The following is a 63,325-nucleotide window of genomic DNA, read 5'->3' on the forward strand; positions in this document are numbered from 1 at the left end:
CCACTCAATCTATAGTGTTTCTAAAGATCCTTAGGTTTCAGAACTTCATTCCAGGACTATCAGATTTTTTTGTCAAGGGAGCAACGGAGAGAGACATCCAAGTTCTTCCAAGGTTTTATTCCTATCTCTTAGTTATGTCCAAAAAGACAGGACTTTGGCATTCAGTTGTCAATAATTTTCATCTACATCGATTCCTACATCCTCTTAAGTTCATAATGGAGTTATTTCTCACTTTTCTTGTCAGGACTGTGGATGATCAAGTGCATGCTTCCATAGTGGAATCATCATACTGCTGTGTTTTGTGTACAGGGGTCAGGTGCTGTGGTTCAGGGCTCTGCTCTTTGGACACACATTGGCACCATATATGTTCCACTAAATTGTACAAGTGCTTTCTTGTCACCTCCATTTTAAGGTCTGTGCTCATACCATTACATGTATGGACTGGTTACTGTTGGTACCATCTTGTCAGTTGGAAGAATGTTAAATCCTGATTCTATCTTCAGAAGCAACTAAGGCAGGCTTTATTATCAAAACCAAGAAATCCATCTTCACTCAAATACAATAAATTGTCCCTCTGGGTGTTTTTTCAACTTGTATATCAGTTGGCTTTAGCTGATTCCTATCTGGCTCCACCCTGTGGAACAGACAGTTTAACTTATTCATGCCCCCCCTTCAACTGCATGGATGGTTCTTTTTTTTGGGGGGTAGGCACCATATGTATTCCTCATTCAGTTGTCCATATGGGACTGAAAAATCATGAACAACGATGCTAGTCTCTGTATTTAGCAACATCTTCGTTCTCAAGTGGCATTTTGATTGGAACAATTCTCTGATAGGTGTTCCTCTGCTAGTATGATGAATCTGGTGGCAGATCAATTGTCTTGACCAAACTGTATTCTCATAACATTGTGGATGCTGCATCTCAAGGTTTTGCATTGGATGTGTTCCATTTGGGATGCTGATAATCGATGTGTTTGTCACTTGTGACTTAACTACCAGCATTTTGATCTCTGATACTTCATTCTTAGGCAGTGGCAATGGATGTTTTCAGTCAGTACTGGATGGGAATGCATCTCTATGCTTTCCAAATAATTTGTATGTTAGCTGTGATTAATTCAACTCCTTGCTGGATTCTGTTGGTAGTACCAGAATGATTAGATCAACTCTGGTTTCTGTTTTCATGGTACCTTTCCACTTCCTCTAAAGCAGCCATGATCCAGAATCATACACCCAACCATCCTAATGCTTAGAGTCATGCAGTCGTTCACAAGGCATCAGCGCTTTAATTTGTAAGGTCACTATGCACCTGTCTGTCTTTTGTTCTTCAACTGAGATTTAATAGTTGAAATGGCACACATATTGACAATGGTGTATTGCATGGAGGTGGAACCTACTTCATTTAAAAGTGACAATGAAATTGTTTTTTGACCTGGCTCTCTTTGGCAAGTGCTTTGAAACTTCCACAGCTATCTTATGTCAGGCTGCTTTATTGAATACTTTAAGATAATAGAAGAGAGAAAAATTGAGACCCTAGTTCTCTCTGTCCTTCATAAGTCATTAGCCCCACCTGGAATGTTCTTTCTTGAATCAGATTGAGCCCTTAAGCCTCATGTGCCAGCTAACAGCTGTACTCTTAGAAACTGAACTTAGTTTGATTTGTCTGACATAACCAAGGTTTTACTTCCTGTTTTAAACATTTGACTTTTTAGTGTGTGTATTATTGGTTACTCTCCTTCGTTAATTATTTTTAAACTTTGTAGATAAGGTTTTATAATACAAATGTACTGAACCAGATGTTCCTAATTAACATTACTTGTGGCTGTTAATTATTTTCTTTTCACAAGGTTATGTGAATCAAACTACCAACAATTACTCTGAAAATTTTGAACTCCTGTTTTAACATAATTCTGAAAGCATTATTGTTCTAAATTACATACTTATGAAAGCTTGTGGCAATTACCACACCTAGTCATTTTGGTAGAGAAAATGACAGTTGATTTTCTTTTTTCTTGTGTGATGATAACTATACAAGAAGGATATGTTGTTGTTTTTTTAATTTTGCACAAAGCTACTCAAGGACTATCTGTCCCTAATTTAGCAGTGTGAAACTAGAGGGAAGGCAACTAGTCATCATCACCCACTGCCATCTCTTGGGCTATTCTTTTTACCAATGAATAGCGGGATTGACCTTTACATTATAACAACCCCACGGCTGAAAGGTGAGCATATTTGGTGTGAGGGGGATTCGAACCCATGACCTTCGGATTCAAGTGCCTTAACCATCTGGCCATAAAAGAAATTTCATTCAGAGATTGTCATAAATTAGTGTTAAGTATGATTTTAATATCTTGAGAAGGAAGTTAAAGTTAAAATATATTCCACCAGTGACGTATCTTGTATAAACACGTAACTGTATGTACGCATGGCCTTGTAAGACATGGCAGTTTGGTTCTCCAGTCATATTCACTTTAAGATTTAGCATCTATTGCTAGTTTTGGTCTTCAGTACTAATAATTCAGGTTATTCTGAACTGATTTTCCTGATATTCCACAGTCAATATTTTAAACTTAGATAAAAGTAAATAATAGCTTCGAGAAACAGTTTTTAATAGTGGAACGGAGTAAGATTTGTTTTGTATGTTACACCTTCTGGTTAACAAATCTAAAGATAGCTGAGGGTTATTACAATTAACCTTCTTGTAGACACACTACAAGTGTTTATCCTATTAGTAATAATTGTTTTTGTCCAATGTCAAGTTCCTGACACGTGCATAAGGTAGTAATTTATGAGAAACATAATGGATACTGTAAAGTATGTAAACACTAACCATCATTGATTACAAAATAGTATCTGAAATAAGACATTAAATAATAAATATAACCCTTTTAATTATAGATGAATCATTAGCCACTGTTGTAGTCTTATGAAGATGTAATTTGTTCAAGGTGCTTTTTAACAAATACTAGTAAAATACAGAATTTGTTTCTCAGAGAGATTTGGAATAAATTTACATTGGGTAACTGTGGTAGGTCTAAATCCTACAAGGATGCAGTTATATATTTAGTTTATATGCATGTGTGAGGTCATATTATTAGTTATGTTTCACATATTTAACAATTTACGTATATCAAAAACCTGAACAAGACAGAGTTAAATAAAAGCAGAAAAAGAGACAACATTTTGTATTTGTGAGTAAAAATTTTGTGTGTGTAGGTATTATTATAGTTTCAAAATATTAAAAACAAAAGACAGCCATTTTGTTTGTTTACTTTTTGTTTAACAAACAATTTTGTCTATTATTCAGAAATAAAACTCGGCTCTATGCCAAGCTGGTTACCATCTTGTCTGAAAAAAACAGATGTATCTGTCCCATTAGGTGATACACTATTGGTACAACTCAGGCATTTATCTCCAAAGTTATTCTTCTAGACAGAGCATCATGAAACTTTCTTGTTCATCAGATAACTCCAATATCATTACTGCTGTGTTATGTTCTTTTCAACGCTTGTTGAACAGAATAAACTTTAGAGTATTGGGATAGGTTGCCTGGCAAGATGCTTGTTGTGGAATAATGCAAAATCTCTGTATAAATGAGATTGGACACGCATTAAAATACAGAATGAACGTTTAATAAAACACAGTTTGTATATAGTATTCTTGATTTTACCGAGTGAATATTATCATTTATATGGATTCTATATGTCTCCTCTCGGATGGCTTATCTTAGGAAGAAACACAGCACCTAGAAATATCCACACCTGGTAACTCTCTTTCACACACGGGTGAGGTCATAACTTTGAACCTAGCCTGCCTACAACTGAAGAACACTTCTGATAAGATCCCAATTTGCAACATTACAAGAATGTTTCCCATATTCAGAACAAAGGTAAAACAGCAGCTAGGATGAGAAACTTGCTTTCTGAATCACTTATTACATCAAACTTGCACACATACAGATTAAATGAGGAATTTAAAATCAGTACTGTAATACACAACAAATATATTACATATTTCTGAACTTCAGGTTGACAATAAGTGTTAACTGTCCAGCTAAAACATGTATATCTTCCACCAAGTGTTCCACTGCATCAAACAGCACCTAGAGACATGGGGTGGTTATATATTGGTAGTTTTTTTTTGCATTACAGGTTAAACTTGAAGAAAAGTTTCAGCACACACAGGAATGGACATCATTACTGGCTAACTGAAGAACAAGGTTCTTAAGTGGTTAAAAGTTTGATGTGCAACAGTAAAACTCTAGGTTTGAAAAGAAAGATAAATTGTCCAATTGGTCAGGTCAGCCAAATATGTAAACTTAAAATATATAATCACTAAAGAAACTACTTTTAGAGGTAATCAGTGGATGACCACAGTCATCTGAAAGGGGTTCAAGGTAATAATTTCCTGCAGAACATGCAACTAATAGCAAACATGGTTAACCATCAACCACCCACTACCATCTGGCTCTCAATGTTCCACAGGAGCCACTGCAGAAATGGTGAAGGATAATCCATGTAAGCAGGCAAGCTTTCTTTAACACTGCCCTTCCTTGACTCCTTGCTATATGACCAGAATGCTGAGTTAGTGCTATGAAGCATTCTTCTCACTACAGTATTACATTTTTACTAAATCACAGTAGTAGACCAGCATAATATTATTTAAACAAATACATCATATATTTTAATCACCTTTATTAATATTTTTATGATTTACAATTTCAAAATGATACTTTCAGATTTAGCCTTGCACAACTTCAGCAATCAATATTTACATCATCAATCAGGTATGATACAGAGGTCAGTCCACAAACCAAAATCAACAGAACAACAATCTAACAAAAACAGCTAGTTTAATTACTGGGAGGCATTATGGATACATATGGTAAGCAGGCTTCATCATCATAAAGGGGGGACAAGACATAGCAAGTGGTGTACTATAACAAGTTAGCAGTTGAGCAGTTTTGTAAGTTAGGCAGTAGTTTAAACTTTGAAGTGGGAACAGTATTTATGAAAAAGACAATTTCAGATGCTAAACAAATGCATGTGGTTACAAAATACAGAGTTCAACACTAATGCCAAAAGCTTAATGAAATGCTGAATGTGCAAAACACTGTTACTAAATTAAAAACTTTTCAAACAAATATTCTACACTGAAGATAAGTAAACATACCAGGTTCATGCAGAGAGCAGCTATGTCAGAACACTGAAAACATACGCTGAAGAAATTACACTCTCAGTGGTTTTAACAGATGACCAAAGCAGTACAAAGAAATTTCCACAGTAATATTTCTTTACAGAGAGATTATATTTATCATATTTCAATACATGTTCTAAAATATCAGTGTCACAAAACAAGGCATACAAAATATTATTGGACAAAATTTGATGAAAGCTACAAGTTTGAATTCTGAAAACTATTTGTTACCATTTTGATCAAGCTATGTTAATTCATAATAGGTCCTATTTAGTTTAAGAAACGTGTTATTAATGATTGCAAATATAATACATTTTGAAAAAGTTTCTGTGATGTGTAACAACAAACAGAAATCCTTTTGTCTTAATAAAGTTTTGGTTTCTCACCAGAACTTTACAACAGTTTGGTAATATAAAGGAGTTTTGTTTAGGTGATCAAAGTATAATGAATATTGTTTAACTGAAACAAAGATAACATTATACGCAGTCTATTCATTCTGTAAGAACTTCAAACACAAACTAGCACACTTGATAAAAAATATTTGTGAAGTTTTCAGTTCTTGTTAAAACCATTACAGTATAGATTCTATTCAATACTAGTCACACTGAGCACAGCTTCTCATATGATATTAAAAGTTATGAGCACTGGTAGTAATTAACATTTCACATTAGCTATTGGTATGTACAACATACTAGTGTACATGTTGTTGGTTTTTACAATTTCTCTAGTGAATATATTACTTTAGCAACTCAATAATAGATTATAATTTTATCCACTTACAGATTTCTTACTGTTCATTACATATCTATATTAAAAAATCAATTAACATTCATCCAGTGTCTTCTTCAGTGTGAATGTTTTGTTTCTTTCAGAGTTGTATATTACAAATGTACAGGTTTTTCAACTTTTCTAAAAGGTTTAATGAAAAATTACTTTTCCTTCAAATGAACATGAAGCTGTGATTGACACGAACAGTCCTGGCAAACCACTGTCCTTCACAACTGATGTGTAATGCTAATCACAATAAATAAACATTCAGCCCCAAAACACAGATGGTAAAAGTAATTTTCATGTATTACTTCACTGTAATAACCTTCCTAGTTATGTTGCTTATAATCATGGCTTAGGAGATATGTTTTATTACTACGTAACTGAATCCTACAAGCTATGCTGTTTTTTAACAACAGTTACAACAATTTATCCAATAATGTACACATATATTATTTATACACATGTTAGTGGTTACAGAATTTACCTGATAATGTATATATTCTTTAACCACATGTTGTTAGAGCTACAGAAAGCATTTCTAGATTCACTCCAGTGTAATGTTAGTACTTTATAACATATCATATTTACACAGTACTTTTACAGTGATGTAACTGCTACATGTATGTGGAAATTTTAATATTTGTCAAGGTGCTATCTTAGAGGTTAATTTAAAAACCAAAAAACTCCTTTTTGTAATAAGTTCTCACCTGTACAAATAAGGTCAGCTAACACAAATACTTAACTTTATGGTGAATAATATTCTAAAATAAGAATTAATAAAATTATGATTAATATAACAACTAGTATGCTACAAAATGTTAAAATATCTTTAGCAGCCCAAAAAATACTTTAGTATACAAGGACACTCCGACATTTCTTGTACACCCTACCGTGTAATGATTGTCGGGGATAGAGGTGCACCGTGTTAGCTTGACACAGACATATAAAACCCATCTAATGGCAAGTATAAACTGTTCTAACAAACCCACAGCTTATAACTAAGATCTTGACTATTTGAAACTATATCTTTTCTGTTTAACAGCCGAGATGTGTGTCTGAAGTTTAGGAAACTAGTTATAATAAACAGATATTATCAATACAATGTAGCATACAGGTTACTTGGTTAGTATTGTTCAGACTGTTATGTAAAAATATCTGTTATTTTCACTATTATTACTACCTATCAAGTAAAAACTAAAAATTCACAAATTAAATATTAAAAGCTACAAATATTCAAGAAAGTCAACATAATTTATGGAATAAAGAAATACAAACTCCATGGTATTTTCTATCATATCTGAAAATACTGTACTTTTGATATTATCAGTTCATTTGGAAACCAAAACTGGATATACATTGTAATTTTGACGTCTGAGAAGACTCTGTTAACAGTTTCTGGATGTTAAAAATGCACATGTGCATCTTACCACATGAAATGTCAAAATGCAAGATTTTTAAAAAGCTGTAGTTATTCCAAATATGTATCATTCTCACGAATAAACAAATTAGAGCTTCACAACTCAGGACTAAATATAAGAATATTTTGTCTCCATTTATTTCTATCATCATGATTAAATGGTTTAATAAATGTTTAACAATCAGTGGCTCTACTTAGAACACTCAGCAACTGTGAAGAAAATTGAAATTTATTACGGAATTACAAGACCATTATATACACAACGCTCTTGAGGTGTGGAAAATAACTTACTATGAATTATTAACAGCTCACGTAGTAATTGTTAATATTCAAAAAACAGTTCTGAATAACACACAAAGTAGTTGTAAGAAACATTCAGAGTTTGTATTTTATATAGAGGAAGCAAATATTATGGACCATCGACACTTTAAACAGTTTTGTAACTAACTATAAACCTAACATATTATAGAATGTTATAACTACTTGTATAAATCAGTTGATAAGACCAAATAACCAATTTTCTTACTCATCATTCGCTTGAAAGTATGTGCTATGACTGACAGATGTCCTGCAATTCTTTGAAGTAAATACTCAATTTTGCCTTATTATATAAAGGAAATTATATGAAACCATGGTTATGAAGCTCAAATTACATGTATTCTTTACAATAATAATCACAGATAACACAAACCATCTGATACTATCTGAACCAAGACAAAATAATGAAACAACATACTGTTTGGAAATTCTTCAGTTTTCTACAGAAAGCAATCTAAACATTGCAAGGACTTTGGACTGAGCGTCTTAACCAACCAGCCAGCCAGCTGTTCCTGACAGTTTGGCCTGAAGTGTCTGATGAGTTACATTTTCCACATTTTTTAGGAATCCCTCCCAACCACTGGAGGTTTATTCTCTATAATCCCATACCCACACTTGAGTCTAGAAAATCACTAGGTCCATTACAATCTGGGTTTAAAGTGGTACCTTACTTATTTTCTGACTGGGGCTGTTGTATTGGTTTTCTGGTTTTCTCACCTTTCCTCCACAAGACTATTTCCTGAAATAAAAGAGAATATATCATTACCTCTGTACAGCATGGCTCAAATAGTTATAGAAGCACCAGCTTCACTAAATTATCCACCTAAAAACCAAAAGTAAAAAGAAAAACTCATTCTTACAAGCTATTATCATTTAAAGTAAGTTTAGATTTAAAATACATATCTGTTATGTGAAGCATCATCACCTTACAGACCAAGCATGCACAGACTGTATGTTATTTTAGTTCTTTAGAGACCAAACATGTATAGACTATGTTATTTTATAGTCCATTACAGACCAAACGTATACAAAGAGGACATTATTTTGCAACAACAAATATACCTTTCTTACCTACTTTTATGACTGTGTAAAAACATATTCAGTTTTTTTTATCATAAAGCTTAAAAAGAAATATAACAAGTAAACATTCTGTTTACAACTTTTACCTCAATTCTATTTGATTGTTAAATGTTTATTAAACATTACTAAAATAAATTTAACCAAATTCAAGGATGTCAGATATGTAACTCTTGGCTTTTCGGAACCAAAACAATTTCTTAACTAGTTTATGAGCCATTTTGGTTACTCATTCCAAATATTTTGCTGTTCTTGGGAAACAGATAACTGATTGTTTCATAACCAAACACCATGATCTGGATAATTCTGTATATTTTTAATGTAATTTATGAATGTTGTTTAGTCCTAGTGTATTTATGTCTATCAACAATTAGTTTTTACAACTGTAAATCTTGGTAGTTATATGTAGGGGCTATTTTGTACGGCCAAGGAAGATTTTTATTAATTATTTTATTGTTCTAAATTGATTAAATATGTGGAGTTGTGTCAAAACATGAGCTCCATAGATCCACATAGCATGAGATGAACATTCTTCAGAAATTGTAACAAAATAGATTTAACTACGTGAGAAAAAAAATTATCCAGAAATGAACTGAATCAGTTTCATAAAATGTAGGTCAGAAGTAACACTAAGAAATCAACTGAATCAGTTTCATAGAATGTAGGTTAGAAGTAACACTTAGAAATCAACTGAATCAGTTTCATAGAATGTAGGTTAGAAGTAACACTTAGAAATCAACTGAATCGGTTTCATAAAATGTAGGTTAGAAGTAACACTTAGAAATGAACTGAATCAGTTTTATAGAATGTAGGTTAGAAGTAACACTTAAAAATCAACTGAATCAGTTTCATAGAATGTAGGTTAGAAGTAACACTTTGAAATCAACTGAATCAGTTTTATAGAATGTAGGTTAGAAGTAACACTTAGAAATGAACTGAATCAGTTTCATGAAATGTAGGTTAGAAGTAACACTTTGAAATCAACTGAATCAGTTTCATAAAATCTAGGTTAGAAGTAACACTTACAAATGAACTGAATCAGTTTCATAAAATGTAGGTTAGAAGTAACATTTAGAAATCAACTGAATCAGTTTTATAGAATGTAGGTTAGAAGTAACACTTAGAAATGAACTGAATCAGTTTCACAGAATGTAGGTTAGAAGTAACACTCAGAAATCAATTGAATCAGTTTCATAGAATGTAGGTTAGAAGTAACACTTAGAAATCAACTGAATCGGTTTCATAAAATCTAGGTTAGAAGTAACACTTACAAATGAACTGAATCAGTTTCATAAAATGTAGGTTAGAAGTAACATTTAGAAATCAACTGAATCGGTTTCATAAAATGTAGGTTAGAAGTAACACATAGAAATGAACTGAATCGGTTTCATAAAATGTAGGTTAGAAGTAACACTTAGAAATGAACTGAATCGGTTTCATAAAATGTAGGTTAGAAGTAACACTTAGAAATCAACTGAATCAGTTTCATAAAATGTAGGTTAGAAGTAACACTTTGAAATCAACTGAATCAGTTTCATAAAATGTAGGTTAGAAGTAACACTTTGAAATCAACTGAATCAGTTTCATAGAATGTAGGTTAGAAGTAACACTTAGAAATCAACTGAATCAGTTTCATAGAATGTAGGTTAGAAGTAACACTTTGAAATCAACTGAATCAGTTTCATAAAATGTAGGTTAGAAGTAACACTTTGAAATCAACTGAATCAGTTTCATAAAATGTAGGTTAGAAGTAACACTTTGAAATCAACTGAATCAGTTTTATAGAATGTAGGTTAGAAGTAACAATTAAAAATCAACTGAATCAGTTTCATAGAATGTAGGTTAGAAGTAACACTTAAAAATCAACTGAATCAGTTTCATAAAATGTAGGTTAGAAGTAACACTTAGAAATCAACTGAATCAGTTTCATAAAATGTAGGTTAGAAGTAACACTTAGAAATCAACTGAATCAGTTTCATAAAATGTAGGTTAAAGAAACACTTTGAAATCAATTGAATCAGTTTCATAGAATGTAGGTTAGAAGTAACACTTTGAAATCAATTGAATCAGTTTCATAGAATGTAGGTTAGAAGTAACACTTAGAAATCAACTGAATCAGTTTCATAAAATGTAGGTTAGAAGTAACACTTTGAAATCAATTGAATCAGTTTCATAGAATGTAGGTTAGAAGTAACACTTAGAAATCAACTGAATCAGTTTTATAGAATGTAGGTTAGAAGTAACACTTAAAAATCAACTGAATCAGTTTCATAGAATGTAGGTTAGAAGTAACACTTAGAAATCAACTGAATCAGTTTCATAGAATGTAGGTTAGAAGTAACACTTAGAAATCAACTGAATCAGTTTCATAAAATGTAGGTTAGAAGTAACACTTTGAAATCAATTGAATCAGTTTCATAAAATGTAGGTTAGAAGTAACACTTTGAAATCAATTGAATCAGTTTCATAGAATGTAGGTTAGAAGTAACACTTAGAAATCAACTGAATCAGTTTTATAGAATGTAGGTTAGAAGTAACACTTAAAAATCAACTGAATCAGTTTCATAGAATGTAGGTTAGAAGTAACACTTAGAAATCAACTGAATCAGTTTCATAGAATGTAGGTTAGAAGTAACACTTAGAAATCAACTGAATCAGTTTCATAAAATGTAGGTTAGAAGTAACACTTTGAAATCAATTGAATCAGTTTCATAAAATGTAGGTTAGAAGTAACACTTTGAAATCAATTGAATCAGTTTCATAAAATGTAGGTTAGAAGTAACACTTTGAAATCAATTGAATCAGTTTCATAGAATGTAGGTTAGAAGTAACACTTAGAAATCAACTGAATCAGTTTTATAGAATGTAGGTTAGAAGTAACACTTTGAAATCAATTGAATCAGTTTCATAGAATGTAGGTTAGAAGTAACACTTAGAAATCAACTGAATCAGTTTCATAGAATGTAGGTTAGAAGTAACACTTAGAAATCAACTGAATCAGTTTCATAGAATGTAGGTTAGAAGTAACACTTAGAAATCAACTGAATCAGTTTCATAAAATGTAGGTTAGAAGTAACACTTAGAAATCAACTGAATCAGTTTCATAGAATGTAGGTTAGAAGTAACACTTAGAAATCAATTGAATCAGTTTCATAAAATGTAGGTTAGAAGTAACACTTAGAAATCAACTGAATCAGTTTTATAGAATGTAGGTTAGAAGTAACACTTAGAAATCAACTGAATCAGTTTTATAGAATGTAGGTTAGAAGTAACACTTTGAAATCAATTGAATCAGTTTCATAAAATGTAGGTTAGAAGTAACACTTTGAAATCAATTGAATCAGTTTTATAGAATGTAGGTTAGAAGTAACACTTTGAAATCAATTGAATCAGTTTTATAGAATGTAGGTTAGAAGTAACACTTAGAAATCAACTGAATCAGTTTTATAGAATGTAGGTTAGAAGTAACACTTTGAAATCAACTGAATCAGTTTTATAGAATGTAGGTTAGAAGTAACACTTTGAAATCAATTGAATCAGTTTCATAAAATGTAGGTTAGAAGTAACACTTAGAAATCAACTGAATCAGTTTCATAAAATGTAGGTTAGAAGTAACACTTTGAAATCAATTGAATCAGTTTCATAAAATGTAGGTTAGAAGTAACACTTAGAAATCAACTGAATCGGTTTCATAGAATGTAGGTTAGAAGTAACACTTTGAAATCAACTGAATCAGTTTTATAAAATGTAGGTTAGAAGTAACACTTTGAAATCAATTGAATCAGTTTCATAAAATGTAGGTTAGAAGTAACACTTAGAAATCAACTGAATCAGTTTCATAAAATGTAGGTTAGAAGTAACACTTTGAAATCAATTGAATCAGTTTTATAGAATGTAGGTTAGAAGTAACACTTAGAAATCAACTGAATCAGTTTTATAGAATGTAGGTTAGAAGTAACACTTTGAAATCAACTGAATCAGTTTTATAGAATGTAGGTTAGAAGTAACACTTAAAAATCAACTGAATCAGTTTCATAGAATGTAGGTTAGAAGTAACACTTTGAAATCAATTGAATCAGTTTCATAAAATGTAGGTCAGAAGAAACTTTATTTGTCCAAGAAATAGTATTCTCAAAAATTATTTGATAGCATTAGTTATATTTTCATAGAAAATGTATAAATTTCTATGTATAAGTTAATTAGCTTTTGGCAACTGTAGTGACATTTAAACACTATCTCAAATCATCGTCATCCTGCAGAAAAGAAATAGACTGATTCATAATTCACAAAATATTGCTAAAGCATTGTGAAATTTAGATATGATACTCTGCAATGCACTGTTTGTCTACACATGCTCATTAGTGGAAGGATGAATGTCAAAGTTTATACTTGCAGAGGACACTGAGCTGATTTTGATGTAAAGCAAAAACAGAAGTAACACTGTTCAAACACCTACTACTTTTGCTAGCAATCACTCTTAGAAATGAACAGTTAACTCTTTGACTCTGGGACTGTGTGTGCTGAACCAACTACATAACCACCAAAGTAGCTATACTATAACTTTAACTCTATGTAGGATTGGTCAGTTTGACCTACTTTGTAACCAATTAGAAAATAAATCTAAACTACTCTTTTTTCTTTCAGGAATGTTTGCAATTTGTAACAAGAAACCAGATATGTTTATTCTAAATAGCTTAAATCTCATAAAAGTATACATCTATTTAAACTTACTAACTTTTTGTTTTATTGATCTTTGAACTCTAACTAATAATCCTATCACACAAGTTGTAAATCATGTGGCTTATGTGCAGTTCATATTACTGTACTGTATACCATAAAACTGGCCTTTTTAAAGTACAAATGTCTTACTTTTCTTAGTCTTAGTACTACTACATCAGTATTGTGTAAAATCTAGTCACATCACATATAATACATATGTATATATTATTATTATTACTATTTACAAATCAATTCTTAAATTTGTTATTTTTCTTAAAACATAAAATAAATAAAAACTAAATAGAAAACAATGACCTCTACTATTTATGATGATATGAACTTCTCTACTTCTCCATTGTACTTGCAAAGCCTGATGGAATTTTGCACATTGAGGATGTAAAATATAATTTTTGCAGGTTTTATATACTGTATTTTGTGGCTTATAAGATGCACCCAAATTTTGGAAGGTAATATCCAGAAAAAAGTTTGAGATAGTGGGTATAAATTCATGTAGGCCCTTGATCCACTGACTCCATTTTTCACTCATAAAAGCTTTGAAGGGCTTATTAATCAATACATCTAGTGGTTGCAGTTGGGATGTCAAACCTCCTGAAATGAGAACTTTTTTTTCACCTCAGTTTTATGAACCTTAAACAGAGCTGGTTTTCTATCCCAAACTTTTACAAGTCAAAGATTGACCCAATTTCATCCATCCTGCTGGAAGTTTGTGCTTTGGCAGTTTTTGTTTAGAAATCAGAAGTAGTGAGTGTTTTTCCTATCAGAACAGCATGACAGAACTACTGTATAGAGACCTTTGCACTCTAAGACATCTTACCAGTTATGGTTTTGTACCATGTCCATGGTCTTATTTCAAGGGACCTTACCAATATTTCCAATTTGACTTAGCTCATAATTTGATTCCTGGTATTAATGACAAACTTATGACATGCTGAGATCTTACTTTCATATATGTTGTTTCAAGAACACCAGCTAGCAGTTGCTAAAATCTTTCATTAGTTTTTGTCAACACAGAATTACAAAACTTCCTTTCATTCATTACCCAATCTTCTAGTTCTGGTTACTTTCTCATGAAGATTATGTTTGGTTTTCTGAGTGATCTTCAATTTCACCTCTTATTTATGCCAGACTCTTACTGTTTTCTCAACATGTGGTGGCCCAAAACTCTCTTTGCAGCTCTGTTACAACATATTCTGGTGAAATCAACTAGGTGTAATTTATAAAGAATAGTGTAATTATGTCTCTTACTAACATTTATTGTGTTAGAAACGTTATCACCAATCCAAATTCAAAAGCTGACTTCAGTATAATAGAAATAGTCTTATACCATTGCTTACCAATTAACAGAGAAAATTAAAACAAATCGATCTCAGTATCAAGCCAATCAAAATAGGTTTAGGCTAGATGTAGCAAAAACACTGACTTTCAATGTACAGGATACACAGTAATTTTAGTATTTGTTTTTTAAAGTGTATCTTATAAGCTGCAAAATACAGTACTTTTTTCAAATAAAAAATTAAAAGTTACTACACTGATACTTCAAAATTATATTGAGATTCTTAAATAAGCTGTATTTGGATCTAAAAAAGTCTTATTTCTCTTCTCCTTTAGCTCTGTAAATACTTTAGGAAAACTAACAAAAGGAGAGCATTTAATTGTTCATAAACACGTACTTAAGAGAATTAGGCACAGGTAAACAAGTTTATAGACATGCATTTAAAAGAATTAGGCACAGGCAAACAAGTTTATAGACATGTACTTAAAAGAATTAGGCACAGGTAAACAAGTTTATAGACATGTACTTAAAAGAATTAGGCACAGGTAAACAAGTTTATAGACATGTACTTAAAAGAATTAGGCACAGGTAAACAAGTTTATAGACATGTATTTAAAAGAATTAGGCATAGGTAAACAAGTTTATAGACATGTATTTAAAAGAATTAGGCACAGGTAAACAAGTTTATAGACATGTACTTAAAAGAATTAGGCACAGATAAACAAGTTTTTAAAAGGTGGACACAGCCTTTGTGATAGGTTCTACAAATATAATGATATATTAACAAATAGAAAATATATGACATTTTATACTCCAGCTAGTCTATATTAGAACTTTCAGTTTCAAATCTGTTAAAATCTCTAGACTCTACATTTTATAATGTCTACATACATTAGAACTTTAAGTTTCAAATCTGTTAAAATCTCTAGACTCTACATTTTATAATGTTTACATATATTAGAACTTTGAGTTTCAAATCTGTTAAAATCTCTAGACTCTATATTTCATAATGTTTACATATATTAGAACTTTGAGTTTCAAATCTGTTAAAATCTCTAGACTCTACATTTTATAATGTTTACATATATTAGAACTTTGAGTTTCAAATCTGTTAAAATCTCTAGACTCTAGATTTCATAATGTCTACATATATTAGAACTTTGAGTTTCAAATCTGTTAAAATCTCTAGACTTTACATTTCATAATGTCTACAACAAAATCTGGACAAAAGCAAAAGATGATGTGCTACATGAAACACACAAAATCAGTGTTTAGCCATAACTTACAACATTAAAATTTAAATTGCAAATCACAATTTAATTACAAATTTATAGACATATATTCAGAGAACAGTAGTCCAATAAAATGTTGACCCCTACTTGTATGGGAAGGGTTAAAAAATCAAGAATGATTAATCAAACATTTCCTTCAGGGTGAAATTGTAGCAGTTAAAGAAACCTCTGGCGACAAAGAGACTGATCATTAACATATGTTCTCCCTTTGGAAATCATTCTCAACTAAATCTTCAGATTATATATAGATTGATTTGTAATTTTTACAACACTGAAACATTGTTTCAATGCTGCAAAAATTACAAAATCTATATTTTATGTCTGTGAAGGTCTCCCCACTAACAACCATTTTTTATACATTTTCTTAACTGTATTTAAACATAACATTTCTGTAGTAAGTTTAAGTAATTTATAAATACAATTATTGAAAACAGATTGTAAACTAAGAACTTTCAGTTCAGAAATACTAAAAGTGAATATGTGGCACATGAGAAAACACAAGTATCTCATGTTATAGATCAAATTCTCATACGAGTTACCTGCACACACTTTCACTTATTAATGTATAATGAAATGCAATCTATTTTTGGCTATCTAAAGATTTTTCAAAGTACTTGTGTTAAGTCTCCTCACATGGTTTTTTTTCTTTTCCTTAAATTTAAGAAGTAAAACAACAAAAAATCATTTCAACTTGAACAGCTGTTTTTAAAATGTGATCAGTATAAATATTCAGAGCAAATTTGAAAGCTGCTACAAACTTTACAGAATGCCCTCTGATATGAGATTATGTACTGGATATCATTTTACACTGCATTGCTAATTTCAATGTCAAAGAGAGTAAATACTAGATAATACAGTACACAAGGACACAGTAAGTATGCATTTCAGAGGATTTAGAGGTTGTGCAAATGAATTATGAAAGCTGTACAGTAGAACTATTTTCATTCTTTAAATGAATGTAACTTGTATTCTTACTTTTAACAATCTCATCCACATGAATTGTTTCAATTCACAGACATATCTTGAGTACAAATGTTGTTCTAATATATTTTGATTTGTTTTGTGTACATTTTACTAAATGTATTCCACACTAGTGAACAAATGTAGTGAACTCAGCATTATATTCACAGTTCCTTCTCCAGTGTGGGATGGGTCCACCACTATTGGTCCATCCTTTAAAATGTATGGGGAAACAAACATGCAATAAAAAATTTAAAAGCAGGGTAATTGTAATTAATGAAATAGTGACTGTCATATAAATCTGACGTATAATTATGACATTCAGAAGAGACACAATTAAAAAGTTAGGATTCAGAAATTACAATCACCTGGCTATTGGAATACCTATATTACAAAACCCTTCGGGTTTCTTAAAATATGTATCTTCAAGTGTTTTATAAAACAACAAACCTGTTGTTTGAAATATCTCCTTTCCTCTTCATCCACCAGGACAAGATTAAGATAATATCGAACAGAGAACTTCTTGTTAATATCCTTCATGGTAGGAGTTAAGTCATATCCAGCCAAAAAGAGTCGTATTGGAATAGACTCACCTGAAGAAACAAAGCAACAAATCGGTACCTACTTTGTTCTGGTTAATAATTCATAACAGGAGTTTAGTATAACATATCAAATCCTCTACATGAACAGTATGAAATATTAATGATAATTTGGACTTCTCTATAATTCCAAAATACTTCATGTTACATTTCTCTAGCTTGCATTATAACTATTTACAAAATGCTGTCCAGTTGTGAATTTTTCATACAAGTAGTTTTATATATTCACACAAGGACTAGCTGGACTATCTCTTTATAATATGAATTATATTGGTTAAACTACATTCTGGTGCCCTTGTTTGTTCACAATATGAATTATGTTGGTTAAACTACATTCTAATGGTCTTGTATGCTCATAATGTGTGAAATGTCGAACTGATGTATTATATACAAGTTCACAGCAGATATAAGTTTAAATATTTGTACACAAAAGACATTTGGTCAAGATAAATCCTTAAAATCAGCAGCAAACTTTAAAATATAATTTACCAAACTATGAGTGTATTAATATTATGAACCAACGAAAATTGACCACACACCCTGCCGTACTCTTGAAACCTTTGCGAGATCAGATGTATGAAATGGCATGCACTAATGATTCTATAACCTTGTCACTAGAGGAAGGTCAAAGAACACATCCATTTTATAGATTCTCAAAACCAAATTTAATATTTTGTCATCACTGTATGTCAGTAAAATTGGTACCTTAGCATAATTTATAAGAAAATATTAGAAAATGCTAAACAAGCTATTTTTATGCCATGTGACATGTCTTCATACAATGTCTCTAGTGATTAACAAATAAAAAAATCCAAATTTCAAGCACTTACATAAGAACCTCCCAACTGAATGTAACCACAGTTACAAAACATAATAACTTCCCACCTAAACATAACCATAGTTACATAAGAACCTCCCACCTGAATGTAACCACAGTTACAAAACATAACTTCCCACCTGAACATAACCACAGTTACATAAGAACCTCCCACTGAATATAACCATAGTTACATAAGAACCTCCCACCTGAACATAACCATAGTTACATAAGAACCTCCCACCTGAACATAATCATGGTTACATAAGAACCTCCCCCCTAAACATAACCATAGTTACATAACATAAGAACCTCCCACTGAACATAACCATAGTTACATAACATAAGAACCTCCCACTGAACATAACCATAGTTACATAACATAAGAACCTCCCACTGAACACAACCATAGTTACATAAGAACCTCCCACTGAACACAACCATGGTTACATAAGAACCTCCCACCTGAACATAACCATAGTTACATAAGAACCTCCCACCTGAACATAACCATAGTTACATAAGAACCTCCCACCTGAACATAACCATAGTTACATAAGAACCTCCCACTGAACACAACCATAGTTACATAAGAACCTCCCACCTGAACATAACCATAGTTACATAAGAACCTCCCACCTGAACATAACCATAGTTACATAAGAACCTCCCACCTGAACATAACCATAGTTATATATCCTCAGAAAAAATGTTGGGTTTCTTAATCTTCTTACTCCAATTAATGTACAAAATGACCAAACAAGTTTCTCTACAATGACTGAGAACATAAAAATGAAACTCAAAATAACACAAACCAGTTTCAAGTTCATATGGTTAACATTTCTTTAGATTTTCAGTACTGTTTCACATCAATATGACATTTTCAATGAGTTTGTACAGATATTCCTGAGTGATTGAATACTTCAAAAAGTTCATCTGTGCCTGGCTTGAGAACTTTCATTTACTGGTTTAACTCAGCTAATAAGGTTTCAATCAGATTAACATCAGGTGATTGACCATAACATAACATCAATTCTCTTATTTCTAAGATATCTTTTAAGTACTCCACAACTGTATTGAAACTTTTTTTCTCAACCCAAACAAGCTGTTATTACATATATATTTCTCTATAAGTGGGTTTTCTCATCATCACTGATTAGCCTACAGAATGATCAAACAATTATCAAACTTCCCAGGTAAAATTAAAAACTTATATTTTCCAGAAACACCTGAAAACAAAATCTTAAATGATTTTTTTCAAAGAATTTTCTCACAAAACCATCAACATAATTTCACAAAACAGAAAGTTAAAAAATAATCTTACAAAAAGAGACATTAATTCAACTAAAAACCTAAAACAAGACAAAAGCACAAAAATTCTAAAAGCAGATAAAGGAAAAGCTACAGTAAAAATGAACACGAATGAATACATCCAAAAAATGAAGAACATCCTATCAGACACAAACAAATTTAAACCAATACACACAAATCCAACAAAGACACATGAAATGCAACTAAACAAAATACTACTAAAAATGAAAAAAGCCAACACAATTTCACAAACAATTTATTCATACCTACGTAAAACCGACTCACGCACACCACAAATATACGACATCCCCAAACCTCATAACTTAGATTGTCCATTACGACCAATAATGTCCACAAATGAATCGTTTAATTTCCATCTTGGTAAATACATAGCATGGGCATTCTCCAAATATGTAACATTAGCCAGCTCATTCATCAAAGACTCTATTAATTTCAAGTCTAATCTGAATCAACTTAATCATAAAGCCTTAATGGCCAGTTTCAATGTTATATCCCTCTTTACAGAAGTTCCAACCACTGAAGCCTGCAAGATAGTTTTATAACTCTATATCTGAGACCCTAACCCAACTACAGAAATTCCCAGTAACCAATTAGCAACCCTCATAGAATTCACCACGATGAAGACAAACTTCATGTTCAACAACCAGAACTATGTACAAACAAATGGCCTAAGCCTGGGCAACCCAGTATCACCAGTTTTAGCCAATATTTTTTATGACACAAGTTGAAACAAAAGCAATTAACACAGCATTACATCCACCACTATACTGGTACAGATATGTAGACGATACGATTGTGGGATTCAAACCTACAGAACACACTTAATATTTCAATCACATTAACTCTATACATCCCAAAATTAACTTCACATGTGAACAGGAAGAAAGAAATCAAATATCATTTCTTAATCTCAAAATTACAAGAACCAACACACAGTTTAAAACAGAAATCCACCAAAAAATCACCCATACTGGACTATACATTCCTTAGGACTCACCACATGAAACAAAACAAAAACTCAACATACTAAGAAACCAAATAAACACAGCCATAAAACTATGCTCACCAAATAAAATTAACGATGAATTAGACAAAATAAAACAATACTTCATCAACATCAATAAGTTTCCTCCACAAACCGTAAAAAACATTATATGCACACACCTAGACAGAAAGCAAAATCAACTAACAAAATAAATGTCTCACGAATCAAAAGATCACGAAACAAATTTTACATAAATATTTTGCAGGCTAACTGTAATAAGAAGATCTAATAAACTACATCAGGTGCATAACACGTTTTATGAGAAAATGTAACTAAAATAATGAAAAGTTCAGATATTAAGAAAATCAGTGTTAAAATTAGGATTTTAGATCACATTTGAACAGATCTCACTGTGTGTGTTCCAGAAACATATTTTTCTGTCATCTAATAAACATATTAACAACATCTTCAAGGGGGGCCACTTTTTTGTCCCCCTTCTGTAGTTAACAAATCTACAAGGGTAGCCCCACCTACCATTCCATTCTTTGAAACCTCTTATCTACTCACACATACTTCTCTGAAGTACATGTTTATAACCAAAAGAAAGAATTAATTCCAAACTATGTAAGCATGACAGTGATTTAACTGGCTTGAAAAAAACACTTGTAATTTTACAGGAAGTGCTGAAGTCTGTGAGCAATATTTGTTGCTTAGTTTTTATAAACGTACGTATTGCTTAGTTAGGAATTACAGTTTTATCTGTAGAGTAACTTGTTGATTTTTGTTGGGGTTTTCTAAATGTAATCTACAAAAAACAATTTGTCTCCACTCCCCATTTGAAAGAATAAACAAAATTTATGACACACAAGTATAAATAAACTTTGTAACATCATAAGTACTAAACAATAATTGTTTTTATAATAAATATATGTTCATAACCAATAGCACACTTTGTACACTCACACCATTCAATTCCAGTCACTTGAAAGGATAACTAACATCCAAATATTCATTGGATCAGCCTGAACCCTGTACATAGTTATACTGTAAACATTTTTATTACTTCAGACAGTTCTCACTGTACTGTTAAATTATCTCCTACTGTGTTCTGGGTAATTATGCCATACAAGTGTTGTTATATGATGCCACATGAACATCCAAATGACAGGAGCAGTGATTCAATGCTTAATGTTTCACAGGTCTCTACATCAGCCACTAACAGTAAAATAAGATAGATGTGACAAGATTAGATCCTAGAAGAACCACTTTGGAACTGAAGAATCACTTTGGAACTTTGTAGCCAATACTAAAAAAATAGAATAGAGGAGTACTACTCAATTTATTTCATATTTTTTCTTTCTTTAAAATTTTATGGTGGTTACATGGTTAATGAAACAGACCAAACCTGTACAGTTACAGTAGAGAAAATAACAGATAAAATATAATTGCTTTCTGAAAAGACAATGATTTATTCATTTCACTAGTTTCAGGGATTACACAAATATAACTTACGACATTTTCAAATGAAAAAATTTACTTTTAATCTCAGCCACAGAGCTTTTGGTTGTCCTAAAGGTAAGGCATGATACGACATCTTATCATGTTTGTGGATGATAAATTCCAGAGTATCAATTTGTGAATATCACACAGTATGTTGAATGCAGCTTTGGTTGAAATTAAATGCTTGTGATGTCCAAATACAAAGTCTGTAGTTTGTTTACAAATTAGAAACTCAAATAACAATAATGAAAGCTAGAATATAAAAACTGTCCATTAAATAAGATATAAAGTTCTTCTAAAAACAAACATACAATAGCTATCTGGAGGTCACATATTTTATAATTTTCTCATGAGGAAGTATTTTTAATATTAAAATCAAAATTATTTACATGTTAGACAGTCAACATTTAAAAGAATGAATTCAAGAACAAATATTTAAAGAAAAAATCTTTAAAAATTACAAAATCAGATATTTTCTGTATGAGAGCCTTGTAATATTTGCTGGTAACATGAAAAATTTTGTAAAAGTATGCATATATTATAAAATTATAGTACAACTGTTCTTATGGTTCTTTTGTGGTTACAAGCTGGGTGAATTGTACCCAGCCTGCAGTCTGAGTTAGCCTTTAATGATGAACTTTTTAAACCTCTTCCTGCACAAGTCACTGAGTTACATTCATTATTTAATTAAACAACTTTTCTATAAATGTATGTCAAACAAATAACATTATAATGCATGTTATAACTCAAAGTTTCTAAAAAAAACAGTTACAAAAATCCTTTTTTAATTTGTTGTCATGATCATGAAAATCCCCAACTTTGCCAGTTGCTTTCTTGAATCAGGTGCATCGTTCATGTAGATATATGTCAAGACAATAATTACATTTACTTACCGATTGACACATACAGAGATGCCAACCATTACGATTTGAGCGTAATCATTACGATTTTGGTGTATACAATACGACTATACGCTCTTACAAACAAATATTATGACTTGTTGCAACTCCCAAATTATTATATATCACATAGGCCTATACTATAAAGTGATAAATTGTTCCCCAGAGCTTGAAAGGGTGAAAAAAAATTTCTAGTGAGATACAAATAAATTTTGATAATAAATAAAAGACATAGTCCAAATGGCTACTTGCGATAATCATGTTTGTGTTTGAAATAATAAAAAATATTTGTATTTCCAAAGGCTACCAATAGTTTGAGTGCAGTGCTTCTCCATACTGGGTATGTGGGGGAATACATAGTTACGTCATCAGTGCTTGTCAGCCAATCAGTGCTCACATAGATGGGTATTTCTCATTTTCTAAGCAGCATAGAAACACCAATGCAATTGTCCACAAGATGGAAAAAAAGAGGCCTCATTCACCAGATTGTCTTGTTTCTGGCAAAACTAAAAGGACTAAAACTGTGAATCAAAAATTTATGAAAGAGTATAGTGCAAAATATCCGGTCATTGCATCAAAAGTCAGTGACAGTCATGCATTTTGTACAGTTTGTCACATCAATTTTTCTGTGGCACATGGCAGAATAAACGATTGTTCCAGACATATAAAATCGGCATCTCACCAATAAAAGGCTGAGGCGAAGACAAAAACGATGCAAATAATGACATTTATGAGTAAGAATTCAGAATATGAAAAAGAATTTTTTTAAATTTATTTATTAAATACACAAAACACTGTCATAAATGAGCAATCTATAGCAGGAATAAATAATAATAGTTATAATAATAAACAACTTGGAGACATTGGTCAGACCTAGTAGCTGCAAATGATAAAGGGCTCTGTCTACAATCATTATGCTCAATCATTTGAAATAGTTGGAATCTCTGCACATATGTTTCAAATCACCTTGCAGGTCATGTATCATTTTGATAGGATTAATGTGAAAACCCCTTTATACTTAAAGCAGTCAACATCCTGACTCCATGTATTCATGGATAAATGTTTAACAAATATACTTAATTAAAATTCTGAATTTTTAGCTATAAATGTCTTGTAACATTCACTAAAGTTTGAAACATTTCACAAAGATACACAAAAACATGTTAAAGTTGCAAATAGGTAAGGAAACTGGTGGTCACATCTTCGGAGTAATACATCGAGTCAGTACCAAGAGAGATAATAAATATGATCTATACAATATGAACTACACACAGTGATATTTTCTACTTTTATGTAATATTTCATAAAATTATTTATATAAAAATTCACATTATTTTAAGATTAATTATTTACTGTACTGAATACATCAGGAAAGTGGAAAAAGAAGAGATATTAAATTTTTAAAACAGACAACTGTGCATGTGACATATTTACAACTTAAAATTCCAAAACTCGTATCAATTGACACACTAACAGTTACCCTGTTAGCCAACTTGCATTCACTTTTCAATACATATTTTATTCTTATTGCAAAAGTTGTTTTAATTACTATAACTAAAAAACAAGTACACATTCCTAGGAGATAATAACCACAAATTAACTTAAAGTCTGTCAGTGTCAGAGAAAATATCCACGACTATATAGACCTAGTAACAAGTATAGCAAAAGGTGTCACAAAAACTTTTCTTACAAACTGATTCAGATCTGAAAATATGTACTCACAAAACATTTGAAAAATTAGGTATAATATTTGAGTCCAGCAAACTTGTAAAATAAGGCAAGATTGGCTTGCTGTGTATCTGGCCTTCAGCTGATGTTAAGTTATGACTTATTCCACTCATATGAAATAACACTACTGATGTTATTGAAGTATAAGAACTGAAATGCACCTTTAGTGAGAACATTACAAATCTTTTAAGACACCAATTCAAATTATGATAAATAAACTCTAACATCCTAAGTTCAAAAGCTGCATCATTATTACATTATAGCTATATAAAACAATTTCTGTCTTTAGGTTTTATTTATATTTCTTTACTACTACCTGATTAAAAAAAAATGTATTCTCAAATATCAAACTTACCTCTCACAGGAGCTCCATCCATAATTTCATACTTAGCGATAGTTTCATTTTCATTAAAAGTGTTGGGCCCTGAACCAGTGGTTTCACGTTTGATAATAGCAATCTCCATGTGTTTTATTTTGATCTGAACCAGAAGAAAGTATATCTTCCCACAATAACATCCTTCAGGTGATACCTTATTAAAGAAAATGTATTATACAAAAACTTCCATATTTCAATGACAGCATTAAATGTCAACACACAGATTTCTGACAGTACTTTCTGTTTTGGGGTACCTGCTGTAAAATTTATTATATTGTGGACACATCAGTTCATTTAAATTATAACTTTCAGTTTAGCAGTTAGTAACCTTTCTTTTTTTTACCAACAAAAAAATATCTCACAATGTCATGTTAATGGTCTGTTTTTGACAACAGTAAATGTCTCAAGGATGTTACATCAATGGTTTGTTTTTTGACAACAGTAAACATCTCAAGGATGTTATGTTTATGAGCTGTTTTTTGACAACAGTAAAAGTCTCAAGGATCTTATGAATATGAATTTGTTTATTGACAAAGGTTAAGGTTTCAAATAAGCCAATCAAATCAAAAGTCAGATTCAATTTGTAAGTGTTAAAGATGAACAATCACAAAAGTAGGAAGACTACCAGTATATAGGGAGTTGGGTATAGGTACCACAAAAAGAAACTGTATGGGCAATATAACAACAAAGAACCTTGGGTGGACACAGAAGCTTATTCATAACCGGTCATGGGTAAAGATGAAAAATGGAAGAAGAAGAGAAACGAGGTGCCAAGGTATTTGGAAGGAATGAGGAATCCAGATAAAGAAGAATACAACAAGGGTGATAAAGTGGTAAACAACTCTAACTGTCAAAATCCACAGGATAAGAGGAGAAAGTTATGTCTGAAAGGAAAGGTGAAACATGGAACATGAGGAAAGTGATTAAAATAGGGAAAAATTGAGGGAATGGAGTACCACATTAACATCCCAATCTGGTCTGGAAGGGCGAGGCACCTGGAAGTCAAGCATGAACATATAAAGGAGAGGTGAAGTAAATACTCTACAGTATTGGGAAAAATGAAAGGTATGGGATAAAGCCACCCAATAACTCATGACTGATGAGCCTAGGGACCCACACAGTCAGAGAGCCAAGTGAGAAATTCCACCACCCAAGCCACCAAGTTGTATACCAACTGCAGAACACCTTCCATTTGCATTGATACACCTCATAGAAGAAGGATGTATGGAACCAGCTTAAAGGAAAGCAATTCAATGAGAGAAACTGGATCTCCTAGCTAAGCATCAGGTAAAAGCCTGGTGCAAAGATGCACAATGCGAAGCATAGGACATAGAAACGATGACTGAGGTTGACCAAGAAGGGAGGTAAACAACAGAAGAAGAATATAAAAGTGCAAACTGATTTGAGGAATGCTAATCGTAATTACCAAATTGTGAAGTAAATCAATATACATGAACCCGAATATCAGAAGGTTTATCATTGAGTAAGAAAGAATGTGGCTCAGAGGAATCAATACTGTCTTTTTGGATTTTATTTCTTAGGTATGTGGCACATTATCCCTTTTCTCAGGAAGCAGAAAGAAATAGTTAATCAGACCAAAAAGGGTCAGCCTGTTTAAGGTAAACTGGAATGAAAGATAGACCATCTAAAGTTTGATCTAGCAGAGAGATGCAAATAAATTCACCAATTAGCTGCCTACATCTGAGACCTGAGAAAGAAAACTAGTCTCTGGTGTGATTCCTGAAGTGGTAATACACACTTTGGAATTCATAGAAAATGATTCCACCAAATTCAGGCAGTGAAAATGAAAAATGCAATTGGAACCAAGTGATAAATTTTTAAAGTGAAGAAACTGTTGGAAAGAAAACTAAAAGAAAACCACTTTATAAAAAAACTTAGGCAAATGTGAATCATTAAATAAACAAGAAGCAAGTCCAGATACAAGCACTGCCAAATGGGAAGTGATGATTTGATGGAGGAGTAGAGAGTGAGCCACATGAATATGTCATGCTCTACATGATAACTTGTATAAATAGAATATTTCAATTCCAACAACAGGGAGCAAAAGGCTTATGGCATATATCTAGAAAATGTTTGCATACAGAGGGCAGCACTGAACAATAGTAGCTAATTTTGTAAGCAGGAGTAAATGCTGTATTGGAAGACACAAAGATGTTATGTTTGGTGTCTGTTTTTTGACAATGGTAGTGTGTAGAACACCATAAACAGCTATTAAGAAACAATTTAATATCAGTTTTATAGGGAAGAAGTATGAACAAGTTTTAAAAAAATGAATATTAAATAATGTAAGATATTCAATAATTAATACATATTGAAGAAGTTCATAAACTCTAAAAAATAAACACTTCATACACACTTACTTAGATTTATTGTATTCAAACTCTATGTGAAGACAGTCCTCTATGCCAACCTCCATTTTTATTGAAGAGTTCATCTCTGGATAGGAAGCCAAGGTGTGGACTATGATGTCTGATTCTTTCACAATATCAGACAACCTTCTCACTATGGTAACACGCAGAAAGTACCTGTAAAAAATATTAAATGCATGCAAGTGATTTTTTTTCATAGATACCCACACACAAAACATGTAGCTTGTTACTTCAGATAAAGAAACCCCTTCGTATCCAATACTTTTGCTCATTCTAATTTTACAAAAATACTTACATTGGAGAATCGTACCTGTCTGACAAGAGGTATACAAGAGTAACAACAGTACAATGTGACCACTCTTGGCACTGATTCCAGAATATGACCACCTTACAAACATGACTGCTGCTGTAACAACAGTACAATGTGACCACTCTTGGCACTGATTCCAGAAAATGACCACCTTACAAACGTGACTGCTGCTGTAACAACAGTACAATGTGACCACCCTTGAGACTTATTCCAGAAAATGACCACCTTACAAACATGACTGCTGCTGTAACAACAGTACAATGTGACCACCCTTGATATTGATTACAGAAAATGACCACCTTACAAACATGAGTGCTTTCCGTCAATGACAACACTTACATTCCCCTTTTTACTCTATACATACCTGTATTATAACTAAATACTGAAGTATACCTGTATTATAACTAAATACTGAAGTATACCTGTATTGTAACTAAATACTGAAGTATACCTGTATTATAACTAAATACTGAAGTATACCTGTATTATAACTAAATACTGAAGTATACCTGTGTTATAATTAAATACTGAAGTATATCTGTGTTATAACTAAATACTGAAGTATACCTGTATTGTAACTAAATACTGAAGTATATCTGTGTTATAACTAAATACTGAAGTATATCTGTATTATAACTAAATACTGAAGTATACCTGTATTATAACTAAATACTGAAGTATATCTGTGTTATAATTAAATACTGAAGTATATCTGTGTTATAATTAAATACTGAAGTATATCTGTGTTATAACTAAATACTGAAGTATATCTGTGTTATAACTAAATACTGAAGTATATCTGTATTATAACTAAATACTGAAGTATATCTGTATTATAACTAAATACTGAAGTATATCTGTATTATAACTAAATACTGAAGTATACCTGTATTATAACTAAATACTGAAGTATATCTGTATTATAACTAAATACTGAAGTATATCTGTATTATAACTAAATACTGAAGTATATCTGTATTATAACTAAATACTGAAGTATATCTGTATTATAACTAAATACTGAAGTATACCTGTATTATAACTAAATACTGAAGTATATCTGTATTATAACTAAATACTGAAGTATACCTGTATTATAACTAAATTCTGAAGTATACCTGTATTATAACTAAATACTGAAGTATATCTGTATTATAACTAAATACTGAAGTATACCTGTATTATAACTAAATACTGAAGTATACCTGTATTATAACTAAATACTGAAGTATACCTGTATTATAACTAAATACTGAAGTATATCTGTATTATAACTAAATACTGAAGTATACCTGTATTATAACTAAATACTGAAGTATACCTGTATTATAACTAAATACTGAAGTATACCTGTATTATAACTAAATACTGAAGTATATCTGTATTATAACTAAATACTGAAGTATATCTGTATTATAACTAAATACTGAAGTATATCTGTATTATAACTAAATACTGAAGTATACCTGTATTATAACTAAATACTGAAGTATACCTGTATTATAACTAAATACTGAAGTATATCTGTATTATAACTAAATACTGAAGTATACCTGTATTATAACTAAATACTGAAGTATATCTGTATTATAACTAAATACTGAAGTATATCTGTATTATAACTAAATACTGAAGTATACCTGTATTATAACTAAATACTGAAGTATACCTGTATTATAACTAAATACTGAAGTATATCTGTATTATAACTAAATACTGAAGTATATCTGTATTATAACTAAATACTGAAGTATACCTGTATTATAACTAAATACTCAAGTATATCTGTATTATAATTGAATATTGCTGTGCTTTTATTTTACATGCTTGTGTATATATACATTGTAAATCTTTATCAAAAACTAAAGGAACGAACAACAACATTTAACCCTGCTACTATTTAGGTTTAAGTGTATGCCATCATGTTTGGTACAAGTCATAGAATATAATTCAAATTTTACTATTAAACATTAGTTAGTTTCTTAATTTAAAAGTAAACATAAAATAAATCCTAACTATTGACTTTTAATATGTCATATGGTTTTTATCTATAAGAAATCTTTGATAATTACCTGAATGTTAGAAATATTTTGCATCAAGAATTTAAACATGTTCTAATTTATAACACTATTTTCAATTTTAAACTCAAATAGCCAACAGTTAAAAAGAAAAAAATACAGGAGAAAAACATTAAAAATCTTAAAACTGAATGAAAAACTGGTATTTTGTGTACGATGAAAATATGCATATACTGTATTAAAAGATGTAGTGTGAAAACTATAAAAATATGCATATACTGTATTAAAAGATGTAGTGTGAAAACTATAAAAATATGCATACACTGTATTAAAAGATGTAGTGTGAAAACTATAAAAATATGCATATACTGTATTAAAAGATGTAGTGTGAAAACTATAAAAATATGCATATACTGTATCAAAAGATGTAGTGTGAAAACTATAAAAATATGCATATACTGTATCAAAAGATGTAGTGTGAAAACTATAAAAATATGCATATACTGTATTAAAAGATGTAGTGTGAAAACTATAAAAATATGGATATACTGTATTAAAAGATGTAGTGTGAAAACTATAAAAAAGCACACAATTGTTACAAGGTTGGTCCTTTGGACCAAGCATGTAGTGAGTGAGTTAACATGTTGACTGTGAAAGGAAGATGAGAGAGTTAAAGGACCACACTGTTTCTCTAAAATGCCTGTTTCAGTAGAATGTGGTGCGTAAATGAACAGGTCTGTGAAGTTCAGTAATATTTTTGTACTGATCACTACGCTACCATTGTACACACTGGTTTTATTCTCAAACCTTGAAGAAGATCATAGTTTCTGCTAAAGCTGAAACTAAAACTTTCAACTATTTTAAAATAATGCTTTAAACTGAATGGAAATATTGTAGAATTTTTTAACTGCATTTTCATACCATCTCAATTTTATATTATGTGCATTCATATGAACATGTATACTTGTAATGAAATAACAAATGTCTTTAATTAGCTTTAAACCCCCTACGTTATGAAATTGATCAATCAGAATAATGGTTCTCAAGATGTTTGTGTGCAAAAGAAATGAAGGAATGAAAACTAAAGAAGACAAGATGGTCAATCACAGAAGGCAATAACTAGAGCATGAAAGACAACAGAAGTCAGTCAATCATAGAAGGCAAATGATCAGAACAAGAAAGACAAGTGATTCCTCAATAATCTTTATTTACACCGTGACTAATAACTTACTTTATCAACACCTGACAAAAGTCCCATGGCCAGCTAAGGTCACAAATACTTAATCTCTTCAAGAACATTACACCTATCAACTGAACTTCTGAAACAAGTTAGAATTATAATAAATTGAAATATCCGGATGATTATAAAATTCATTAAAAACAACAGGAGTTTTGTTTTAACTTTATGTGAATCCAAGCTGAAGCTTGGAGTCACATGTAATTATGGGTGCTCAGAATGTCCTTGTTCTTCACCCCACAAAGTATTTGAATGTTCTTGTTTGTTTATTATGAAATAACATAGGCTGAAAAAAAATTAAATTTTGAGAAAAATAAAATTGACAATGGTAATATTATCTTGAAGCAAGCAGAAAAAACCAACAGCTGATATGGGAAAATGTGAGGACTTTGAGAAAGCCCACTTACACGAAGTAGTGCTAATATTGTAGTGCCCTGTGAGGCATGAAGTGGAGAGAAGGGCTCACTTACACTAACTAGTGCCAATATTGTAGTGCCCTGTGAGGCCTGAAGTGGAGAAAAGAGAAGGGCTCACTTACACTAACTGGTGCCAATATTGTCAGGTAGTGCCCTGTGAGGCCTGAAGAGAAGGGCTCACTTACACTAACTGGTGCCAATATTGTCAGGTAGTGCCCTGTGAGGCCTGAAGAGAAGGGCTCACTCACACTAACTGGTGCCAATATTGTCAGGTAGTGCCCTGTGAGGCCTGAAGAGAAGGGCTCACTTACACTAACTAGTACCAATACTGTAAAACTGGTGAATTAATGCATTTATTCACTATATGTTTATACTTGTTAGGAAATTACTAAGGTACAAAAATTATTTACAAATTAGCATATTTGAATGGTAGACCTTTCTTCATTAAGGATGATTAAACTGGGATTCTTACTTTTGTCTATATGTTCATAATGATCACCATAGTTTATGTTATTATTCATATCTTAATAATAATTTACACTAATCATCATTTTTAACAGTTTGTCTTTGACATTCAATTTTACATATTTTATTACAGTTTTCATCATTATATTTGGTTTGCTTATTTTTACAGGTTATATAATAAAACTGCAAATATGGTTTATTAACTTTCTAAACACTGGTTCAGTCAATCTGACCGATTGTGTAACCTCTGATTTTTTAATTCAATAGAGCTCTGTAACTAAACAAAATCAAATGCTATAAAAATAACGTTTTTGTCAAATAATGACAATTTTACAGTGAGTAATTTACATTTAATTTGTTACTCTTTCAAGGGTTGTCACAAAAAAAGAGAAAATGTCTTGAGAAAAAATGTTGTGTGTCCTACTAGAGGACATTCAGAATTTTAATGTTGCTCTGTTGAAGTAGGAACTTTAAGAGGTTATATACTATTCAGATATGAATTATCAACCAAGATATTGTGCTATACTAATTAGTATAACAAACAAAAATTAACTTAAAATTTTGAACTTAAGACACTAAAACTTTATGTTGTGAAGCAGAGAATACCCAGGTTGAGAAGTTTAATGAGCATTTTTCATGGATAATTTGTTATATTCTAACTTTAAAACCCCTAGTGCATTACTTTAACGCATGTTAAAGACACTAAAACTTTATGTTGTGAAGCAGAGGATACCCAGGTTGAGAAGTTTAATGAGCATTTTTCATGGATAATTTGTTATATTCTAACTTTAAAACCCCTAGTGCATTACTTTAACGCATGTTAAAGACACTAAAACTTTATGTTGTGAAGCAGAGGATACCCAGGTTGAGAAGTTTAATGAGCATTTTTCATGGATAATTTGTTATATTCTAACTTTAAAACCCCTAGTGCGTTACTTTAACGCATGTTAAAGACATGTACTTAAGACACTAAAACTTTATGTTGTGAAGCAGAGGATAGCCAGGTTGAGAAGTTTAATGAGCATTTTTCATGGATAATTTGTTATATTCTAACTTTAAAACCCCTAGTGCATTACTTTAACGCATGTTAAAGACATGTACTTAAGACACTAAAACTTTATGTTGTGAAGCAGAGGATACCCAGGTTGAGAAGTTTAATGAGCATTTTTCATGGATAATTTGTTATATTCTAACTTTAAAACCCCTAGTGCATTACTTTAACGCATGTTAAAGACACTAAAACTTTATGTTGTGAAGCAGAGGATACCCAGGTTGAGAAGTTTAATGAGCATTTTTCATGGATAATTTGTTATATTCTAACTTTAAAACCCCTAGTGCATTACTTTAACGCATGTTAAAGACATGTACTTAAGACACTAAAACTTTATGTTGTGAAGCAGAGGATACCCAGTTTGAGAAGTTTAATTAGCATTTTTCATGGATAATTTGTTATATTCTAACTTTAAAACCCCTAGTGCATTACTTTAATGCACTGAAAGAAAATTTCTGGATGAAATATTCTGAAACTTCAGATGAACATGCTATAGACAATGTAGTTTTTGCAAATGAAACATTTTATAAGTGATATTTGTAAGAATTTATAGCTTTCAAAACATGCAAAGATTTCATTATCACAGATCTTTAAAGTAACTAACATTGCTTACCTTTCATACATTTCAATTACTTACTTTTACATCTACTTACATTTTTGTAAGTTTTTCCCATTGTTTTTATTTTATAAAACTATAAATTTTATATTTATTTTGATTTTGCATTTTCATTGTGTTTACACAATCATTGGCATACAATGAATATTTTTTTAACTATACCAAAATCATATGCAGATTGAGTTACGTATTATTAATCAGAAAATTTCATTTAATTGGAAGTGCCCAAATGAAGCCCATGGGATGTGTGAGTATAGAGTATTTTAAACATACATAGCCATAAACACAGCACCACTTCTGAGCCAGGTATACTCTCTGTCCATGAAACAAGCAGTAAGGATAGAATCACAGGAAGAACCCTATAAATCAAATGAAGGCAAAGTGTGGCTATGGCATGGCACACAAAGAATTCAACCACAACCAATCATGATAACAATACTCAACCCATAGAGGGTCTTCTATCACTTACTATGGACATGAGAACTGGAAGAGAAAATTTTCTGTTCCAAGGGCTTGCATAATCATGTGCATGTTCAACACCACCAACAACAGTACCCAAATGGAACTGACATCTAGACAATGGTATGAAAGAAAAGAGCAATGTGGGGTTCAGTTTCAGTTCAAAACTAGGTGTCATTGGGAATGAATCATCCAGTTAATGGTAGAAGGGTACCTAGACCACTTACATGTGAGGAGATGTATGGCTGGTCCAGTAACAACCAACAATATCCCTGGGAACTGAAATCCACATAACAGTAGAAAGGAGTGTCTATACACCATCTACACCCACAAAACACAACTGTTTTGCTAAGGAAGAAGCCTCAAATGGAGACAGTAAGTGGTAGAATGTGTGGGATGAGGTGGGGTGCACTAGAGAGTTAAGAGAAACACTTCATCTCAACGGCAAGCATTAATGGCGAGAAAAGTAAAGAAGTCCAGGTTTAATAATAAACATGGTCAAGCAACATTTGTCCCTGAGTTGAATACATCTGTGTGAGTAAGATTCCTGTAAAAAAACAAACAGTATTAAAGGAGCATTTACCCAATCACAGAGAAACTGTGGAGCCCAAGAAGATGGGGAGTAGATGGTAACCTGTAGAGCATGAAGCTGCTAGACAAAAGTAATGTAAGGAGAGTACTTCACATACTGACAAGAACTGTAACCTATACAGGAAAATGGAATCGGGTAGCAAGGAACATAGGAACGAAATAGATAAGATGGAAGGAGACTTGTAAAAGACAAAATTAATCAGAAGAGATGGAGGAATAAGTCAGGAAAATGCAAAAAATAAGTATAACAGAAGAAATTTAACAAGGGATGTTTCTAATAGGAATTGAGACCACAGTATGAGCTATTAACAGTAGAGAGCCTCAACAGGAAATCAGTGATGGTAAAGATGAGATTTTCCATCAAATAGAACACCTTAATACCACAAATGCCAATCAAGGAACAAAGCTAAGCTGCAAAGACGGAGTCAGCCATGCTTGGAGTTGTGCTGCTCTTCAGCCAGTGGAATGTTGTTGCATGCTATCACACAGTTGTCTCCCATTAAAACATGTAAAATTAGGTGTATAAAAGATAGTGGCAAGTGCATATACAGAAGACAAGAAAAGTTATTGTGAAAGGAGGTAAGATACTTTATTGAAAGCAGTGATTGTCTAAAAGCAATAAAACATATATTTGTATCGAAGTTATAAGGTTCAAATAAGAGCTATTTTGTTAAAAACTTTATTGACTTTCCTCTAGAGGTTATGGGTATCATATGTTCCAAAAAAATTCAGTTAATTCTGAACAGTTTGAATTCAGCTGAAATATCTATACATACATGTAAAACTATTTCAATTCTCCGAGTCTGAAGATTTTTTTAACATGTGGAAAAGAACTAAATGTTTGATTTCTATATTTTAAAAAAAAAAACAATGGTACAACTGTGTCCTCAGGGCAAGATGCTCCCATCAAAGCACAACAGAACATAACTACATATACATAAAGAAATCATTAACACATAAATGGAACTTCCCTCAGGTGGAATTGAAATACAAAAATAAACTAATAAAACACAAACACTTTCAATTTTTATCCAATAGTACATTTTGTAAAATTCTGAGAAATTGTTCTCTATAAACAAGTGCAATATTTTGTGGTTTTAAAAATTAAACCAAATACAAAAGGTTTCTTAAAACTAGAATTACAAACACCTTACCGGGGAGTCTAACATTAGATCCTGTGTAAGATTCATAAGGTTTTTCCACATTGACAAAATCAAAGTTGTAACTTGTATTCTGTGCTAGCTCTCCTGGTCTCACTAGCTCCTTGACCAATGATGTGAACTCATGGTGATTTCCTCTATCGTAATACAGCTCTAAAAGGATGGTGAAATATTAACTGTATGTTCTTTTAGAACAATAAAACTGAGTGACAGTAATAATTATACAGTTATAACAGTAAATTTCAACTACAATCTATCAAGAGTAATATGAAGCATTATATGGTGGTTGTTTTTAATCACAGAACTTTACTTGCATAATCATTGTTTAATTCACATACTATAAATACAATGATAATTCCAAAGAACTTTAGATTGTCTTTACTTTTTACTGCCATTATCTTTCTAAATATATCTGTTTTTAACATCAATTTAATTTCCATCAGGTGGACTGCAAGATGTTGAAAAACTGGTGGTATTTCCTTAGTTATTTAATTATTACATTTTAAAATACGAAAGACAATTTTAAATTATTATTGTGTAAAGTATTACTGAAGTATTTTTATGAATAGCAAATTATTTATCAACCAATGGCATAATTACAAAATATGGCATTTAGCATAAAAAGAAATTTCACCCCTACATGTACTTTCTTAAGTGTTGTTAATAGGTGCAACCCACTAAAAGTATTCAACTAAAAGAACAAAGTTTAACTCAACAATTCTTAAATTTTCAAACCCATCATTACCATGACTACATGTTAACGTTCAAGTGCAGTCAGAACCCACATAAAACAACCTACACATAAACAATATGAAAGTATATCTGATATATAAGCTGACTACTTTCACCAATATATCACTGAAGAACAAATTACTTGATGTATCTTATATGTCTTGTTAAAATTCAGTAAACTAGTTTCGCTAGTGTGAAAGCAGAAAGATAAGCAGTCCTTCATGAAAAGATTTTGTTTTTTATTTGCTAGGTTGTCAACTTTGTCTAAAAAAATTCATGTTCTAAATAATGCAAAACATAACATGAAACAAAACTGAAGGGAGACAGATGTACGACACTCTCATCCACTTGGAACAATCACAAGTATCTGTTTAAATTATCCCTTACCTCATCCATTTCATATAACAATTTGTTCCCTTCTTTTTAACAAAACAATTATTTTACAAAGGTCTTTGTGCCCATTTACAACTGGTGAGTCACTGGACTGATTGTGACCATTAAGGTCTACCTGGAAGTGACACAGAGGGTCAACAATCAGATCTGACCCCTTACATCACCCAATGTATCTATGTGTTAAAGTAGTACATCACCTAGTTATTGTTAGTTAAGATATTCATCAACACTATCTCCATAAAACAGTATGGCACTAACTTGATTACTTAGAAAAGTATCAACTTACATCTTTAATAAGTATCTGACCCCTTACATCACCCAATGTATCTATGTGTTGAAGTAGTACATCACCTAGTTATTGTTAGTTAAGATATTCATCAACACTATCTCCATAAAACAGTATGGCACTAACTTGATTACTTAGAAAAGTATCAACTTACATCCTTAATAAGTATCTGACCCCTTACATCACCCAATGTATCTATGTGTTGAAGTAGTACATCACCTAGTTATTGTTAGTTAAGATATTCATCAACACTTATCTCCATAAAACAGTATGGCACTAACTTGATTACTCAGAAAAGTATCAACTTACATCCTTAATAAGTATCTGACCCTTACATCACCCAATGTATCTATGTGTTGAAGTAGTACATCACCTAGTTATTGTTAGTTAAGATATTCATCAACACTATCTCCATAAAACAGTATGGCACTAACTTGATTACTCAGAAAAGTATCAACTTACATCCTTAATAAGTATCTGACCCCTTACATCACCCAATGTATCTATGTGTTGAAGTAGTACATCACCTAGTTATTGTTAGTTAAGATATTCATCAACACTATCTCCATAAAACAGTATGGCACTAACTTGATTACTCAGAAAAGTATCAGCTATGCCAAAGAAATTTGAGTTGCACATCCTTAGTAAGTGTAGCTGAATGAATTTTAAGAATTGTTGCATTTTGATTTTGTGTTATATAATATATGGAAAAAAAGGTATATATGTTTTTAATAATAATTACATTTTGTAACATGAAATGACAAATAAATGAAATATCACTTAAATATATTGTTATTTTAAACCAAGAGAATCCCACTAAAGATGCAGAAGTTACCAGAAGAGGTTTACCAATAAATTACACTAGACAACAAAACAGTTACTTCTGAAAAAAAACAAACAAGTGAATTGTGGTAACATGATGGTGCTGATTTAAACAATGTAGTCAGAATTTGTCTCATCATATCTGCATTCTGAGTTATTGTAATATCTCAATACCAGCACTATATGAAATATAATATAGTCAACTCAGTACAACACATTTATGCTATGAAAACAAGTTTACTTAGACAGTTTAAAGCATATCTTTTGGATAACTTCAAAAACTGACAGTATTGTATTCATGAAAATTTTCAAATATGTTTGTTATTTGTTTTTGTTATAACTGTAGAGAATTGCACTACTTTTCATTCATTCACATACTCATCTGCTCCACCTTGGAATCACAAAACCCTTATGTGCTCAGTTTGACAGAATATTCGAGAAGCCTGTCAACTGAACATAAGACGGACGGTTAGACAGCTCTCTCTTAGTTGCCTCTTACTCACTCAGTTGGTCACTTTGCATCTCTCTTCACAGTCAAAACAAAGCCTGACCTCTTTTCTTGCATCATACCCACATTATAATAAAATTCTCCAAAATTTTTTTTTAAATTCTTTAAACTCTATGTTGGCCAGAAAATCATTTGAACTGCTGGTACCTCCAGTTTAAATAAAGTCTGAAAGTACAAAAATAAACCAAAGTTTGTGCTACATTTGTGGAAAATACATTACAGTTTCACAAAGGGAGGGGGGAACACACACACAAAAGATAAATACAGCTTGGTGATCAATAAAAACACTTGGCTCTACATGTGTGTTGTACAGTTTCTACATCTGGCTTGACACAGTGAATAAATAAAAAGAGACCAAGTATGTCATTTGCAGTTCCCATAATATGGCATAAACCCAAAAAATATTCTTGCTAACTGCTGTTTTTGCATAACTAATATTTCTGGAAATTCAGACACAACTAAAGAATACATTAACAACCCAGATGTTCACCCCTCCCTGTATTGAAACCAGTACCCCATAGGTATGTTCTTTTAACACAACATCCACTAGCGAATTGGGAATCAGAAGAATTATTCTACAAAGAAGACAATGAGCCATTTTCATCTAGTAATTCTGTAACATCTCAACATAAACTACCTCATCTGATCACACCAGAACAGATAAATGATCTGATTTGTGGCTTGTCTCTATCAAAGCAGCATGAGGAACTTCTTGGCTCTTGTGTACAGGAACGTATTAGCTACAGTAATGAGAATTTTAGTTTATCAAAATTGCCATAAAAATCTTGCATCTCACTACAGTGTGCAAGATACTTTATGTTTCTGTACAAATCTTCAAGAATTACATGCTAAATATCTTCCTCAAGAATAAAGAATTTTATTGATCCATCTAAAATTAATATGAAAAATGTATTTTTGCACAATGGGAACAACAGTCATCAATTTCTGTTGATCATGCTGTGAACAGGAAAGAAACATATCAAAAGGATGCAGATCATACCTTCTTAAATATAATTTTCAATGAACTCTTATAAAAGAAAAGATTATTCTCCTGATTTTGAATAAATAGAAAAAAGCTAGAGGTGACCAATAATTGTACAATAAACATCACCAAATTACATAGAAACAGTTGCAGATTTCCTGTTACCAAAGAAAAAAAATGTTTGCCCAGTGTTATAACAATGTAGGTTTTCCACAAATTGCATAACTCTAGTCAATTTTAACAGATGATAGCAAATGGTCCGATCATTCATAATCAGGTCTGGATTATCAACTGGTAAAAAAATTAAAATGCCATTTAATGGTCTTGTCTTCAGTTCTACAATACTATGCAGTTGAGCCTTTTGACAATCCAAAATACAACTCATGTTAAAATAACAAGTTAGGGGTCAAATACTCTTGAACAACTTAAATCATTATATTCCTATCAATACAAGAGACAAGGCCTAAAATGGCATCTTTTGCAGAAAAATCTTTAATATGCTAAGTGAAAAACATTACCTCAAGAAATTCTTTGGCCATATGTAATGAAGACGGACTAACCCAGCAAATTTATTTAAAAATTAAAATATTTTACAAAAATTAATCTGTCTCTGTTATTGTTTGTTATTAAGCCCAAATATCTACAGAATAATAAACATTTAAAATAATAGTTTTGAGCAGTACAAGTCCATAGGTATGCCACTGGGGGCTACATCTGTTTCTATTGACATCACAATAATCTGTTTTCCTAATAGTACCAACAACCTACATCCTATTAAGAAGTTTCTTGTCTCTTTCTTTCAGAATCCCATCTTAAACATCCTTTTTGTTTTGTTTTTACAATCTTAGTGATGTCAGTTCTCTTAAAAACTTTTAACTCGCATCTTTCTAACAAAACTATTCCTTCTGAATATTTCAAACAAGACTTACAGACTTTACATTTTAGGTTCTCCACAGACAGATCTCTACCTTCTTTCTCAGAAGTACAGACAGAAAGGTAAAATGAAGATCTAAGCATGAATGTAAATCAAAATTTACCATTTTTTTATCCTACTTGAATTTTAATATCATGAGACTTTTGATTTTAATAGGATCATAATGCAGCAAATTCTAAAATAAAATTACATATGATGTCTATCAAGTTTTTACTGACCAAAAATTGTCTAGTTTATCAACCTACACTGGATACTAACAATTAGTATAGTTCAGAACTAACAAAACTTATCAACCTACACTGGATACTAACAATTAGTAAAGTTCAGAACTAACAAAACTTATCAACCTACACTGGATACTAACAATTAGTAAAGTTCAGAACTAACAAAACTTATCAACCTACACTGGATACTAACAATTATTAAAGTTCAGAACTACAAAACTTATCAACCTACACTGGATACTAACAATTAGTAAAGTTCAGAACTAACAAAACTTATCAACCTACACTGGATACTAACAATTAGTAAAGTTCAGAACTAACATAACTTATCAACCTACACTGGATACTAACAATTATTAAAGTTCAGAACTAACAAAACTTATCAACCTACACTGGATACTAACAATCAGCTTATTAAAGTTCAGAACTAACAAAACTTATCAACCTACACTGGATACTAACAATTATTAAAGTTCAGAACTAACAAAACTTATCAACCTACACTGGATACTAACAATTAGTAAAGTTCAGAACTAACAAAACTTATCAACCTACACTGGATACTAACAACCAGCTTATTAAAGTTCAGAACTAACAAAACTTATCAACCTACACTGGATACTAACAATTAGTAAAGTTCAGAACTAACAAAACTTATCAACCTACACTGGATACTAACAATTAGTAAAGTTCAGAACTAACAAAACTTATCAACCTACACTGGATACTAACAATCAGCTTATTAAAGTTCAGAACTAACAAAACTTATCAACCTACACTGGATACTAACAATTAGTAAAGTTCAGAACTAACAAAACTTATCAACCTACACTGGATACTAACAATTAGTAAAGTTCAGAACTAACAAAACTTATCAACCTACACTGGATACTAACAATTAGTAAAGTTCAGAACTAACAAAACTTATCAACCTACACTGGATACTAACAATTAGTAAAGTTCAGAACTAACAAAACTTATCAACCTACACTGGATACTAACAATTAGTAAAGTTCAGAACTAACAAAACTTATCAACCTACACTGGATACTAACAATTACTAACAATTAGTAAAGTTCAGAACTAACAAAACTTATCAACCTACACTGGATACTAACAATTATTAAAGTTCAGAACTAACAAAACTTATCAACCTACACTGGATACTAACAATTATTAAAGTTCAGAACTAACAAAACTTATCAACCTACACTGGATACTAACAATTAGTAAAGTTCAGAACTAACAAAACTTATCAACCTACACTGGATACTAACAATTAGTAAAGTTCAGAACTAACAAAACTTATCAACCTACACTGGATACTAACAATTAGTAAAGTTCAGAACTAACAAAACTTATCAACCTACACTGGATACTAACAATTAGTAAAGTTCAGAACTAACAAAACTTATCAACCTACACTGGATACTAACAATTATTAAAGTTCAGAACTAACAAAACTTATCAACCTACACTGGATACTAACAATCAGTAAAGTTCAGAACTAACAAAACTTATCAACCTACACTGGATACTAACAATTATTAAAGTTCAGAACTAACAAAACTTATCAACCTACACTGGATACTAACAATTAGTAAAGTTCAGAACTAACAAAACTTATCAACCTACACTGGATACTAACAATTAGTAAAGTTCAGAACTAACAAAACTTATCAACCTACACTGGATACTAACAATTAGTAAAGTTCAGAACTAACAAAACTTATCAACCTACACTGGATACTAACAATTAGTAAAGTTCAGAACTAACAAAACTTATCAACCTACACTGGATACTAACAATTAGTAAAGTTCAGAACTAACAAAACTTATCAACCTACACTGGATACTAACAATTAGTAAAGTTCAGAACTAACAAAACTTATCAACCTACACTGGATACTAACAATTAGTAAAGTTCAGAACTAACAAAACTTATCAACCTACACTGGATACTAACAATTAGTAAAGTTCAGAACTAACAAAACTTATCAACCTACACTGGATACTAACAATTATTAAAGTTCAGAACTAACAAAACTTATCAACCTACACTGGATACTAACAATTAGTAAAGTTCAGAACTAACAAAACTTATCAACCTACACTGGATACTAACAATTAGTAAAGTTCAGAACTAACAAAACTTATCAACCTACACTGGATACTAACAATTATTAAAGTTCAGAACTAACAAAACTTATCAACCTACACTGGATACTAACAATTATTAAAGTTCAGAACTAACAAAACTTATCAACCTACACTGGATACTAACAATTATAAAGTTCAGAACTAACAAAACTTATCAACCTACACTGGATACTAACAATTAGTAAAGTTCAGAACTAACATAACTTATCAACCTACACTGGATACTAACAATTAGTAAAGTTCAGAACTAACAAAACTTATCAACCTACACTGGATACTAACAATTAGTAAAGTTCAGAACTAACATAACTTATCAACCTACACTGGATACTAACAATTAGTAAAGTTCAGAACTAACAAAACTTATCAACCTACACTGGATACTAACAATTAGTAAAGTTCAGAACTAACAAAACTTATCAACCTACACTGGATACTAACAATTAGTAAAGTTCAGAACTAACAAAACTTATCAACCTACACTGGATACTAACAATTAGTAAAGTTCAGAACTAACAAAACTTATCAACCTACACTGGATACTAACAATTAGTAAAGTTCAGAACTAACAAAACTTATCAACCTACACTGGATACTAACAATTAGTAAAGTTCAGAACTAACAAAACTTATCAACCTACACTGGATACTAACAATTAGTAAAGTTCAGAACTAACAAAACTTATCAACCTACACTGGATACTAACAATTAGTAAAGTTCAGAACTAACAAAACTTATCAACCTACACTGGATACTAACAATTAGTAAAGTTCAGAACTAACAAAACTTATCAACCTACACTGGATACTAACAATTAGTAAAGTTCAGAACTAACAAAACTTATCAACCTACACTGGATACTAACAATTAGTAAAGTTCAGAACTAACAAAACTTATCAACCTACACTGGATACTAACAATTAGTAAAGTTCAGAACTAACATAACTTATCAACCTACACTGGATACTAACAATTAGTAAAGTTCAGAACTAACAAAACTTATCAACCTACACTGGATACTAACAATTAGTAAAGTTCAGAACTAACATAACTTATCAACCTACACTGGATACTAACAATTAGTAAAGTTCAGAACTAACAAAACTTATCAACCTACACTGGATACTAACAATTAGTAAAGTTCAGAACTAACAAAACTTATCAACCTACACTGGATACTAACAATTAGTAAAGTTCAGAACTAACAAAACTTATCAACCTACACTGGATACTAACAATTAGTAAAGTTCAGAACTAACAAAACTTATCAACCTACACTGGATACTAACAATTAGTAAAGTTCAGAACTAACAAAACTTATCAACCTACACTGGATACTAACAATTAGTAAAGTTCAGAACTAACAAAACTTATCAACCTACACTGGATACTAACAATTATTAAAGTTCAGAACTAACAAAACTTATCAACCTACACTGGATACTAACAATTAGTAAAGTTCAGAACTAACAAAACTTATCAACCTACACTGGATACTAACAATTAGTAAAGTTCAGAACTAACATAACTTATCAACCTACACTGGATACTAACAATTAGTAAAGTTCAGAACTAACAAAACTTATCAACCTACACTGGATACTAACAATTAGTAAAGTTCAGAACTAACATAACTTATCAACCTACACTGGATACTAACAATTAGTAAAGTTCAGAACTAACAAAACTTATCAACCTACACTGGATACTAACAATTAGTAAAGTTCAGAACTAACAAAACTTATCAACCTACACTGGATACTAACAATTATTAAAGTTCAGAACTAACAAAACTTATCAACCTACACTGGATACTAACAATTATTAAAGTTCAGAACTAACAAAACTTATCAACCTACACTGGATACTAACAATTATTAAAGTTCAGAACTAACAAAACTTATCAACCTACACTGGATACTAACAATTATTAAAGTTCAGAACTAACAAAACTTATCAACCTACACTGGATACTAACAATTAGTAAAGTTCAGAACTAACAAAACTTATCAACCTACACTGGATACTAACAATTAGTAAAGTTCAGAACTAACAAAACTTATCAACCTACACTGGATACTAACAATTATTAAAGTTCAGAACTAACAAAACTTATCAACCTACACTGGATACTAACAATTAGTAAAGTTCAGAACTAACAAAACTTATCAACCTACACTGGATACTAACAATTAGTAAAGTTCAGAACTAACATAACTTATCAACCTACACTGGATACTAACAATTATTAAAGTTCAGAACTAACAAAACTTATCAACCTACACTGGATACTAACAATTAGTAAAGTTCAGAACTAACAAAACTTATCAACCTACACTGGATACTAACAACCAGCTTATTAAAGTTCAGAACTAACAAAACTTATCAACCTACACTGGATACTAACAACCAGCTTATTAAAGTTCAGAACTAACAAAACTTATCAACCTACACTGGATACTAACAATTAGTAAAGTTCAGAACTAACAAAACTTATCAACCTACACTGGATACTAACAATTAGTAAAGTTCAGAACTAACAAAACTTATCAACCTACACTGGATACTAACAATTATTAAAGTTCAGAACTAACAAAACTTATCAACCTACACTGGATACTAACAATTAGTAAAGTTCAGAACTAACAAAACTTATCAACCTACACTGGATACTAACAACCAGCTTATTAAAGTTCAGAACTAACAAAACTTATCAACCTACACTGGATACTAACAATTAGTAAAGTTCAGAACTAACAAAACTTATCAACCTACACTGGATACTAACAATTAGTAAAGTTCAGAACTAACAAAACTTATCAACCTACACTGGATACTAACAACCAGCTTATTAAAGTTCAGAACTAACAAAACTTATCAACCTACACTGGATACTAACAATTAGTAAAAGTTCAGAACTAACAAAACTTATCAACCTACACTGGATACTAACAACCAGCTTATTAAAGTTCAGAACTAACAAAACTTATCAACCTACACTGGATACTAACAACCAGCTTATTAAAGTTCAGAACTAACAAAACTTATCAACCTACACTGGATACTAACAATTAGTAAAGTTCAGAACTAACAAAACTTATCAACCTACACTGGATACTAACAATTAGTAAAGTTCAGAACTAACATAACTTATCAACCTACACTGGATACTAACAATTATTAAAGTTCAGAACTAACAAAACTTATCAACCTACACTGGATACTAACAATTAGTAAAATTCAGAACTAACAAAACTTATCAACCTACACTGGATACTAACAACCAGCTTATTAAAGTTCAGAACTAAAAAAACTTATCAACCTACACTGGATACTAACAACCAGCTTATTAAAGTTCAGAACTAACAAAACTTATCAACCTACACTGGATACTAACAATTAGTAAAGTTCAGAACTAACAAAACTTATCAACCTACACTGGATACTAACAACCAGCTTATTAAAGTTCAGAACTAACAAAACTTATCAACCTACACTGGATACTAACAACCAGCTTATTAAAGTTCAGAACTAACAAAACTTATCAACCTACACTGGATACTAACAATCAGCTTATTAAAGTTCAGAACTAACAAAACTTATCAACCTACACTGGATACTAACAACCAGCTTATTAAAGTTCAGAACTAACAAAACTTATCAACCTACACTGGATACTAACAACCAGCTTATTAAAGTTCAGAACTAACAAAACTTATCAACCTACACTGGATACTAACAATTAGTAAAGTTCAGAACTAACAAAACTTATCAACCTACACTGGATACTAACAATTAGTAAAGTTCAGAACTAACAAAACTTATCAACCTACACTGAATACTAACAATCAGCTTATTAAAGTTCAAAACTAACAAAACCATTATAAATTGTTTTTACTTACCAATTTGTCCAATGAATTCAATTTTAATGCCTTGGTGTTCAAGCTTCATTCCTGGTTTTTTTAAGGTTATATTAACCTGTTATGTCAAAACAAAGAAACTAAATAAAAATTATGAATTGTTTAACATTCTACATGATCAAACCCTATTTTCAACTGATAGCAGACATACTGTTTATTTAAATTATGATTTTCTAATATTCTACATGATCAAACCCTGTTTTCAGCTGATAGTTGACATACTGTTTATTTAAATTATGAATTGTTTAATATTCTATATGATCAAACCCTGTTTTCAGCTGATGTCACGTAAATAAAAATGTATTTGTGACAACTGAAAGAACAGAGCAATCACAACACTAGTTCTCAGTATTGTCTGAATCACTCATGTTAACGAGAAATAAACAGTATGCCAGCTATCAGCTGAAAACAGGGTTTGATCACTGTGTGTGTGTTTGTTTTATCATTTCAGATTATGTGATAACATGAAATAATGTATTTAAGAGCAGAATTACTCTATAATAATAATAATATATACAAAACAGAGGTGCTAGCTGTAACTCACATGAAACTAGAATACCAGCCTAAACACAGAAGAATCTCAGGTTAATACTGTTTCTGAAAATATTTATCCACTATGAGCAATGCTAAACTCTCCAGAATAAAGTTTACAAAAGGCACAATTTTCACTTATTTCAACAATTTAATGAATGGTACATCATCAGTATGTTCAGACTCAGTGCACACACTTGGTAAGATACAGTTGAATATCAAGATGTCATTTGTAACTTTAACCTTTGTTACTTTCAACTTTAGTTTACTGGTATTATTCAAGCAGTAAAGTTTCAATTTCTTTGTTATAAAAGTGTCATCCCAAAATGGAATTCTGCTCCATACTTTTTTCATGTACATTCTTGGCTAGATTGGTGTTTATTTCATCATTTTTTCAAATATAACTAATATGGCTATTTTAGCTTTTGAATGTGATAACCATCAATACTATATTAAATCTGCAAAATGTAAAAAAGAAAGAACTTATACCTACCCAGTTTCTATCCACGGCAATATTTACTTCAGTTCCAAGTCTACTAAGTACATCTTTATACAAGTATACAAAAAAAACTAAGATTTTTAAACTTTGACTAAAGATCTGTCTGTGAATTTACTCATTAAGAAGTTAGCACACAGGATCAGAGACAAATGTTTTAATGGTTTTAACAGAAGCACTTCTCATGTTCAGGAGAATAAGTTCTATATTCAAACAAAAAGTACAGCTATGGGAACCAAACTATGTCCACATTTTTATCCAAGACTGTTGCACAGACAAACCAATATTTCCAGAACTATGTCCACATTTTTATCCAAGACTGTTGGACAGACAAACCAATATTTCCAGAACTATGTCCACATTTTTATCCAAGACTGTTGGACAGACAAACCAATGTTTCAGAAATGCTATACTGATGACATTTTTATATGGTTAGGACATAATGATTCATTACTGTCTTTTTACAGATGTTTCTACAGTTCTATTGAATTTATTCTAGATCATTCCATTATCCAAATAAGATTCTTAGGTATAAAACTATCGTTAAAAGATGGTGTTCCACATACTGGTTTGTACCTAAAGCCAAAAGATAAACCACAATAGTTACATAATCAAAGCTTGTCACTCCCCACACACCAAACACAATATCACATTCAATCAAGCACACAGATTAAAGAAAATATGCTATAATTGTAAGAACTATGATAGGCACATTAATTCTTTGAAACAGAGTATGAAAGAGGTTATAAAAAAAACACTATCACCCAATAACTTGACAACACTTACAACATTTGTATTTCTCTGAAAAGAGTTTCAAAACTAAATTCATAATTAAAGTTACTTTACATTATTAGTATTATTCATGACTTAACTTCTTTATATGATTTATCATATATTGAAACAAATTATTACTTTCTCTATATTCCACCACCTTTTTCTGTTATCTTATTTTTATTTTTATAAGAATTGGTTGACACTTCATCTACCTATTATCACACTTAAGTCTTACATACTGTACACACCTCTTTAGCACAAACTAAACCTGACACCAACAAGCCTAGATCATGACTGGCTGGTTCTCAAGGCTGCTCATACTGAAACATCCAATTTATGTGATGTCAAATCCATGTACATGTATTTCATTACACTCATTAAACACAAACCTTTATTCTCCTGAAGAAGAACAGTGAACTATTTGAAAGTACTAGAAGTGTGGGTCTTGTTTGAAAGTGAATTTACTAAATCAGTCAGACTCATTCTTTGACTAGTGTGATTTTCAGGTTAAGAATAAATACTTTTATTTTCATTTTACAATTTTCATGATGTCACATTTTCATAAAGCCAAAGTTAACAGATTTTTCTAATTTGCTTTACAGCTCTACTTAAAATCTCTCAAGTTGTGCCTAAAGCCAGTTATTACACAAATTGTCACAAAGTTTTATTTCTTCTTCTTCTTTCAAGTTCTCTTATTCAATAAAATGAGTTTCTAATTTTACATTACTTTCATAACATTAAATAAAACAAACAAGGAATGTAGAACTTATCTCAGGATTTCAAGCTTCCTGCTGTTGACCAGTGAAGCAGTACAAACCTGTTTTGTACTGATATTGGTGGTGATAAACATTTAGAACATTTATAAAGTATGAAGCTTAAAATACATAACATTACAAAATAACTATAATTTAACTGGTTTTCTAACTTACGTGAGAAACCTGAACATCTGATTGAAAGCTGAGCAATAATAATTAAATAAAAAATATGACATGAACAATATACAACTTTATGTCAAAAAGAAATAACCTTTGGGAGATTCTGTAATGGACAAAATTCTACTGGTTCAACTTATTTAAAGCCTATGACATGATGGGAGGAACCTCACTGGTGTCACAAATTTACTTGTATCTCAATGTTTTGAGAAAATAACATTAACATTTTTCCTAAGCTGCACATGTATTTCAGATAGGTACTTTTCTTTCTACACCACAGATAGGTATTACCTCACACACGACTGTCATGGAATGTTGTGTACGTGCCATAAGTCTAGGACAAACTTCTACCAAACAACAGAAGAATGGCACAACTTCATACACAGTAATTGCCAAAACCACTAGCACATGATAAGTTTGTTCTTGGGAAACCAAAGAAAATGCACAGGAATTGGAAGTAAAAGTGGAAAGGTGGAGCACAGAGGTATCTATGTAAAATACATTTTCAGGTACGGAAAGTTAACTTCAAAAACTATTTACTTCTCTGTATTAAGAAGAGAACAAATCCCATGCCAATAATGGACTGGAGATAATCATTTACAATTGTTTAAAATAATTACTCAAAAGGAAAGCTGATGTGGTGTAATGTCCATGATAACAGTTGTCGTCTAGTGAAGTATTTTTTTTTAAATAATTACTCAAAAGGAAAGCTGATGGGGTGCAATGTCCATGATAACAGTTGTCATCTAGTGAAGTATTTTTTTAAAATAATTACTCAAAAGGAAAGCTGATGGGGTGTAATGTCCATGATAACAGTTGTCGTCTAGTGAAGTATTTTTTTAAAATAATTACTCAAAAGGAAAGCTGATGGGGTGTAATGTCCATGATAACAGTTGTCGTCTAGTGAAGTATTTTTTTTAAATAATTACTCAAAAGGAAAGCTGATGGGGTGTAATGTCCATAATAACAGGAGTTGTCTAGTGAAGTAGCATCCTTCTTGAGAATATTCTTTGACCAAACTGTTATTTAGTACTCAATATTACACTGATATCGGAGATATCTACAGTAGAAAGTATCGGGTAAATCTAATGCTATTGGTAATGTGTAGCAGAAGTTGTTGGGAGAATGGTTAGTGTGACTCAGATATTAAGCCTTTCCATCTTGATGAAATAGATATTGTAATGACAGATGGAGGAAGAAGTTTTCACCTATATCATGAGGCAAATCCTAGTTCCATCCAACTGAACATATCCTCTGGTAACTGTTTAGGGGACACTGTAACATGGTGTCCTGTACTACACTTCAAGGACACAAAATATGACGAGAAACAGAATGATCATACAATGACAAAACAGAAAAAAAGAGATTTAAAAAACATCTGATTGTTCTATAAGTGAACCAGAAACAATATGAATTGGTCCCTATGACAGAGATTAAAGGAGGCATCCAACACTGACCACAAGAAGAAAAAATATATTGCAGAAATATGATACAAGAAACTGGAGTCCAACAGTTCAAGGTGAGGCAAATAAGATCCTGAAGAGGTAAAAGCAAAACAGATTAATGCCTAGAAAGAGGTAGATGGTTGTAAACAATGTCTCACTGTAACCATGTACTGGATGAAACAGATAAACTTTAGAAGAAAAGCCATGTAAAGAAGGAAATAAGATGTGTAGTAGTTAGATGATCTGGAAAAAGAGGTGGTAAACAGCCCATGCATTTTGATAGTATGGAAATTCCATACACTGGAGACTGGATAAATCTAATGTAAGAAGAGAAACAACTAAAATGGGAGTTGTAAACATATGATATGAGGGTTTCTGAAATGGGTATGAATTCAAACAAAGACTGAGGATATAAAGACTACTCTGTGGGAGGGATCCCATCAAAGTGAGAGAAGTGATCTACCACTAGATACAAACCCCAAGGATATTACATATTGTAAAGTGGACATGACAAGTGTGGACCAAAAAAAAAAGTCCAGAGCTAGAAAGCAAAGGTCCTGAAAGCAGATATTTCCTTTTCAATGGACTGAAGTAATGACTGTAGAATCGTCCAAGTGTATCATCACAAAACGACATGACAACTGTGACAAAAGAAGAAAACAAGCCTAATAAGCCATAGTCATCTTCAGAATATTGACATGAAGGAAATAATCCTCTGAATACCAGAACCTGGAGAAAGTGGGGGTGTTGAGACCTCCCAACCAGAAAGAGACACATTGGTGGAAAGATGCAAGTCAGGCCAGAAGGGAGTGGCATACTCCAGGATGTGTTGGAGTGACTGAACCACCACAACATAAGGATAAACAGAGAAAGACAGATTTAAAAAAAAAAAAAAGGTTAAGGTAAGCAAGACATGTTTCAATGATTCCCCATAACCCATTGAAAGGGACACATACAACCAAGAGGACTTATGGCTCCAAATAAAGTAAAAGTCCTTAAATATAATGCCCTCCGCTAGTACAGCATAATTCTACAGATTTACAATGCTCAAATCGGGAGTTCGATTCCCCTTGGTGGGCTCAGCAGATAGCTCAATGTGGCTTAGCTATAAAAAAACACACACACCTTAAATATAAGAGAAGTGACTTGGAAACCAAAATCTCCATACTGTAAACACAGAAGAGCCTGCCATATGCAAGGGTTGAGAAAAATACCTCAGATGAACAAGAAATTGAGTGGGAAGCAAAATGGGATTCAAGTGAGTGGCCTTCAAAGAAGAATTAAGGCAGCAGTTACCAGCTTCTGTCAAGCCCAGAAGAGAGGGTCCACACATATTAAGTCATTCTTCTGGAACCAAGGAGCAATAAGAAAGTGATACAGAGAGGACAATATGATGACAAAAAATACAGGAGTAAACACCCTGAGTGGGATGAGAAACAGATTCTAAAGTTCTTGCCACCAACAAAGAGGATATCACATGCTGAAGATCCATAGGATCAGTGCAAAGAAGACAGGAAAGATGATGACAAGAAAGAAGGGGTGGAATATGAAAGAGGTGAGAGAAACAACATGCAAGATTCCAGAGATGGTAGAGAAGAAAGAATACAAAAAGGTAAAGTGGGAGAGACAGGCATTGATGAAACCAGAGCCCTGGATGAGTTCCAAAGAAGAGTACTACTAACAGTCTCAACAGCTATTCAAGCAAGAGGGGGGGAAAGGGGTATGATGAACAGAAGTAAAAGAACAAGGAAGAGAAGAAGGGTATCCTGAGATGATTCCTGAGGATAGGTGGCAGACACAGGTATCTATGGACCACCAAGTTGTAAAATCAAGGAAAGAACAGCATATTACAGGCAAGGAGCCTAAGACTGCTATTCTAAGGAGTCTGGGGTATCTCTAAAGACCAGGTTTGTAACCAAGAGATGCAGATATTCAACTGAAGAGATCCCAAAAATAAAACAGATCAAAATAGAGACAGGAGATAAAATGGAGAACAAAGTGGCAAAAAAGGAAAAATAGTTGTTTCCCCTAAAACTACTGGTATTGTATTGAAGAGTGAGTAGGTGAAGGATGAGGAGACAGAGAGAGTAATGGTATAGGATAAAAACAGAAATACAAAGGAAGAAGAAGAGTACTTCAAGCAGAAAGAAAAAACCAAGAGATCTGTAATAAAAACATACAAAAGAGCCATAACCTGAGGCCAAAGCAAGAGTCACAAATATGAATGGGACAATACAAAGTTGAGACAGGATGAGGTACAGGAAGTAAAACAATGAAAGGGATATTATGATATACAGACAAAAAAGGAATATTTGTTTAATGCTTGTTCACAATCAGCAGTCCAACAAAACTTGTTTGGCTTCTCAAGTAGTTTGTGTACAGAACAAACTATGTTAGAGAAAGATTTTACACATCAGTGACAGTAAGAACACAGTCCAAGCAGATTCTTTGGTAATGCCAATACTGGGCCGAGTCAGTCTTTGAAGGATCTGCAGATATTCCCTATTTGACGACAATGTACCTCATAAAACTCACCTGTTGATGGAATAATTCACATTCTCTTTCCTCAACTAATTCAGAACCTTCTTTAGCCCTTCATGAACATTATCAAAGGTCTTCTTTTATAAGATTATATCATTCAAGAAAATGTGTTTGACATTCAGACAAATTTCAGAAACATTTTCCATTAATCACTGGAATGCAGCAGAAGCATTACATAATCCAAGTGTTAAAACTGCCACAATCTATTTCATGCCATTTCTATTACATTTCATGGTAATGACTTTCTTCCCTCTACTTACACTGTTGACCACCATTTTCCAATGTCCACTTTTAAGATACGATGTTGAAAATACATCCAAGGAAGGGCAATCCTTAGCAGTAGGTAGGAATTCTTCATTATAACTTCATTAACTTTCCAGCAGTCCAAGCAAAACCTTCTGGATTCATTCTTATTTTCTTCACAATGACAAAAGGTGATATCTAAAAGCCCAAAAGCCCAGTACTCATTTCTATCTCTCCCTTTTACTTTAATCAATTTTATAAAGGGAAACCAACTGGCTAACTAATGTACTGAAGTACAGGAATTTCCTACTCATGGACTGTAAAACTACTTATTACACATCATGAAACACTGAACAACTTCCTACAGAAGGGTAATTTGTAATTTCTTCTTACTTGAACCTTATGTTTGAATCACTCCCTCTTCTTTCTTCATATCTGAAAAGTTTTCCACCTTTCATTACCAAATAAAGTCTAGCTACTGCATCTGTAAAACCAATGTAAATTAAAATACTATTTCCCATCAATAAGCCCTTGTACCAGTTTCTTTAAGCAAAAAACTTATTTTGTTTAGGATATATGGGGTATTATCAGTTCAACCTTGACTAAAAGGTCCAACTAATTTCTGTTTTTCAATGTCAGGTTAGTCCTTGGCTGTTCCTTCAACCTGGATGAGATAAAGGAATCATTCTTGTAGTGCTGTTTTAATAAATATTGAAATTTACAGCCATAACGGCCAAGTTTCCACACCAATAACAGTTCCACCCTTCTAGTATCCTTGTGACTTGGTTTGATTTCTTTTTTAATTTCACACAAAGCTACACGAGGGCTATCTGTGCTAGCCTTCCCTAATTTAGCAGTGTAAGACTAGAGGGAAGGCAGCTAGTCATCACCAACCACCACCAACTCTGGGGCATCAAGGAATAGTGGTACTTTACTGGAAAGTTCTTTCTGATGTGATGCTCCAAACCTGTTGGATAAGGTAGCTACCAATGCTTGATAGTTATGGCTCTCAGCTGGAAGGTTACTTGTTGTCGTCAAAGCTGGTTCTTTTAAATGGACAGCAAGGCTGATAAACTCACTGTTTACTTTCCCACTCATTTTCTTTGGAAATTATTTCAAACTAAGACTGATATAACTTTCTATCATCATCCATTACTTTCCTGAATTCCTAATATTGAACTGGCCAACTAAATTCATAATGTAATTGCTGGAGCAGTCAATAACAGTCCTTAATTGACATGTGCAACAGCAATAGTGGTAACAGGTGTAGGCTAGTTAAGATCTTCTGTTGCATATCTGGTAGTTCATAGTGTTTTCAGTTGGAACTCATGAAAAAATAAAAAAGAGACATTTTGATTTTTTGATTTATTCATTCATTTCCTAAGTGTTTTATTGTGTTCCTAATATTCTTTTTTATGTTGATTTCAATCTGTTGATATCATTTTTGAACTTTACTTCAGACTAGACTGTGTCTTTTATGTGCTTTGCTATTTCATTCTGCATTTATTCAAACATGTCATTGCAATCCCTTTACATACCCATACAGTTTCATCAATCTTGACTTCAGTCAGAAGTCTGCTTTATTTTTTTCTTTAAATCTTATGTTTCTTTCTCTCAAAACCTTATCCCAACCTTCCTGGTCTTCTCTCAATTTCCTATTCCAACCTTCCTGGTTTTCTCTCAATTTCCTCTCCCATTCTTTTAGATGTTTCTTAAATTTTCTATCCCATTCTTCTGGTCTTTTTTTGTTATTCCCTATCCTATCCTCCCAGTCTTTTTTTTTAAATTTCCTATCCCATTCTTCTGGTCTTTTTCTATTTTCCTATCACATTCTTCTGGTCTTTTTTCTAATTTCCTATCCCATTCTTCTAGTCTTTTTTTAATTTTCTATCCCATCCTTCTGGTCGTTTTTTTAACTTCCTATCCCATTCTTCTGGTCTTTTTCTAATTTCCTATCCCATTCTTATCGTCTTTTTTAAATTTTTATTCCCATCCTTCTGGTCGTTTTTTTAACTTCCTATCCCATTCTTCTGGTCTTTTTCTAATTTCATATCCCATTCTTATCGTCTTTTTTAAATTTTTATTCCCATCCTTCTGGTCATTTTTCTAATTTCCTATCCCATTCTTCTGGTCTTTTTTAAATTTTCTATCCCATCCTTCTGGTCTTTTTTCTAATTTCCTATCCCATTCTTATAGTCTTTTTTAAATTTTTATTCCCATCCTTCTGGTCATTTTTTAAACTTCCTATTCCTTTCTTCTGGTCATTTTTTAACTTCCTATTCCTTTCTTCTGGTCATTTTTTAACTTCCTATCCCATTCTTCTGGTCTTTTTTCTAATTTCCTATCCCATTCTTCTGGTCTTTTTTAATTTTCTATCCCATCTTTCTGGTCATTTTTTTAACTTCCTATCTCATTCTTCTGGTCTTTTTTAATCATATATTCTTCCTCCTGATCTCGTCTTAATTTCATGATCTGAAGTAATACTTGAATATCACTACTTGACCTCATAACTATCATATTCAACAGCTATGTTCAAATATATTCATTTAATTTCCACCATAATATTTCAATTCTGACACAAAGTGTTGTAAACTCTTCTTTCCTTGGCATGTTCTTTTAAATTATTTGGTGAAAATAACTCAATGTTCAGTCCAAATGATGATAACAAATTACGTTTTCCTCCTTTAACATTTCTACAAGCTTAAACACTTGTGTAATGCTGTAGATCTATTTCAAAAATGGCACTAACTAATATATAATAACTCAAATTACTTCTAATACATAACTCAACACTCAAAATAGCAGGTACAACTGCAAGTACCTAAGGAAAATGTTTGATTTGACTCAATCCTGAAAAACTCTAAAGATTTCACAACTACTTGTATTTGTAATCTAGCTTAAAGTACATTACAAAAAACTGACATTACTTTCTTTGAGCTTCCTGGGCATTTTAACACCCTATATCAATCAAATAACATTAAAAATATAAAATACTATAATAAAATCACAAACCTACTGTATTTAATGGTAAAATTCTTAATCTTTGAATTAACTGTATCATGATGGGTCACTGGTCAAAGGTCATGTCACTGTGTTCGTCTACTTGCATTCAGAATTTTATCAAATGTCTATTTTATGAATTTATGCCAATAGTTTGATATTAAATTGTACATAATTCAAATTTTAGTATTATACATTAATAAATTTTTGTGAGTCATGTGGTATGTTGAATGCAGAACGTGTTCAAATTAGGTGTTTGTGAGGTCAAAATACAAAGTCTATAGTGTTGTTTGAATTATGAACTCAAATTAATAAAATTGACAAGCTAGGAAAAAGAATAAAAACCTCATATCCTTTCACTTTGCTGAGATATGGCTTATGCACTGAATCAAACATAGTGACTCTGTTCATCTCCTTCCATTTTTGGAAACAGGCTTATGCACTGAATCAAACATAGTGACTCTGTTCACCTCCTTCCATTTTTGGAAACAGGCTTATGCAGTGAATCAAACATAGTGGCTCTGTTCATCTCCTTCCATTTTTGGAAACAGGCTTATGCACTGAATCAAACATAGTGACTCTGTTCACCTCCTTCCAATTTTGGAAACAGGCTTATGCAGTGAATCAAACATAGTGACTCTGTTCACCTCCTTCCATTTTTGGAAACAGGCTTATGCACTGAATCAAACATAGTGACTCTGTTCATCTTCCATTTTTGGAAACAGTTCCTTATATATATTTACTTCAATATATGGCTTGTAAATAACCAATCAACAGCTACAAATTTTCCTCTAGTGGTTTTCTCAACAATTTTAATATGTTAAAAAGCCTCCACATTATTTTGAAGGAGGCAGGTTGTGACTTTAGTCTCTTCAAACCCTCAAATTTGTTTACACCTAAATATAGCTTAGTTATAAAGCTTGATAAATTATATGAAATTCTATTGTATCAATATAGTTATTTATGATTTTTCTGATTATTCAGTTATATATATTAACCCTAAAAATATTTAGTTTTATATCTGCAAACTTTCATAAAGCATAGAGGTCTATAGCAAGCAGCAAACAAATACAAAGGTCACTGTAACTAGAATATATAATTTGCTATGTTTGAGAAAAATGTGTTGTTGAAAAATAGTAATAATCTATATACAAATATATAATTGAAATGTGATTGTATATGACAAAATACCAGTCCACTAAATCATAGCCAAGACAGGTCACTTTGTAAAGACTAAAGGCCAGTTTTATATTACTGGACATGATAAAATGAGTGCATGTGCACCTCATCAATAGAGGTTATGTAATGTTAGCCAAACATGACTGGTAGATCAATATAATAAAAATAATAAATATACAGGTCATGCTATTTAGTTTTAGACTAAACATTTCTATTTCTGTGTTATATTCTGTCGTCATTCTAGAACAGAAAAAAGCATAAATTTATTTCTATTTTTTCTTTATGATGATTACAAGGTTACAAAATGACAAACCAAACACAGGGTAGAAAAAATAACAGACAAAACAAAGTCTTACTAAAAACAAACATTTGAAATATATGTGGGAGGTTTTAGAGATTGCACAAATAATATTTGAGATTTTTGAGACAAAGAATAGTTTTTTTAATCATAACATGAAAATCACTTTGAACTAGTAATCAAATAAACTCTATTTTCACAAACAAATCATTAGTAAAATTAATTACTTAAAAGTCTGGTTTTTTAAAATAAAAACACTTGCAATCTTTACTAAAAGTTTTACTAACTTTTGTGAAGTTACATACACTGTATCAAAAGCCACAGTATAAATACTTAACATGTAGAAACATGTATAAGTAGTGTATATTATACTGAGCTCATCGTAAGAGGGTTAATAAAGTTTTATAAAATAGTATAAATGGTGACAATTTTAAAACCAATACGAACTCTGTGTAAACTTCATCAAAGTGTAAGTGTGACACTGATATGTAAAGAGTATTTACAATTATCACTTTATAGATTTAGAGATGACTAAATACACTGATTAATATCAGGTAAAACTTAATTAATAATACTATAATCAATTATTCTCACACATAATAATCAACTAATCAAAATTAATGTTTCCAAGTATACAAGTAATTAAATTACTTCTATTATAATTTTTCGCTGTTATGTTCTTTAATTCAAGATTGTTTAGCTTAATTAATTAGTGTCACAACACATAAAAATAATCAACTAATCAAAATATGTTTCTCATTATTACTATTATCAATTATTCCAACTATCCAAGTTTTCTGTGAGAATAATCAAATTATCCTAACTCTTATAGAAGATCATATAAACTTTCATAAGCTGTTGTATGTACACTGGTCTACTTCCTTTTCTATACACAACCATGCATATTTCAGTTATATTCCTTTAACACAAATTCATACCCATGGCCTTTTCATAATAGCGGTTTGTTTTTTTATATAGCTGTAGACATTTTGTGAGATTTTGCATTATAAAAATCAAAACATAGACATAAAGCAAACCTTTTGGCCATATATTTAAAAAAAAATTATGATTAGATACTAAAATTTAAAGGTAAATTCTGATGTTCTAATGTTTTACCTTTCCTGACACAGACTCTCCATCATAATATAAATAATGTTTTTCCTTCTTTCCATCTTCAGTTTTGATTTCTGCTAATTTTCTGGTGTCCGAGCCACTAAGAATTATGTCAATCTCTGCTGTCTGGCCAAACCCAAAGAAACTCTAGAATAAATAAAAGATTACAATATAAAATAACAATATAATTATTCAACATCACTGTAATAAATATAAAAAGAACAAATTACTTAGTATTTACTTACTACTTAGTAAATTTACTCAAATTTTAGTACCATAAATTTTTTAACACTTGCAAAATCTATACTGGATTCACCAGTAAGAACATCTTGTATACAAACTTGCCTTTTATTCCACACATTTTGGATGGTTTTAATTACTATCAAAGACAATGTCATTGTCACTTCACTACCACATGATGCCATGAAAGCACTATTAATATTAAAAAACAGTCCAATTATACATTAAAATAGTTGTCTTACTGGGACTAAGATAAAATATTATCGTGTTCTTTAATGTTTTCTTACTCTTTAAATATACATTAATTTATTACACCACACAATCTGAATATAATTTAAATCCTCACTACATTAAATGTGATATTACAGTACAATAACAACAAATTATTCTGCACAGGCTCAAAACAGATTTCTGTAAGTGAAAGTGTATATCAGTCTTACAAACAAGCTGAATTACATATTTTGAGGAATGAGATCTGATCTCAATAGCCAAAACAGCACCCTGTTCAAATATGATAATAGAAAAGTTATTGGTTTATTTTTCTGACAATTTTAAATTCAATACTAATAACCTTGTATAACATACTGGTGAAACTCTCTGTTGTGAAGAGAGGTATTTAAATCAGTATTTGTCTTCACAAATGTAGTATGCAATTTATTTACTAACATGTATGAAAACATTAAGTGTTACTTAAGAAAACACGCGAAATGAAACAACCCAACAAAACCTTGTTATATACATTTGGCTGAGTTTGAAAACAGCAAATCCCTTGCTTATTCTACATATTATTTAGGTCTTACAATTACAGTGCAATGCATATATTTTATATGGATGAGAATGCTGGAAAAAGCAGTAATCTCAAGTAATTTATCTTACAGAGGTCTAGGGCTATGTTCAAACATTCATCAGGTGGCATTCAATCCATGTCTGTTTTGTTTTTCTCTTGTTAACAGAAACCATTTGATATTTAATAGTAATTATACACTGTCACTCATACAGAACAATCAATCCATACTAAGAAACCAAATAAACACAGCCATAAAACTATGCTCACCGGATAAAATTAACGATGAATTAGACAAAATAAAACAATACTTCATCAACATCAATAAGTTTCCTCCACAAACCGTAGAAAACATTATACGCACACACCTAGACAGAAAGCAAAATTAACCAACAAAACTAAATATATCTCACGGATCAAAAAATCACAAAACCATATACTGCTGCATACCATATATTCCTGACATCAGCAGACAAATAACCAACATTTGGCAAAAACTATTAACAAAATATGACATTCCAGTTAATACCAAATTTATTCAAAAACCAGGTACAAAACTGAGGTCTATACTATGTAAAAACTACACTGACAAACACCACACCAACATTATTTATAAAATACAATGTAATAACTGCCACAACTTCTATATTGGAGAAAAAGTAGAAAAATGGAAACCAGATTCAAAGAACATAAAAAGTCACCTTCACATGTTTTCGAACACTGCAAGTCAAATAAACACAACATAACCATAGAAAACACTCAAATACTAAATAAAGAAACAAACATAAACAAAAGCAAAATTAAAGAAGCCTTACTTAAACAACAACTTAAACCCAAAATAAACCAATATAAAGGAATGCCTTTATACCTATATTAAATAAAATAAAATTATATATTCAAACATCTAACACCGCCCTCTACATTCCAACACTCAGTTACCCAACCCCTTCCAAACATGTGGTCAGCTTCCAGTCAGTTACCTCTTTCTTTCTTTGTGAACCTGATGATGACCGAAGAAGGTCGAAACATTGTTCGCTCTTCTATGTAAAATATTTTCTCAACCCAAACGAGCCGTTTTTGCATATATATTTCTCTACAAGTAAGTTTTCTCGACATCACTGACCATGTCTGTTTTGTTTTTCTCTTGTTAACAGAAACCATTTAATATTTAATAGTAATTATACACCATCACTCATACAGAATAATCAATCCATGTCTGTTTTGTTTTTCTCTTGTTAACAGAAACCATTTGATATTTAATAGTAATTATACACTGTCACTCATACAGAACAATCAATCCATGTCTGTTTTGTTTTTCTCTTGTTAACAGAAACCATTTGATATTTAATAGTAATTATACACTGTCACTCATACAGAACAATCAATCCATGTCTGTTTTGTTTTTCTCTTGTTAACAGAAACCATTTGATATTTAATAGTAATTATACACTGTCACTCATACAGAACAATCAATCCATGTCTGTTTTTTCTTACTACCCATTACTTAAACAAAAGTTGTATTGAGGTAGAAAACATCAAAATATATGGATATAAAACAGAGTATTCTGAGCATCAGAGTACATCAATATGGTGAAGTTTATGAGCTGCATTGCTTCACATTATTAAAATCTACCGAATACCTACTGTATAAGTTGTATGAGAAGTGTTACAGTAGAATACATATAAAACAAACTAAGAAGTTTAATGTTGAAAAATTACCACAAGTGTAACCCTATACCCATAAGGCACTTGTTTAATCAATGTTATTTGAAACACTGTAGCTTTCTGTTATCAGTGAAAGTCCACATTTATTTTCTAATTGAACTATTAGCATTACTCTGTTCTGTTGTTTATTATCATTTTTACCAGGTATGTTCATTAATTATGCAAGTGAAGATTAAAATCTACCCTTGTTACAGCACTACTAGTCACCATTCCTTTACTGAAATCATCAAAACCAAATTAATTGTAGCTCATCACAATCACACAGATAATCAAAAACAAAAGATGAAACACCAACAGAACTTCATCATGTCAACCATACCATGAAAAAAAAAAAATCACTTTTCCCATGGAAATATAATTGTACATTGTAGAAGCCAGTTTTGTTGAAAGACAAAAATAAGTGACACTGTAGAAGACAACAAAGGACCATCTGGTCCTGCATATCCACAGCTTGTTTTTCAGGTAGCAATTTCCCTTTAAACTGTAAAGTCCTGGCTGCCACTACTGCAGATTGCAAACTCACTTAATAAGTCATTCACCCTTTTACAAAAGCATGTCTTTTCCAAATCCCAAACTTTAGAGTCCTCATCTTATTGTATTCACAAAAGAATCAGGGGTTGGATCCTTCTGTTCTCCCTGAGCAAGTAAAATGTATGATTGTACATGATCTAGAAATGCAAATGAAAGTTACAAGTTATCAGTTCTGTTGTACCCTTATAGAGGTACAACCACATGGACTGGTGCAATAAATTTACAGGTTTTTCTTTTTTTTTTAATTCCTGTTGACTACAGGAATCATTTTAACACATTCACAGTTTAGTTAGAAAGACAGTTAACTTGTAATATTTATACAAGATGCATGCTTTACACATGTTATTATTGTGTTCTAAGTCAAATATATGAAATAAATAAAAACTTAGTAAAGTACTAACAATAATGGTACCAAATATCAAGGTTAATGTTTTTAACACTATAAACTTTTATTATGAAGTAAAAGACCCACAAACAAGTACTAAAATGCTTGTTTCTGTATTTTTAATTCATTGTTATAAAAATAATTGAAAAATAGAGAT

At 31.5% G+C, this 63,325-nt stretch overlaps 1 pseudogene across 1 annotated transcript; it reads right to left on the reverse strand.

Annotated features, from left to right (window-relative positions):
- Positions 1-4,678: 4,678 nt before the first annotated feature.
- LOC143250006 (vacuolar protein sorting-associated protein 26B-like) lies at positions 4,679-59,928 on the reverse strand (annotated as a pseudogene). Its single transcript, XR_013028073.1, has 8 exons — positions 59,779-59,928; positions 59,507-59,650; positions 46,934-47,009; positions 35,990-36,143; positions 27,659-27,826; positions 25,257-25,431; positions 17,492-17,634; positions 4,679-8,438 (listed from the first exon to the last, which is right to left on the reverse strand). The product of XR_013028073.1 is annotated as a vacuolar protein sorting-associated protein 26B-like (transcript).
- Positions 59,929-63,325: the final 3,397 nt, after the last annotated feature.

The sequence above is a fragment of the Tachypleus tridentatus genome, chromosome 4 (genome assembly GCF_004210375.1).
Source record: "Tachypleus tridentatus isolate NWPU-2018 chromosome 4, ASM421037v1, whole genome shotgun sequence".
NCBI classification, from domain to species: domain Eukaryota; kingdom Metazoa; phylum Arthropoda; class Merostomata; order Xiphosura; family Limulidae; genus Tachypleus; species Tachypleus tridentatus.